This window comes from Chanos chanos, chromosome 10 (assembly GCF_902362185.1).
Source record: "Chanos chanos chromosome 10, fChaCha1.1, whole genome shotgun sequence".
Taxonomy (NCBI): Eukaryota; Metazoa; Chordata; class Actinopteri; order Gonorynchiformes; family Chanidae; genus Chanos; species Chanos chanos.
The window spans coordinates 14436121-14508209 of record NC_044504.1 but is presented as its reverse complement, the minus strand read 5'-3'; the positions used below and the strand labels follow the sequence as shown (position 1 = coordinate 14508209).

At 38.0% G+C, this 72089-nt stretch overlaps 1 protein-coding gene across 1 annotated transcript; it reads right to left on the bottom strand.

Moving 5' to 3' along the window:
- Positions 1-65484: 65484 nt before the first annotated feature.
- On the bottom strand, positions 65485-70131 carry slc2a1c (solute carrier family 2 member 1c). Its single transcript, XM_030786767.1, has 10 exons — positions 70117-70131; positions 69601-69699; positions 68700-68860; positions 68077-68317; positions 67795-67957; positions 67434-67618; positions 66868-66972; positions 66194-66295; positions 65793-65996; positions 65485-65664 (listed from the first exon to the last, which is right to left on the bottom strand). The coding sequence occupies exons 1-10, from the start codon at positions 70129-70131 to the stop codon at positions 65485-65487; spliced, it is 1455 nt and encodes a 484-aa protein (XP_030642627.1).
- Between the last annotated feature and the right edge of the window lie 1958 nt (positions 70132-72089).

Here is a 72089-nt window from a genome sequence, read left to right as displayed (position 1 = left end):
ATTTGCGTTGGTTTGAAAATGTAGGCTAGAACGTGACTTTGGATTTAGTGAATTATGGTGGGCTAAATTATGTATTAGACCTTAATCTTCACTGAGGGGGTTGGGTAGTCCATCTGAGGGGGCAATCTGACCAGGGCAGATAAACATTAATGTTTTACATGGGTGTATACAGTCAGTAAAAACTTTTTCAAGGCAGATGTTTATAAGGTGTAAAATCTCTGCTGAGTTGAAATGAAAGGAAAGAGTTTTTGTCGGAGGAGGGAGGACATCTGCAGCACTGTGTTGACTAGCAGCACAGAAATACGTGGCATTATCATCTGTTGTCAGGTTCTGTATGGTTATAGAACTGTTTTTATTTGCCATTGCATTTCCTTTTATTTTGCTTTTGTTTTTGAAATCAGCTTCTGTGTTGTTTGATGTTCCCATTAGGTATCCCATCAATTTCATATCTGTGTTCTTGGTTTGTTTGTACCAGAGAATCATATTGTAACTTGACACACTGTGAGAACAGAAGATCTCAGCAGACTCTGTCTGTTCTTCGAAAACGTCATGGGGACTTTGATGGACAATTTTGCTGCTCACTGAGTCTGGAAAATAAACAGGCAAAATGGTTTGCTGAACATAATTATAGTGTGAAAGAAACAAATCAATTAAGTATGTGTTTCTTGTTTATGATCTTAAGTCATTTTGATCTGTAAACTATGCAATTATTAAATGTGTAAAAGCAACAAAATCCAACACATATCCATACAAATAAGAAAAATTTCACCTGTGAACCAGATGAGTGAGAGTGTGGTAAAGAGAGTTGTGAACATGTTGACTGTGGAGTGGAGTATCACTCCCTCATCACTACTAATGTATGAATGACACATCACAGTCAGAAAGAATGAGGTGTGGTCACAATGGAGACATGGTCAAATTTCATAACAGCGTGATCAGTCTGTCCTGTAAGTCAAAATTACAAATGACCATTTAATTGATATGATAAGACAAGTATTTCAATGACGAAAAAAACATTACAGTGTTCCAGAGGCACAGTGCTCTGTTGCAAGAAAAATAAACTGCTTAATTTGTGTGAACAAACAAGGAAATAAAATATACAACTGCTTTTAAAGACTACAGAAAAAAGCTCATGTCTGTTTTTTTTTCATCTGTTTTGAAGTTATATTTTCATTAGCTCTCAGCAAGCCACTAAAAGTTACATCTAATAGAAATCATATAACTTATGTAGAATTTCACACATTGTATCATAAGCATCAGTGGTATTCACTTCCCACAAAACAAGAAAAACACCCTCTCACAACCAGTCATAAACTAAATGTATGCAAGAATCAAACACTGAATCAAACCGAAACCTGAAACCAGGTGTGAGGGAGGTGGTGAGTCATCTACAGAGTGAGAGCTTATGGGAGAGGAGTTTTTGTAGAGGAGAAAATGGATCTGTGACACTGTGTAATAGGCTGCACAGAAATACACTGCACTGTCCTTTGATGAGAGATCTTTAATGGTTATTGAACCATTGTTACCATTGCTGTCACCACTGAAACTGATTTTGTCTCTATCCTCTGGGTAACCATTTTGTCCAAGAATATATCCAAGAAATTTCAAATTTCTCTCCTGGGTTTGTTTATACCAGAGGATACGATCATAATTTGGAATTTTATGAGAACACTGAATCTCAGCAAAGTGTTTTTGTTTCTTAATCTGATTTGAAGGATTTTGAACAACTTTGTCAGTTTTTGCAGGACCTGAGGGAGAGAGAAAATTAACATCATTGTCATATTTCATTTTACTGTATATTTTTAATTTTATAACTCAACTGACCATATATCAGAAGATAGCATGGACCTGTACGTACCTGGAAGACAGATGAGTGAGATTATAATTTTGATAAGAATGCAGATCATGTTGGATTGATGACAGAAGTCTCCTGAGCTAAGCTGAATGTCTATCAACACTGTTATCCGAAATGGCACATTAGATTTAAAGCAACAGAGCATCTCTTTGAGGTCAGTGTAAAAAGATCAGGGTATATTATTACATGGATTATCGCCACCTGTTGTTTTTGTGTAGAATTACACAACTATTAGCAGCATTACTGTCCATGAGACTATGTGTCTCCTACTGGCATAGTCAGGAATTGAATACATCGGGTTATCTTGTGCATTATCTTCAGGATTTCTCAAAGTTCAAAAGAATACTGATGATCTTCCTTGCTTTATACTTGTCATTCATTGTTTTGTATTTAGAATTAGTGAGAATAAATAGATTTAAACCATAAAGGAGTGACCAAATAATTGGTGAAATGCAAAATGACATTGTGACATTATAGTGTACGATCTTTATTCACTGTAATGTTGATGCCACAGTGGTAAAGAGATAACACAGCAAAAAAATGCAAAAAACACAAATGAGGTGGTTAACAGCATCTGAGTTTGCAAATGGTCAAAAAACATGATGAAGAAGTTGTATCGCTAAGACAATGATTTTACATGTTACAAGAGTGCCACCTGTTGATTTGTCATCAGTAGAGTTTGCTTGCAACACAGCAAAGCACTTTTGTGTAGACGTTGCAGCCTACAACACCATTTGCTTTCACTACAAAGGAAAATGAGAGTGTGGTCATCAGTCTCCAGTTGGAGTTCCACTCTCAGTCACTGTCCAAGTGATAGAATATGTCTTTTCACTTGGAAATCCAATGCCTGGTATTGTGTATTTTTTGAGTGTCTTCTCTTTAGCTTTTAAGGTACTAGTAAATCTGTAAGAATGCATTTTCTCTTAGTGTGACTACAGCGCATTTTGAAAAACTCTCACCAGCTCTCAGGGGAATTCTGAGAAGAATTTACTCCCAAAGACCTGTATTAATATGGTCAAAGTATAAAATGTTGAAAATGTTTTTGTAGTTTTGTAGTCACAATAATGAAAGCTGTAATCGTGTTCAAAATTTATCATAGCTTGTAAGCAAGGTATACATGATGGGAATTGAATTTTTTAAAAAATCAGTTTAGTGCCGTACCCCACAGGCTGAAGTGAAAGGACATAAGTTCAAAGGTAGATGGGTGGTCACAGATATAAATATCATTTTGACTTCAGTGAAGATGAACTGAAACCTATTCAGATCACTCTCACCAAACTGAATGTCACTGCTCAAAGGAAAAATGCCCTAAACACACAAGGCAATCATATACAAAAACCACGAAACCCCAATACGCTCTGTTTAGTGATATCTCAGCAAAAAGTATAACCTGTGGTTTACAGCAGGTGTGATGTACTTAAGGTAACAAAAAGTGCATGTGTGCGTGTGTGTGTGTGTGTGTGATAATGAAAGAGTGGGAGGAACATTAAGTGACAGAAGATTTTAGAAAAATCTAATTTTTTTTCAGATCAAAATTTAAATATATTCATGAACTACTTTTTTCCTGCAATCAAGAGCACGAGTGCATTTGGGTAAATGAGTCCCCTCACTCTGCTGTTGTGACTAGCCATTATAGTAAATGTGTCTGGTGGGAATTCAGTTTTGGGAAGAGTGGTGTGTCGATACAACTGATACTTAGGCGAGAATGAAAGATGGATAATCATATAAAACAGGACTACTTACTTACATACTGTCTTATGTCTGCTGGCATGTAGGGCAGCAACAAAAGAGCGAGTGGGTTACACTGTGTTGAAAATCACTTTTCTCCCATTACAAAAACCCCATCTGTGGTTGAGTGTAAAACAGTAGTCATCATTTAAATACTGAAGAACAAATTCAAATATCTAATTGTTTGTATTGTCCTTTGTTTTCTACATGATGCAGTCTGCTGTGCTGAACTGTTTCAGTTAAATCGAACAAGAGTGCCTCCTATCAGTATTCTTGTCACTACATCTCTCTGACAAACAACCACAGATGGGTTTTTGTAGGGGGAGAAAAGTGATTTTCAACACAGTGTAACTCGCTGCACAGAAGTACACAGCACTGTCATCTAATGAAAGAGTTTTTATGATGAGAGAAGCATTGTTCCGACCATCTCCATCCAAGTCAAATTTGCCCTTTAATTTAGGCTCTACATTTGGTGAAGTTGTATATATGTATCCCAAGAATGTCAGCTCTCTGTCTGTTTGTTTGTACCAGAGGATTCGCTCATAGTTTGGAATTATGTGTGAACACTGGATATTAGTGCTGTTTCCTGCCCTCTCATACAAATGAGCAGGAGATTGAAGAACATTGCTGCTCAGAGATGAACCTGTGGATACAGACATAAACAGTGATAATGTATTTTAATCTAAAATCACAGTATTAAAGAAACTCGCACTTCATTATTAAGCATTTACTGATAAGTGACAGAGTAAAAAAAGTTCATTCATACAGTTCAAAATCAGTCTGTTGATCTTATAAACAAGAATGTATTTACGAATTAATTCAGACCTGTGAGGCACAATAATGGGACAAAGAGGGAGATGACCATGTTGTCTAGAGAGAGAGAATTTCAGTGTCACATCATTCTATGGTCTGACTGAAGAGAGTGAGACACACTGGCACTGAACATGCCACATAACCGTTAGGCCTACATGTCAATGAAAGTAAGTTACACAACAGTGCCCCCTACTGCAAAGCTTCCCTTAATATTTTGTTTGAGGACAATCTCTTCTTTTTTCTTCTTCTTCTTTTTTTTTTTTTTTTTACTGGTGTAAATAAATATAGAATAAATAGATATATTCTTCACCAGAGAGAACAGTTTATCTCTACCACATTAGCATTATGCTGAAAAGTGATAAATTAATTCATCATGAATTGCCTTTTTTGATTCATTATATAAAAAATATGATAAAAACATCCCAAATTAGTAGAATAAGTTTTGTCCATGACGTACTGTCTCACAATCTCCCCTCATATCTCTCAGTCTTACTCATCTCTTTTGGATTCGTCTGGGCATGGGTGCCTGCAGCTATACGGCTGTACGCACAGTGAGTACCATAACATTCCCGATTTGTGAGCGGGCAATGGCATAGTGACCATCTCTGAGTGTTTAATGATGTGAACAGATCATGTATAAGTCCAATACACAGCACTGTCATTGGCTGAAAGGTGATTTGAGTGTTAGAACAGCCTTTCTGTCTTTATTCGCATCTCCTGTCAATTTTATTTTGTCTGTAAATCCAGACTCTTTATTTTCCACAGAATTCCATAGATATCCCAATAAAGTGTGGGTTACGTGCTTGCCTTGTTTGTACCAGAGGATAATATTATAGCCGTCAATGCTGTGTGAGCACTCCAGCTGTTCAGTGTCCTGCCTCAAGTCTGTGATCAGATCAGAAGGGTACTGATGAACTTTTATACTAAACACAGAACCTGTAGAGATAGATAAAGAGAGAGCAGTGTTCAAGAAAATTCAGCTGTATTTTTCAAATGAACATTCATCTTAGAAACACTTTTCTTATGTTAAAATTTTGTTACAGTAAGCTTTACCTGTGAGACAGAGTAGAGGGATAATGATGGTGGCATGAACAGTCATTTTTCCCCACTGTCTGTGTTTGGCAGAAAACTTCACTGAAGGAATTATAGTTTCTTGACCGTCTGAAGTATCACCTGCAGGAGAAAAAGGTGTTTTAAGATAAGTGAAATGCGTACAGAATGTCTCGCTTTTTCCTGAGGAATAACTGTACAGACAGTACCCCCTCATGGTCAAATCTGACACTGCTTCACTGCTTCAAGTGTACAAACAACAGCTAGGATTACTCACCACTACTTATGCACTTCAGCCAGATTGAAAAACAAGCAAACAAACCAAAATAAAAAATGTATGTCTATATATCTTTATATATATATATATATATATATATATATATATATATATATACACTATGGGGAAGTAATTGGCAAAACTGGACCCTGTTCATTTGAGTCTTTTTGTCACAAAATGTTTGTCATATTGGTGTTAGAATGACCATTTTTCAGAATGACCAAGAACACACAAACACCCTTTAATAAGGCCTAAATGATGTGGTGGTTTTTGTAAAATTGAATCCTGTGTAGCAATTGTTCTGCTCAATCTTCCGCAACAATAGGAATCAAATTTCAGCTGTTACTTGGAAGTATGCATGATCTCAAATGATTCAGGTTGGCCTTTTATAGAAAAGAGCTCCCCCTACCGGGCTTGGCAGTTTCTGCAGTTGGTCATGATGTGTTCTGTCTTCGGTTAAATACTGTCATCGTAAACAGAAATTGATGTTCACAGACTCCACTAAAGAAACAAGAGGCTTTATTTAGATGCACCCACAACTGAGCCCAAGTTTTACATAGGTGTAAATTCTAATTCTAATCTGAACGGTTACGGTTGTTTGGGATGACAACGATACAATAGCTAACTTTTGAAAATCTTCTTTCTGCATAAATTTGAGAGCATACACCTGACCTTAGTTGTCCTCCCTGTTTTTGGCACTGAACTAAATTCAGTTGAAGTGGTTAGGTGCAGGTGTGTTGTGCTCTGGGTAATGAATCAGATATAACTAGAGATGAGTTTTTGTAAAGGAGAAAGGGCACTCATACTACTGTGTGTGAGGCTGCACAAAAATACACTCCATCATGTTCTGATGAAAGGTTGAGCAGAGTCAGAGAGCCATTAAGCTTGTTTGCATCCCCTCCAAGTTCAATTTTACCATTGAATTCTTGTTCAGTTCTTCCAGCATTGCCAATAAGATATCCCATCAATATTAACTGTCCACTCTGAGACTGTTTGTACCAGAGGATGCGATCGAGCATTGAGTTGCTGAATGAGCACCGGATCACAGCAGTTGACCCAGGAGGTTTGATCAGATCAGAGGGGTTCTGCTGAATGGTGTTATCATTACAAGAAGCTGTGGAGAAAGAGAAAAAAAATTGACAAGGGTACCTGGCTGATATAAGATTTCCCTTGTAGCAAAAACAAGACAAAAAAGCCCCCAAACAAACACCAAAACACAAACAAAACAACCAAGCAAATAAACAAAAAAGCTGCCAGTACATTACCTGCATTAAAAAACCAAATGATAGTGGTTATTCTGAAAAAGGTCTGAATCATTTTGGATCAGGAGTCTGAGAGAGAGTGAGAGATGCAGAGAGAGAGAGAAAGGGAAAAGGGGGGTGGAGTCAATAAAACACTGTCATTCCTATCACAGCTAAGGTCTACATCTATATAAAAGGAATAAAGACATTGCATGACATCATGAGATTCTTATTGTGGTTGTCATGCTTTGCATTCATGTATAAGTTCCACCACTGTAAGGACAAATACATTAACATTTTACTGTGTCAGAGCAAACGCTGTCATCGAGATGGTGTATGCTGGTGTAGTGGAAATCAAAATATCAGCTCATACAGTCAACTAACAGTTATACATCATGGCAAAAACTGAAAGACTGACAAAAGTGACTAGCATAATTTATCCAGCATCTTTTCATATGTGATGGTGAGATAAGTCATTTTTCATATTAAATGTGTCATTTATCAACACAGAGTAAGTGAAACAGATCATGGAACTGGATCACAAATCATACACAAATTTATAAAAACTCTTTGAGCCAAATTTGAAATGCCCCGCCCCTGTAGTAAGCTATGCCATGATTCTTGTCACCCTATTTCAAGCTGCAGAAACTTCAGCTCTGTGATGAAATAGGATTCTGTCAATCACATATCTTGATGTACAGATCTTAACAACGCATCGTATGCGAAGTTTCCAAAGATGACCAGGACCTGAAAGCATGACAGTCTCACAAACTGACCCTCCAGTCATTGGCCCAACATCCCGCTGAACACTGGAAGACAAAATTTAAAGTTAACCTTGCTCTGAAAGCATGAATTGGGGAAGTTTTAGAGAGTGTGAGGCTATTCACGAGGCAGAGGTTTTTGTTAAAGTGAGATGGTGAGAGATGATGACATCAGGTGACATCATGATTGTGTCATCATTTCGAGTATGGATGGTAAAGGAAAACATGAGTGAAAGAGTACTTTGTGGATGATAGTGCACAATACTAGTGTGATAGGATCACATTCAATCCCCAGATAAGACACTGGTGCAACATTGTCCCATGTTTTTCAAGCATAAAACTGTACAGTGGAAAACAGATAGACAGAAATACTTCCTTTTACCAGTCCAGCCAATGTGGTGTGTCGAAAGACTAGAGGATCTTAAACACATCAGCAAAGCACTGAACAACACCTCACATATGGAAACAGAATATATAGTAAATGGTTGTTTAAAAAGTATCAAGACTAGTTATATCTGTGTGATCTCTCTTTCCCAGTAGGTTTCATCATGACACAGCTGTATGTGTTTGTTAAAATAGATAGCATATGTCACCTGTGTTTATACAATCATTCAAGTCAGACAATGAGAAACTCTTCTCATGTAAGTGCTTGTTGAAATGAAAGCAGAGGGGTTTTAGGGTTTTTGTAGGGGGAGGGAGGACATCTGCAGCACTGTGTTGACTAGCAGCGCAGAAATACATGGCACTATCATTTAGTGTCAGGTTCTGGATGGTTATAGAACTGTTTTTATTTGCCATTGCATTCCCTTTTATTTGGATTCTGTAGTCACCTTCTGTCTTGTCAGATGTTCCTGTCAGGTAACCCATGAATTTCATCTCCAAACCCTGGGTCTGTTTGTACCAGAGAATGGTATCGTAAGCTGACACGCTGTGATAACAGAAGATCTCAGCAGACCCTGTCTGATATTTGAGAACATCAAAGGGAGTTTGATGAACTGTGTTGGACAATACGGGATCTGTAAAAAATAAAATGGATTGTCAATTTTAGTGTCATCACAACTTAAACAAATTAATATTACATATACTCCAAGTTCATATTTCTTCACCATATTGTCTCTTACAATATTAAATATGCTGTCATTAGTTGTGCACTAACAATACAATTAAGAATAAAGTCTGTCATTATATAGGACAAAAACTCTACCTGTGAGCCAGATGAGTGAGAGTGTGGTAAAGAGAGCTGTGAACATGTTGACTGTGGAGTGTCACTCCCTCATCACTACTAATGTATGAATGACACATCACAGTCAGAGAGACAGAGGTGTGGTCACAATGTAGGTGTTATCACATTTAATGACAGTGTCATCAACCTGTCCTGTCAGTCATAATGGTTAGAGTTACAGTTCCAGATACAATATTAAAGAGACAGTTTCTGCCAGTGCAAAGGATGAAGGCATATAACAATATTTACTGATTTCTCTGAAAAGCTTGATAAAAAATCAGCATAGATGTTATGCTTAAACCTGCATCAAATCCATTCTCAGTGAATTTCCTTTTAAGTCTACCTTATTTCCCCTACAGCATTTGTTTGCTGGTTGTGCTGTGGTTATATATATGTAAAGCAATGATATATTCTGGACTTTTTCATTCAAACTGATTATATGCTTTCAAATCTGAATTTCATCTTCATAAAAACCTATATTTGGTATAGTGAGATAAATTAAAAAAAAAAAAAGGGGGGGGGGGGCTTTCTGATGCGTCACTAAAGAATTGGACTTAATCCTTTTGCCCTTAGATACTACTGAAAATTGATATTTTCAAAGATTGAACTTGGAGGTACAAGAGTGCCATCAAGCTATTTGAACTGTAACTGCATGTTCGCTACAGCATTACAGCCACAAGAAGTTTTTGTACAGGGAATCAAAGAACCTGCAGCACTGTGTTCACTCACTGAACAGAAATAAACAGCACCGTCATTTGGCTCCAGGTTCATCACTGTGAAAGATCCACTTTCAGCTTTTGTCTTACTGACATTATATTTCTGGTCACTGAACTCTCCAAAATCTGGTTTAGTGTAAGTAGTTGTGTAGACTATGAGCTCCATGGACTCCCCTTGGCGCTGTCTGTACCAGTACATTTCATTGTAAGTGCTGCCCTTAGTGTGACTGCAGCTCATGTTGGCAGATTCCCCATTTACACCCCAGCGTATGCTAGGGAACTGTGTGACATCTGCCGAACCTGTGAGAAAATTGTTTAAGATTATTAGAGGGGGACTGCTCAGAAATTCAGAAAGCCAAAAAAGACAAATGTAACACCTGAGGACACTGACACTGAGAGATATGTACCTTTTTTAGTCTGGATTTCTCTGAATATTTTATAACAGATTAGCATACCTAAAATCCAGCGCAGTGAGAAAGTGAAGACAAACAAAACTGTGATCATGATGGTTCCAAAATCAAATAAAAATTTGCCTGGGCTTTTAGTGAAGATGTACAGGATCTGATGTCACAGTCACATTGTTATGCCAGTCTGATGAGGTCACAGATATACTTGGAAGTATGCATGGTCGCAAATGATTCACTTTGGCTTTTCATGGAGAAAGAGCTCCGCCTACTGGGCTTCACAGTTACTGCAGTTGTCCTCTCATGGTGGAGACCGACACTGCTTCATCTTAATTCACTAGGCATATTCACCCATGATATATTTTTGTCATTTCAAACAAAATATTGCATTACAGCATTAAACATTACATATACACACACACACACACACACACACACACACACACACACACATATATATATATATGTGTGTATATATGTGTGTATATATATATATATATATATACACACACACACACACATACATATACATATACATACATATACATATATACATATATGTGTGTGTGTGTGTGTGTGTTTGTTTTCCTTCAGTAAAATACTGAATTACCAGTAAGTACTTTAAAATTCTATTCATATATGACTAATAACACAGAAAATTGTGAACTTATCCTGTCATTAGTTTGTAATATGCTTGTATGTTATCTACTATGCAGTGAGGTCCACTGTCAGGAGACATGTCATTATTCTGGGTCTCTGTATAACATGTAGTGATGTCTTCATTAAAAATAAGTCTTGACATTTTTACTGAAGGTGCAGTGGCTGAACTATTAAAGATATCATGTTAAGCTTGTCATAGATTCAGCACATGGGCAATGGATACTGAGTAAAATAACTGTCTATAATTTGCAAAAACTTGAACTTGAGGGTTAAAAAATGGCAAACTGGGCTATGGAAAATTTCAGCAACTGTATTGGCGTCGGGGTCTCCTCTCTCTGTGGTCCCTCTCAAGATTTTTCCTATTTTTCCCTAGCGTCTGGGTTTTTTGAGGAGTTTTTTCTTGCCTGCTATGAGGATCAAGTCAGGGGGTACCAACCTGCTCTGCTCTGTTTGTTGTAATCCTGTGGGCATGTAAAGCCCTTTGAGACTGTAAACAGTGATATTGGGCTTTAAATAAACTTAAACTTGAAACTTGTTGGGTGTAAATATTGGCAATGTAACAAACACACAGTCATGGTTTCACTCGGAGTGTTTTCAGGTGTGATGAAATTGAGGAGGAAAATCACTCAGAGGTTTTTGTAATGATGATGGGAGATGTGTAGCGCTGTGGTAGCTAGCTGCACAAAAATACACAGCACTGTCGTTGGCTGAAAGGTGATTGAATGTTAGAACAGCCTTTTTGCCTTTATTTGCATCTCCTGTCAATTTTATTTTGTCTGTAAATCCAGACTCTTTATATTCGCTAGTATCCTGTAGATATCCCAATAAAGTGTCGGTTGCGTGTTTGTCTTTTTTGTACCAGAGGATAACATTATAGTTGTCAATGCTGTGTGAGCACTCCAGCTGTTCAGTGTCCTGCCTCAAGTCTGTGATCAGATCAGGAAGGTGCTGATGAATTTTTGTACTAAACACAGAACCTGCAGAGATAGACAGAGAGAGAGCAGTGTTCAAGAAAATTCAGCTGTATTTTTCAAATGAAAATTCATCTTAGAAACACTTTTCTTATGTTAAAATTTTGTTACAGTAAGCTTTACCCGTGAGACAGAGTAGAGGGATAATGATGGTGGCATGAACAGTCATTTTATCCACTGTCTGTGTTTGGCAGAAAACTTCACTGAAGGTATTACAGTTTCTTGACTGTCTGAAGTATCACCTGCAGGAGAAAAAGGTGTGTTTTATGATAAGTGAAATGCGTACAGAATGTCTTGCTTTTTCCTGAAGAATAACTGTACAGACAGCACCCCCTCATGGTCAAGTCTGACACTACTTCATGAACACAGTAACGATTTATACATACCACTGATTCACCCAGGATTATTCACCAGTCCTTATATACTGTAGCCAGATTGAAAAACAAAAAAGGATAACTATGGAGAAGGAAATGGCAGAAAGTGGGTCTTGTTCATTTGTGTTTTTTCTGCTGGAGATGTTTGTCAAATAGGTGCTACATGATCTTTATGTCATTTCATTACTAGTTAAGGAATTGTTCTTGGTTGGACCAAGGGAAGTGGATGGAATGAAAGCACCCATAATTAGAAGCCGTTTTCAGAATGACCAAAACAGACCTTTTAATACAACTTAAATGATGTGGTGGATTTTGTAAAATGGAATCCTGTGTAGCAATTGTTCTGCTAACTATTCAGTAACAATAAGATTCACATTTCAGCTGTTACTTGGAGGTATGCATGACCTCAAATGATTCAGTTTGGCTTCTCATAGAAAAGAGCTCCCCCTACTGGGCTTGACAGTTACTGCAGTTGGTCATGACGTGTTCTGTCTTCGGTTAGATACTGTCATCGTAAACACAAATTGATATGTTCACAGACTCCGCTAAAGAAACAATAGGCCTTATTTAGATACACTCGAAATTCAGCCCAATTTTGCATGGGTGCTGCTAAATTGTAACCTGAACTACACATGTTTTGGATGACAACAATAAAATAGCTTTTTGAAAAAATAACTTTTGAAAATCCTCTTTCTGCATAAATTTGAGAACATACACCTGACCTTAGTTGTCCTCCCTGTTTTTGGCACTGAACTAAATTCAGTTGAAGTGGTTAGTTGCAGGTGTGTTGTGCTCTGAGTGGTGAATCAGATATAATTAGAGATGAGGTTTTTTTTTTTTTTAAAGGGGAAAGGGGTGAATAATACTGTGTGTGAGGCTGCACAAAAATGCACTCAATCATGTTCTGATGAAGTGTTCAGCAGAGTCAGAGAGCCATTAAGCTTGTTTGCATCCCCTCCAAGCTCAGTTTTGCCACTGAATTCTTATTCAGTTCTTCCAGTATTGCCAACAGATACCCCATCAATATTATCTGTCCACTCTGAGACTGTTTGTACCAGAGGATGCGATCGAGCATTGAGTTGCTGAGTGAGTACAGGATCTCAGCAGTTGACCCAGGAGGTTTGATCAGAGCTGTGAACATGTTGACTGTGGAGTGTCACTCCCTCATCACTACTAATGTATGAATGAGATCAGAGAGAAGGAGGTGGATGGAAATTTTTGGTGGTTATCGTCATTCTAACAACAATCACAATTAAAATGTATTTTGCCTGTAAATAAACTCTACATGACAGGAAAGTTCCTTATAAGATATCCGATCAATTCCAGTCTTCTTTTGCTTGACTGTTTTGACCAGTTGATTGCAGGATAGCTCTGAATTTTGTGTGAATAGTGAATCTTTCGAGAAGGTTGAAATCCCATTATAAGGCCTGAGGGAGTTTGAACAAACTTGTTGTGTATTGCAGGGACACAGGACATTAAAACAGTGTCAAAAATGTTGCCAACATTGTAAAATTTCTCCACTGCTTGAATTGAATTTTAAAACAAAGCTAAGAGCCATTCAGAGGGTGAAATGACAACTATGAGAAAGGTAATGAGATGAAATGTAATGAAATGAGATGTGATTTGTTGGAGGTGATGCAGTAAGAGTAGCACTCTGGGCTGATTTCAGGTCTTTCCTTATTGACTGTAGAAATGGAAAGACCTTAATGACAGAGTATGTTTTGAACATCAGTTTCACATGATATGATCACATTCAGTTATCAGTGGAAAGAGGGAATGGAGCCACACTATCCCTGTTTTTTTTTTTTTTTAACTGTGGAACAACATGAGCAGAATAATTCAGACTGAAGGCTGGTGAATGAAGTGAAGATCTCTGTTGAGTTGAAATGAAAGCAGAGGGTTTTTAGGGTTTTTGTAGGAGGAGGGAGGACATCTGCAGTGCTGTGTTAACTAGCAGCACAGAAATACATGGCACTATCATCTGGCATCAGATTCTGGATGATTACAGAGCTCATTTTATTTTGATTTTGGTGTTGAATTCATTCTCTGGGGAGTCAGCTGTTAAGTATAGGTACCCCATCAGTTTCATCTCTCTGGCCCGGGATCGTTTGTACCAGAAAACTTGATCATGAAGTGTCACACTGTGAGAACAGAAGATCTCAGCAGACTCCTGAGAACATCATGGGGAGTCTGATGAGCAGTGTTGGACAATACGGAATCTGTTTTTATCGGTTTTACCGTTTTTATCAGTTGATGCCATTATAGCTCTGAATTTTGTACATACATACTACTAACGAACGAATGACACATCGCGGCCAAATAAAAGTGGTGTAGTCAAAATGGAAATGTGCTCATATAAATGACTGTCATTAATCTGTCGTGCTGGTTAAAAAACATTACAATGATCAATTACCTTGTTCTAGAGGAACGGTGGATTCTTCCAAGAAAAATACACAATTTGTTTAAATACACAATACAATTTGCTTTTAAAGACACAGAAAAATCAGTTTTAAAATTATTTCTATTTTTTGATGTGTGTTTAACTATTTTTTTTTGGCTCTGAGGAAGCCACAAAAAGTTAAATCTAAAATATATCATGCAAAGTATGTAAAGATCCACACATTGTATCATAAGCATCCATAATATACACCTCCTGCAATGAGAAAATGACCTTTTCAAAACCAGTCATAAATCAAATGCATCAAATAATCTACCAGGTGTAAAGGAGGTGGTGAGTTGTGTAGAGAGTGAGACAGTTTATGTGAGAGGAGTTTTTGTAGAGGAGAGAAGGGATCTGTGACACTGTGTAATAGGCTGCACAGAAATACACTGCACTGTCCTTTGATGAGAGATCTTTAATGGTTATTGAACCATTGTTGTTGCCATCTCCTCTCAAAGTGATTTTGTCTGTGAATCGATCCTCTGGGTGCGGAGATGTTCCTGTAAGATATCCCATAAGTTCCAAACCTCTTTCCCTGGTCTGCTTGTACCAGAGGACGGTATCATAGTATTGAATCTTGTGTGAACAGTGAATCTCAGGAGAGACTTCATCTTTTATTATTAGATCAGAAGGAATTTGGACAACTTTGTTGCATATAGCAGGACCTTAAACGAAATATGAGAGAGAAAAAAACAACACTAGAGTAAAGAATAATAATTTATAATAGTGCTAGTAGTTCCAACACAAACAAGATATTAAGTTTACCTGTCAGCAAGATCAGTGAGAAAAGTATTATGATGTGATGAGATCTGGTCAAGATGAGACAGTGAGACAAGACCTTTGAGCTGAACTGAAATGTCTTCATTATTGACAGGATGAATGGAGGGGCAGACTCCAGTGAAAGACTATTTTATGGTCACCAGAACACAGTTATAGTGACACAGAAACATTCAGTCATTATGGAAAAGTGAGAATAGAGCAACAGTGCCCCCTGCTCTTTAAGTATGAAACTGCATCAACAGAATCAGCCAGGATGAATGCTTCTTATTGAGTTTCTTCACATACTTTACCCATGAAGGAAATACTTCTGTTAACCAGTGCAGGTGAGTCAGTATGTTGGGAGATCAGGTACTTCTGCACCCATCATGATGACACCTAACTGTACCTTATGTATGGAGAAGAGACTCCAAGCCTCGTCATACAATCTTTGTTACAAACTAAAACTCTTTGTTAAAAACTAAAAACTAAAAATAATCTGCCTCTGCCAGTAAGTTTGATCACAGCTTTTCAACATTTTCTTTGGAAACTATTGCAATTTTTTAAATACAATTTTAAAATTCTATTCTTTACGTACAACAAACTTCTCCTGTCAGATGTCTATGAGAAGTGAAGATCTCTGTTGAGTTGAAATGAAAGCAGGGGGTTTTTAGGGTTTTTGTAGGAGGTGGGAGGTCATGTGCAGCACTGTGTTGACTAGCAGCACAGAAATACATGGCATTATCATTTGGTGTCAGGTTCTGGATGGTTATAGAGCTGTTTTTATTTGGATTTGCATCCCCTTCTATTCTGCTTTTGTTTTTGAAATCATCTTCTGTGTTGTTAGATGTTCCCATTAGGTGTCCCATCAATTTCATGTCTGTGTTCTTGGTTTGTTTGTACCAGAGAATCATATTGGAACCTGACACACTGTGAGAACAGAAGATCTTAGCAGACTCTGTCTGTGCTTTGAAAACATCATGGGGACTTTGATGGACAGTTTTGCTGTTCACTGAGTCTGGAAAATAAACAGGCAAAATGGTTTGCTGAACATAATTACAGTGTGAAAGAAACAAATCAATTAAGTATGTGTTTCTTGTTTATAAGTCATTTTGATCTGTAAACTCTGCAATTATTAAATGTGTAAAAGCGACAAAATCACATATATCCGTAAAATTAGGAAAAATTCTACCTGTGAGCCAGATGAGTGAGAGTGTGGTAAAGAGAGCTGTGAACATGTTGACTGTGGAGTGTCACTCCCTCATCACTACTAATGTAAGAATGACACATCACAGTCAAAGAGACAGAGATGAGGTCACAATTGAGACATGATCACATTTAATGACAGTGCCATCAACCTGTTCTGTAGGTCAAAATTACAAATGACCACTTAATGGATATGAGTAAGACAAGTATTGAAATTATAAAAAAAAACGAACAAATGAACAAATAAATAAATAAATAAATTAATTAATTAATAAAATGATGAAAAAAATTGCCATTTTCCAGAGGCACAGTGATCTGTTGCAAGAAAAAGAAAAAAAAATTGTGCAAACAAACAAGGAGATACAATATACAATTACATTCAAAGACAAAACAAAAAAAAAAGCTCATGTCTCTGAGTAAGCCTCTACAAGAAATCATGTAACTTATGTAAAGGTTCACACACTGTGTCATAAGGATCAGCAGTATTCACTTCCCACAAAACAAGAAGAGCACCCTCTCACAACCAGTCATAAACTAAATGTATGAAATAATCAAACACTGAATCAAACCAGCCCTGAAACCAGGTGTGAGGGAGGTGGTGAGTCGTCTACAGAGTGAGACAGTTTATGTGAGAAGGGTTTTTGTAGAGGAGAAAAGGGATCTGTGACACTGTGTAATAGGCTGCACAGAAATACACTGCGCTGTCCTTTGATGAAAGATCTTTAATGGTTATTGAACCATTGTTACCATTGATGCTACCACTCAAAGTGACTCTGTTGCTATCCTCTGGGTAACCATTTTGTCTGAAAATATATCCAAGAAATTTCAAATTTCTCTCCTGGGTTTGTTTATACCAGAGGATACGATCATAACCTTGAATGTCATGAGAACAGTGAATCTCAGCAAAGTGTTTTTCTTTCTCAATCAGATCTGAAGGAGTTTGGACAACTTTGTTAGTTTTTGCAGGACCTGAGGGAGAGAGAAAATTAACATCACTGTCATACTTCATTTTACTGTATATTCTTAATCTTATAACTCAACTGACTTCATATCAAAGAATAGCATGAGCCTGTCCATACCTGGAAGACAGATGAGTGAGATTATAATTTTGATAAGAATGCGGATCATGTTGGATTGGTGAGAGAAGCTTTCTGAGCTGAGCTGTATTTCTATCAACACTGTTATCCGAAATGACACATTAGGTTTAGAGTGACAGAGCATCTTGTTGACGTCAGAGTGAACAAATCAAGGTACATTGTTATGGAATATCGCCCCCTGTTGTTTTTGTGTAGAACTACACCAACATTAGCAGTACTGGTGTTCATGAGACTCGGTATCTCCTCCTGGTGTAGAGAGGAATTGATTGAATTTACTGGTTTATCTTGTGCATTATCTTAAGGATTTTTCAAAGTTCAAGAGAATATTGATGGTGCTCTTCTGTTTGTAGTTGCCCTTCATTGTTTTGTATTTAAAGTTAGTGAGAATAAATACATTTAAACAATAAAGGAGGGACCAAATAATTGCTGAAAGGCAAAATGACACTGTGACATCATAGTGTATTATCTTCATTCACTATAATAATTGGTAAAGAGATGACACAGCAACAGAATGCAGAGAACACAAATGAAATGCTTGACAACATCTGAGTTCACAGATGGTCAAATAACATGATGAAAAAGTCGTATCGCTAAGACAATGATTTTACATGTTACAAGAGTGCCACATGTTGATTTGTTATCAGCACAGTTTGCTTGCAATACAAAAAAACGTTTTTTTTTCCCGTTTGGACCGTGAAACCATGTGCTTTCACTACAAAGGAAAATGAGAGTGTGGTCATCAGTCTCCAGTTGGCATTCCACTCTCAGTCACTGCTGAAGTGATAGAATATTTCTTTTCACTAGGAAATCCAATGTCTTGTTTAAGTGTTGGTATTGTGTTTTTTTTTTTTTTGAGCGTCTTCTTTTTGGTTTTTAAGGTACCAGTACATCTGGAAGAATGCATTTTCTCTTGCCGTGGCTACAGCACATTTTGAAAAACTTTCACCAACTCTTAAGGGAATTCTGAGAAGAATTTACTCCCACTTGGAAAGACCTGTATTAATATGGTCAAAGTATAAAATGTTGAAAATGTTTTAGTAGTTGACACATCCACTGCAGTGATGGAGTCACAATAATGAAAACTGTAAAATTTATCATAGCTTGTAAGCAAGGTATACATGATGGGAATTCATTTTTTTAAAAAATCAGTTTAGTACCATAAGTACACCACAGGCTGGAGTGAAAGGGCATAAGTTCAAAGGTAGATGGGTGGTCACAGATATAAATATCATTTTGACTTCAGTGAAGATGAACTGAAACCTATTCAGATCACTCTCACCAAACTGAATGTCACTGCTCAAAGGAAAAATGCCCTAAACACACAAGGCAATCATATACAAAAACCACGAAACCCCGATACGCTCTGTTTAGTGATATCTCAGCAAAAAGTACAACCTGTGGTTTACAGCAGGTGCGATATACTTGAGGTTACGACAAGTGTGCGCGTGTTTGTGTGTGAGTGAGAGAGATAATGAGTGAGAAGAACATTAAATGCTAGAAGATTTTAGAAAAATCTTTTTTCAGATCAAATTTTAAATATATTCCAAATCATCTGCTTTTCCTGCAATCAAGACTGCGAGTGCATTTGCGTAGAATTCAGTTTTGGGAAGAGAGAGTGTAATACAACTGATACTTAGGAGAGAATGAATGATGAATAATCATATAAAACAGAACTACTTACTTACTTACTTCCTTTTATGCCTGCTGGCATTTAGGGCAGCAACAAAAGAGTGAGTGGGTTACACTGTGTTGAAAATCACTTTTCTCCCATTGCAAAAACCCCTTCTTTGGTTGAATGTAAAACAGTAGTCATCATTTAAATACTGAAGAACAAATTCAAATATGTAACTGTCTCTGGTCTCCTTTCTTTGTTTTCTGCACGATGCAGTCTGCTGTGATGAACTGTTTCAGTTAAATTGAACAAGAGTGCCTCCTATCAGTATTCTTGTCACTACATCTCTCTGACAAACAACCACAGATGGGTTTTTGTAGGGGGAGAAAAGTGATTTTCAACACAGTGTAACTCGCTGCACAGAAGTACACAGCACTGTCATCTGATGAAAGAGTTTTTATGATGAGAGAAGCGTTGTTCCGACCATCTCCATCCAAGTCAAATTTGCCCTTGAATTTAGGCTCTACATTTGGTGAAGTTGTAAATATGTATCCTAAGAATGTCAGCTCTCTGTCTGGGGTTTGTTTGTACCAGAGGATTCGATCATAGTCTGGAATTTTGTGTGAACACTGGATATCAGTGCTGTTTCTTGTCCTCTCATACAAATGAGCAGGAGATTGAAGAACATTGCTGCTCAGAGATGAACCTGTGGATACAGACATAAACTGTAATAATGTATTTTAATCTAAAATCACAGTATTAAAGAAACTCATACTTCATTATTAAGCACTTACTGATAAGTGAAAGAGAAAAAGAAGTTCATTCATACAGTTCAAAATCAGTCTGTTGATCTTATAATCAAGAATGTATTTACGAATTAATTCAAACCTGTGAGGCACACTAATGGGACAAAGAGGGAGATGATCATGTTGTCTAGAGAGAGAGAATTTCAGTGTCACATCATTCTATGGTCTGACTGAAGAGAGTGAGACACACTGGCTCTGAACATGCCACATAACCGTTAGGCCTACATGTCAATGAAAGTAAGTTACACAACAGTGCCCCCTATTGCTAAGCTTCCCTTAATATTTTGTTTGAGGGCAATCTCTTCTTTTTTCTTCTTTTTCTTTCTTCTTTTCATTTTACTGGTGCAAATAGATATAGAGTAAATAGATATATTCTTCACAAGACAGAGCAGCTTATCTTCACCACATTAGCATTATGCTGAAAAGTGATAATTAGTCATGAATTGACTTTTTTGATTCATTTTATAAAAAGTATTATAAAAACATGCCTGTTCATAGAATGAGTCAGGTCCATGATGTACAGTCTTACAATTTCCCCTCGTATCCTTTAGTCTTACTCATCTCTCTATAGATACATTTCAGCTCTTCAACTTTCAAAAATATTATTCTTTTTTTTAATCTGAAATTTGCATTAGTTATGAGAACAATATACCAGATAAAAAAATAGCCACTGATTATCAACAATGTTCATTTGTAGAATGAATTGAAAATTGTAAACAACTGGTGCTGCTTTAGATGCATTTTGTTTTAGATGCATTAATTCAAAACTGCTTCTATTCAGCTGGACATCTGTGTGTACTCTGTAATATATTATGTCCATTTAATTTATACTGCATTTCTGTCATACTTCTGCACATTGTTCAAACTGATTGGTATTGTTTATTACTGGTGCTGAATTTAATTCTGGCTACAGCCGTATATGTGAAGATGCTGCAGCACTACCTGAGCAGGCGGTGGACTGGAAACAGAGGTTTTTGTGAGAGAAGAGGAGGCCCTGTAACACTGTGTGAGAGACTGCACAGAAATACACTGCATTGTCATCTGATGAAAGGGTCTTTATGGTTAGAGAAGCTTAATTCCTGGCATCCCCATTTAAGCTGATCTTATTTTCAAATGCAGTCTCTGTGTTTGGAGATGTAGTAACTTGGTATCCTAAGAGTTCAAGCGGCTGACCTTGGACCTGTTTGTACCAGAACATGTAATTGTAGCTTGACTGGCTGTTAGCACAATGGAGAGTTGCAGCTCCTCCTTGTTTCTGTGTCAGATCAGAAGGTGTCTGAGAAACTATTACACTTAGTGTATGATCTGTAAAGAGAGAGAAACAATGACAAAGTCAGTTTTCTCCCAAATTATGAGACTTTGAAAATGATATTTAATGTATCCTAAATTGAATATAAATTGATATGAGATACAATGACCTGTGACACAAAGGAGAAAGACAAACAGAGTGATGAAAGCTCTGCTCATGTTGACTGGGTGCTGGGAGACACTCACATGTACATGTGTCAGCCTGAAGAAGAAGACATGTAAGTGGGAGTCCCAGTTTAAAATCAGTGTGTTAGCTATGACTGATTGACTATCAATAAGTTGTTCAGTTCTCACTTGTTGAGTTTGATGAAAAGATCCCACCGCTTAAGTTAGTAACACAACATTACACATTTTTCTTATTAAAAACAATCTGTCCAATGAATATCAAAGATTAGAATATTCATCAATCATACAACTTTTATCATTTAAAACAAAACACTCCTTCACAGCATTAAATATTGAAAATGTATGTTGTTTCTCCTTCAACAAAATACTCAATTACAAAGAAATACCTCCTAATTCTTATATAACTTAATAACGCAGAAACTGATTAACCTATTGTTGGATTTTCTTATGATTTTACAAGTAAACGAACCGGAGCAAAAGCGCACTTGGAGAAAAGCTTTATTTGGTGGGGGTGGAACCCGGCAGCAAGTCCGCTTGCGCCGCAGCTTAACTCAGAGAATTGTCACCATGATCGGCCTTCTATACCATGAAGCAAACAGACAATAGGTTTACAATGTTGCTTGATGCAAATCAGAATCTAGGTGTTAATGATAAAGTCCCCTTTCGTCTGTGATGGCTGCCATTCGCCCATTACCGGTTGTATTTTGCCTTAATCAATTGCTCTTGGCTCCAACAGTAACGCGGCGCCAAAGTTGTGAAGCTTTCTTTGTATCTATGGTAATAAGACCATCAGGTTAAACAGTTCTCCTCATGAACCATGTCTGTTCAGATGTCACTATAATCTTACGCTATCCTCTCATCAGTTTGTAATATGCTTGTATGTTATCGACTATACAGTGAGGTCCACTGTCAGGAGACATGTCATTGTTCTGGCTCTCTGTATAACATGTAGTGATGTCTTCATTAAAAATAAGTCTTGACATTTTTACGAAAAGAACAGTGGCTGAACTATTAAATAGATCATGTTAAGCTTGTCATAGATTCAGCACATGGGCAATGGATACTGAGTAAAATAACTGTTTATAATTTGCACAAACTCCTGTGTTGAATGTGAGGGTTAAAAAATGGCAAACAACTGGGCAATGGAAAATTTCAGTTGACACCAACAACTCAGCAGTTGTGTTGGGTGTAAATATTGGCAATGTATCAAACCCACAGTCATGGTTTCACACAGAGTGTTTTCAGGTGTGATGAAATTGAGGAGGAAAATCACTCAGAGGTTTTTGTAATGATGATGGGAGATGTGTAGCACTGTGGTAGCTAGCTGCACAAAAATACACAGCACTGTCGTTGGCTGAAAGGTGACTGAGTGTTAGAACAGCCTTTTTGTCTTTATTTGCATCTCCTGTCAATTTTATTTTGTCTGTAAATCCAGGCTCTTTATTTTCCACAGAATTCCACAGATATCCCAATAAAGTGTAGGTTGCGTGCTTCTCTTGTTTGTACCAGAGGATAACATTATAGCTGTCAATGCTGTGTGAGCACTCCAGCTGTTCAGTGTCCTGCCTCAAGTCTGTGATCAGATCCGAAGGGTGCTGATGAACTTTTGTACTGAACACAGAACCTGCAGAGATAGACAGAGAGAGAGCAGTGTTCAAGAACACAGTAAATGTATTTTAAATTGTATTTTTTTTAAATGAAAATCCATCTTAGAAACACTTTTCTTATGTTAAAATGCTCTTACAGTAAGCTTTACCTGTGAGACAGAGTAGAGGGATAATGATGGCGGCATGAACAGTCATTTTTCCCACTGTCTGTGTTTGGTAGAGAACTTCACTGAAGGAATTACAGTTTCTTGACTGCCTGAAGTATCACCTGCAGGAGAAAAAGGTGTGTTTTAAGATAAATGAAACGCGTAAAGAATGTCTTGCATTTTCCCGAAGAATAACTGTACAGACAGCACCCCCTCATGGTCAAGTCTGACACTACTTCATGAACACAGTAACGATTTATACATACCACTGATTCACCCAGGATTATTCACCAGTCCTTATATACTGTAGCCAGATTGAAAAACAAAAAAGGATAACTATGGAGAAGGAAATGGCAGAAAGTGGGTCTTGTTCATTTGTGTTTTTTCTGCTGGAGATGTTTGTCAAATAGGTGCTACATGATCTTTATGTCATTTCATTACTAGTTAAGGAATTGTTCTTGGTTGGACCAAGGGAAGTGGATGGAATGAAAGCACCCATAATTAGAAGCCGTTTTCAGAATGACCAAAACAGACCTTTTAATACAACTTAAATGATGTGGTGGATTTTGTAAAATGGAATCCTGTGTAGCAATTGTTCTGCTAACTATTCAGTAACAATAAGATTCACATTTCAGCTGTTACTTGGAGGTATGCATGACCTCAAATGATTCAGTTTGGCTTCTCATAGAAAAGAGCTCCCCCTACTGGGCTTGGCAGTTACTGCAGTTGGTCAATATGTATGCTGCCTTCAGTTAGATACTATCATAGTAAATGTTCACAGACTCCGCTAAAAAAACAATATGCCTTATTTAGATACACAATTTTGCATGGGTGCTGCTAAATTGTTATCTGAACTACACATGTTTTGGATGACAACAATAACTTTTGAAAATCCTCTTTCTGCATAAATTTGAGAACATACACCTGACCTTAGTTGTCCTCCCTGTTTTTGGCACTGAACTAAATTCAATTGAACTGGTTAGGTGCAAATATCTTGCTCTGAGTGGTGAATCAGATATAATTAGAGATGAGGATTTTTTTTGTTTTTTAAAGGAGAAAGGGGTGAATAATACTGTGTGTGAGGCTGCACAAACCAGAGGATGCGATGGAGCATTGAGTTGCTGAGTGAGTACAGGATCTCAACAGTTGACACAGAGGTTTGATCAGAGCTGTGAACATGTTGACTGTGGAGTGTCACGCCCTCATCACTACTAATGTATGACACATCACAGTCAGAGAGAAGGAGGTGGATGGAAATTTTTGGTGGTTATAGTCATTCTAACAACAATCACAATTAAAATGTATTTTGCCTGTAAATAAACTCTACATGACAGGAAAGTTCCTTATAAGATATCCGATCAATTCCAGTCTTCTTTTGCTTGACTGTTTTGACCAGTTGATTGCAGGATAGCTCTGAATTTTGTGTGAACAGTGAATCTTTCAAGAAGGTTGAAATCCCATTATAAGGCCTGAGGGAGTTTGAACAAACTTGTTGTGTATTGCAGGGACACAGGACATTAAAACAGTGTCAAAAATGTTGCCAACATTGTAAAATTTCTCCACTGCTTGAATTGAATTTTAAAACAAAGCTAAGAGCCATTCAGAGGATGAAATGACAACTATGAGAAAGGTAATGAGATGAAATGTATTGAAATGAGATGTGATTTGTTGGAGGTGATGCAGTAAGAGTAGCACTCTGGGCTGATTTCAGGTCTTTCCTTATTGACTGTAGAAATGGAAAGACCTTAATGACAGAGTATGTTTTGAACATCAGTTTCACATGATATGATCACATTCAGTTATCAGTGGAGAGAGGGAATGGAGCCACACTGTCCCTTTTTTCAATTAAGGAACAACATGAGCAGAATAATTCGGACTGAAGGCTGATTAATGAAGTGAAGATCTCTGCTGAGTTGAAATGAAAGCAGAGGTTTTTTTTGGTTTTTGTAGGGGGAGGGAGGACATCTGCAGTGCTGTGTTAACTAGCAGCACAGAAATATATGGCATTATCATCTAGTGTCAGATTCTGGATGATTATAGAACTCTTTTTATTTGGATTTGCATCCCCTTGTATTTTGATTTTGGTGTTGAATTCATTCTCTGGGGAGTCAGCTGTTAAGTATAGGTATCCCATCAGTTTCATCTCTCTGGCCCGGGATAGTTTGTACCAGAAAATTTTATCATGAAGTGGCACACTGTGAGAACAGAAGATCTCAGCAGACTCCTTCTGTTCCTTGAGAACATCATGGGGGGTCTGATGAACAGTGTTGGACAATACGGAATCTGTGAAAAATAATATGTAATTATTAGCTGCATTTTAAAACCAAAATCCAACAGACATGTATGAATAAACTGAACAAACTCTACCTGTGAGCCAGATGAGTGAGAGTGCGGTAAAGAGAGCTGTGAACATGTTGACTGTGGCGTGTCACTCCCTCATCACGACTAATGTATGAATGACACATCGCAGTCAGAGACACAGAGCTGCGATCAGAATGGAAATGCACTCATACATATATGGCTTTGTATAAACTCTTCACGAAAGGAAATGTCCTTATAAGATATCCAGTCAGTTACAATATTCTTTTACCAGTTGATGCCATTATAGCTCTGAATTTTGTACATACATACTACTAATGACACATCATGGCCAAATAAAAGTGGTGTAGTCAAAATGGAAATGTGCTCATATAAATGACTGTCATTAATCTGTCGTGCTGGTTAAAAAACATTACAATGATCAATTACCTTGTTCTAGAGGAACGGTGCATTCTTCCAAGAAAAAAAAATCACAGTTTGTTTAAATAAACAAATGCATAATTGCTTTTAAAGACATAGAAAAATCAGTTTTAAAATTATTTCTATTTTTTGGTGTCTGTTTAAATATATATATATTTTTTTTGGCTCTGGGGCCACGAAAAGTTAAATCTAAAATATATCATGCAAAATATGTAAAGATTCACACATTGTATCATAAGCATCAATGGTATACACTTCCCACAATGAGAAAATGACCTTTTCAAAACCAGTCATAAATCAAATGCATCAAATAATCGAACCAACTCGACGTGTGAGGGAGGTGGTGTGTCATCTACAGAGTGAGACAGTTTATGTGAGAGGAGTTTTTGTAGAGGAGAAAATGGATCTGTGACACTGTGTAATAGCTGCACAGAAATACACTGCGCTGTCCTTTGATGAGAGATCTTTAATGGTTATTGAACCATTGTTGTTGCCATCTCCACTCAAAGTGATTTTGTCAGTGAATCGATCCTCTGGGTAAGGATCTTTTTCATAAATATATCCAAGAAATTCCAAATCTCTCTCCTGGGTTTGTTTATACCAGAGGATACGATCATAATTTGGAATTTTATGAGAACAGTTAATCTCAGCAAAGTGTTTTTCTTTCTCAATCTGATCTGAAGGAGTTTGGACAACTTTGTCAGTTTTTGCAGGACCTGAGGGAGAGAGAAAATTAACATCACTGTCATACTTCATTTTACTGTATATTCGTAATCTTATAACTCAACTGACTTTATATCAAAGAGTAGCATGAGCCTGTCCATACCTGGAAGACAGATGAGTGAGATTATAATTTTGATAAGAACGTGGATCATGTTGTATTGGTGAAAGAAGTCTCCTGAGCTGAGTTGTATTTCTATCAACACTGTTAACCAAAATGGCACATTAGCTCATAAGTGACAGAGCATCTTGTTGACGTCAGTGTAAAAAGATCAGGGTGTAATTTATATGGAATATCGCCACCTGTTGTTTTTGTGTAGAACTACACAACTATGCACTGGGTTATCTTGTGCATTATCTTAAGGATTTTTCAAAGTTCAAGAGAATATTGATGGTGCTCTTCTATTTGTAGTTGTCCTTCATTGTCTTGTATTGAAAATTAGTGAGGAGAAATAAATTTAAACAATAAAGGAGGGACCAAATAATTGCTGAAAGCCAAAATGACATTGTGGCATTATAGTGTATGATCTTATAGTGTATAGTGTATGATCACTTTGATGTGGACACCACAGTGGTAAAGAGATGACACAGCAACAAAACAAAGAGGAAACAAATGAAATGCTTGACAGCCGCTGAGTTCGCAGACAGTGGAAAAATATGATGCAGAAGTCGTGTCGCTAAGACAATGATTTTACATGTTACAAGAGTGCCACCTGCTGATTTGTCATCAGTAGAGTTTTCTTGCAACACAACAAAAGCATTTTTGAGTAAACCTTGCAACACACAACACCATTTGCTTTCACTACAAACGAAAATGAGAGTGCGGTCATCAGTCTCCAGTTGGCGTTCTACTCTCAGTCACTGTTCAAGTGATAGAATATGTCTTTTCACTTGGAAATCCAATGTCTTGTTTAACTGTTAGTATTGTATTGTATTTTTTGAGCGTCTTCTTTTTGGTTTTTAAGGTACCAGTGCATCTGGAAAAATACATTTTCCCTCGGTGTGACTACAGCACATTTAGAAAAACTCTCACCAACTCTTAAGGGAATTCTGAGAAGAATTTACTCCCGGATGTAAAGACCTGTATTAATATGGTCAAAATATAAAGTGTTGAAAATGTTTTAGTAGTTGACACATCCACTGCAGTTATGAAGTCACATTACTGAAAACTACAATGTTTGCTCTATGTTCAAAATTTATCATAGCTTGTAAGCAAGGTATACTTGATGGGAATTCTTTTTTTTTTTTTTCTTTTAAATCAGTTTAGTTCCATAGTATCCCTTAGGCTGGAGTGAAAAGGAATAGGATCAAAGGTAGATGGGTAGTTAGGGATATAAATATCAGATGACTTCAGAGAAGATGAACTGAAACCTATTCAGATCACTCTCACCAAACTGAACGTCACTGCTCGAAGGAAAAATGCACTAAATACACTATGTGATCAGGTACAAAAACCACCAAAACCCAATGCGCACTGTTCAGTGATACCTCAGAAACCAAGCACTACCTGTGGTTTGCAGCAGATGTGATATACTTAAGGTGACGACAAATGTGTGTGTGTGTGTGAGAGAGAGAGAGAGAGAGAGAGAGATGATGAGTGGGAGGAACATCAAGTGACAGAAGATTTTAGAAAAAAAAAAATATTTTTTCAGATCAAAATTTAAATATATTCAAAAACTATTTCTTTTCCTGCAATCAGAAGCGTGAGTGCATTTGGGTAAATGAGTTCCCTCACTCTGCTGTTGTGACTAGCCATTATAGTAAATGTGTCTGGTGGGAATTCAGTTTTGGGAAGAGTGGTGTGTCAATACAACTGATACTTAGGAGAGGAGAGAATGAATGAGAATGAATGAATGAGAATGAAAGATGGATAATCATATAAAACAGGACTACTTACTTACTTACTGCCTTTTATGTCTGCTGGCATGTAGGGCAGCAACAAAAGAGCGAGTGGGTTACACTGTGTTGAAAATCACTTTTAAGTTAAGTCTCCGTGATTGCACACACACAATGTGAACAGCAAGCAGTGAATTTGTCTCTGCACTTAACCTATCCAACACACCCATAGTGAACACACACAACAGACGCAGGAGCAGTGGGAGCATTGGGGTTAAGTGCCTTGCTCAAGGGCACACAGCCGAACTGGCAACCCTCCGGTCACAAGCCCGGTTCTCTAATCTTTAGACCACGGCTCCCATTACAAAAGTCCCTTCTTTGGTTGAGTGTATAACAGTAGTCATCATTTAAATACTGAAGAACAAATTCAAATATGTAATTGTCTGTATTGTCCTTTCTTTGTTTTCTACATGATGCAGTCTGCTGTGCTGAACTGTTTCAGTTAAACTGAACAAGAGTGCCTACTATCAGTATTCTTGTTACTACATCTCTCTGACAAACAACCACAGATGGGTTTTTGTAGGGGGAGAAAAGTGATTTTCAACACAGTGTAACTCGCTGCACAGAAGTACACAGCACTGTCATCTGATGAAAGAGTTTTTATGATGAGAGAAGCGTTGTTCTGACCATCTCCATCCAAGTCAAATTTGTACTTTAATTTAGGCTCCACATTTGGTGAAGTTGTATATATGTATCCCAAGAATGTCAGCTCTCTGTCTGTTTGTTTGTACCAGAGGATTCGATCATAGTCTGGAATTTTGTGTGAACACTGGATTTTAGTGCTGTTTCCTGTCCTCTCATACAAATGAGCAGGAGATTGAAGAACATTGCTGCTCAGAGATGAACCTGTGGGCACAGACATAAACAGTAATAATGTATTTTAATCTAAAATCACAATATAAAAAAACAGGTCTGTAGGAAAATAACCCGAACTTAAACTCTTGTGCTTACTTACTAAGCATTTACTGGTAAGAGACAGAGAGAAAGAAGTTCATTCATGCAGTTCAAAATCAGTCTGTTGATCTTATAATCAAGAATGTGTTTACGAATTAATTCAAACCTGTGAGGCACACTAATGGGACAAAGAGGGAGATGATCATGTTGTCTAGAGAGAGAGAATTTCAGTGTCACATCATTCTATGGTCTGACTGAAGAGAGTGAGACACACTGGCTCTGAACATGCCACATGACCGTTAGGCCTACATGTCAATGAAAGTAAGTTACACAACAGTGCCCCCTATTGCTAAGCTTCCCTTAATATTTTGATTCAGGACAAACTTTTTTTTTTCTTTTTCTTTCTTTTTTCTTTTTACCAGTGTAAATAGATACAGAGTAAATAGATATATTCTTCACCAGAGAGAACAGTTTATCTCCACCACATTAGCATTATGCTGAAAAGTGATAAATTAATTCATCATGAATTGCCTTTTTTGATTAATTATATAAAAAGTATTATACAAACATCCCAATTTAGTAGAAGAAGTTTCAACTCTACTCTACTCTACTCTCTTCGACTCTAGAAATTTCAAAAAATATTTTTCGGTTTATTTTTTTTTATTTTAAATGTACATTGATAATGTAATTGAGAATTATGTACCAAATTAATAAAGTGCAAACATACAAACAAGCAAACAAACAAACAAACAAAAAAATTGCCACTGATCATCAACAATATTCATTTCTAGCATGAACTGAAATTGGGAGAATTGGTGCTGCTTTGTTTTAGATGCATTTGCTGAAAACTGCTATTACTCAGCAGGACATCTGTGTGTACTATGTAATAAATATACACACACACACACACACACACATATATATATATATATATATATATATATATATATATAAATATATATTATGTCCATTTAATTTATACTGCATTTCTGTCATACTTCTGCACATTGTTCAAACTGATTGGTATTGTTTATTACTGGTGCTGAATTTAATTCTGGCCACAGAATGTGAAGATGCTGCAGCACTACCTGAGCAGGCGGTGGACTGGAAACAGAGGTTTTTGTGAAAGAAGAGGAGGCCCTGTAACACTGTGTGAGAGACTGCACAGAAATACACTGCATTGTCATCTGATGAAAGGGTCTTTATGGTTAGAGAAGCTTTATTCCTGGCATCCCCATTTAAGCTGATCTTATTTTCAAATGCAGTCTCTGTGTTTGGAGATGTAGTAACTTGGTATCCTAAGAGTTCAAGCGGCTGACCTTGGACCTGTTTGTACCAGAACATGTAATTGTAGCTTGACTGGCTGTTAGCACAATGGAGAGTTGTAGATCCTCCTTGTTTCTGTGTCAGATCAGAAGGTGTCTGAGAAACTATTACACTTAGTGTATGATCTGTAAAGAGAGAGAAACAATGACAAAGTCAGTTTTCTCCAAAATTATGAGACTTTGAACGTGATACTTAATGTATACTAAATTGAATATAAGTTGATATGAGATACAATGACCTGTGACACAAAGGAGAAAGACAAACAGAGTGATGAAAGCTCTGCTCATGTTGACTGGGTGCTGGGAGACATTCACATGTACATGTGTCAGCCTGAAGAAGAAGACATGTAAGTGGGAGTCTCAGTTTAAAATCAGTGTGTTAGCTATGACTGATTGATCGACTGTTAATGAGTTCTTCAGTTCTCATTGGCTGAGTTCTCATCCAGCCCCCTTAAGTTAGTAATGCAACATTACACATTCTTCCCATTAAGAACAATCTGTCCAAAGTATATCATCTTGAAGTATATTCATCAATCATACAAGTTTTGTCATTTCAAACAAAACATTGCATTAACAACATTGCATATTAAAAATATGTATTTTTTCCTTCAATAAAATATTGAGTTACTAATAAGTACTTTCTCATTCTATTCATATATGATTAATGGGACAGAAAATGATTAACCTATCCTCTCATCAGTTTGTAATATGCTTGTATATTATCTACTATACAGTGAGGTCCACTGCCAGGAGACATGTCATTATTCTGGCTGTCTGTATAACCTTATAACATGTAGTGATGTCTTCATTAAAAATAAGTCTTGACATTTTTACTGAGGGAACAGTGGCTGAGCTATTAAATAGATCATGTTAAGCTTGTCTTAGGTTTAGCACATGGGCAATGGATACTGAGTAAAATATCTGTCTGTAATTTGCACAAACTCCTGTGTTGAACGTGAGGGTTAAAAAATGGCAAACTGGGCAATGGAAAATTTCAGCAACTGTGTTGGGTGTAAATATTGGCAATGTATCAAACCCACAGTCATGGTTTCACACGGAGTGTTTTCAGGTGTGATGAAATTGAGGAGGAAAATCACTCAGAGGTTTTTGTAATGATGATGGGAGATGTGTAGCACTGTGGTAGCTAGCTGCACAAAAATACACAGCACTGTCGTTGGCTGAAAGGTGATTGAGTGTTAGAACAGCCTTTTTGCCTTTATTTGCATCTCCTGTCAATTTTATTTTGTCTGTAAATCCAGACTCTTTATATTCGCTAGTATCCCGTAGATATCCCAATAAAGTGTAGGTTGCGTGTTTGTCTTTTTTGTACCAGAGGATAACATTATAGTTGTCAATGCTGTGTGAGCACTCCAGCTGTTCAGTGTCCTGCCTCAAATCAGATCAGAAGGGTACTGATGAACTTTTGTACTGAACACAGAACCTGTAGAGGTAGACAAAGAGAGGGAGCAGTGTTCAAGAACACAATAAAACAGAACATTTTTAAATGAAAATTCATCATAGAAAAAGATTTCTTATGTTAAAATTTTGTTCCAGTAAGCTTTACCTGTGAGACAGAGTAGAGGGATAATGATGATGGCATGAACAGTCATTTTATCCACTGTCTGTGTTTGGCAGAAAACTTCACTGAAGGAATTACAGTTTCTTGACTGCCTGAAGTATCACCTGCAGAAGAAAAAGGTGTGTTTTATGATAAATGAAATACATGCAGTATGTATTGCTTCTTCCTTAAAAATAACTGTACAGACAGCACCACCTCATGGTCAAGTCTGACACTGCTTCATCTTAAGTATACACACAACTGATTGACCCAGGATTATTCACCAGTCCTTATACACTGTAGCCAGATTGAAAAGCAAAAAAAGATAACTATGGGGAAGTAATTGGCAGAAAGTGGGCCCTGTTCATTTGAATCTTTCTGTTGGAGATGTTTGTCATGTCGGTGTTACATGATCTGAATTTCATGTCATTACCGGTTGTTCTGGGGTGGACCAAGTGAGGTGGATGGAATAAAAGCACCCCTTAATAGAGGACATTTTCAGAGTGACCAACGACACACAAACACCCTTTAATACAACCTAAATGATGTGGTGGATTTTGTAAAATGGAATCCTGTGTAGCAATTGTTCTGCTAACTATTCAGTAGCACTGAGAGCCATATTTCAGCCGTTACTTGGAAGGATTCATGATCTCAAATGATTCAGTCTGGCTTTTTATAGAGAAGGAGCTCCCCGAACCTGGCTAGGCAGGCACTCCAGTTGGTCAATATGTGCACTGTCTTTAGATAGATACTGTCATCGTAAACAGAAATTGATGTTCACAGACTCCACTAAAAAAAACGATAGGCTTTTTTTTGGATGCACCCAAAACTGAGCCCCAGTTTTACATAGGTGCTGCTAAATTGTAATCTGAACAGTTATGCATGTTTGGGATGACAACAATAAAATACCTTGACTTTTGAAAATCCTCTTTCTGCATCAGTTTGAGAACATACACCTGACCTTAGTTGTCCTCCCTGTTTTTGGCACTGAACTAAATTCAGTTGAAGTGGTTAGGTGCAGGTGTGTTGTGCTCTGTGTAATGAATCAGATATAACTAGAGATGAGTTTTTGTAAAGGAGAAAGGGCACTCATACTACTGTGTGTGTGGCTGCACAAAAATACACTCCATGTTCTGATGAAGTGTTCAGCAGAGTCAGAGAGCCATGAAGTTTGTTTGCATCTCCTCCAATTTCAATTTTGTCCCTGAATTCTGGTTCAGGAGCTCCAGTATTGCCAATAAGATACCCCATCAATATTATCTGTCCACTCTGAGACTGTTTGTACCAGAGAATGCAATTAAACATTGAGTTGCTGTGTGAGCACCGGATCTCAGCAGTTGACCCAGGAGGTTTGATCAGGTCAGAGGGGTTTTGCTGAACCGTGTTATCATTACAAGAAGCTGTGGAGAAAGAGAAAGAAAAAATGATACAAGCATCTGGTCATGAAATTTCTCTTGTGACAAAAAAACCCCCCAAAACAGAACAGCTGAGCAAACCAACAAAAAAGCTGGGAGCTCATTACCTGCAGTAAAAAGCAAAGCGATAGTGGTTATTCTGAAAACTGTCTGAATCATTTTGGATCAGGACTCTGAGAGAGGGTGAGAGTTGGAGAGAGAGAAAGAAAGAGAGAGGGTGGAGTCAATAAAGTAGTCGTGTCATTCCTGTCACAGCTGTGACATTTAATATTCACACACAAGCTCTACTGCAGAGAGAACAAACACATCCAAATTTTACTGCATCAGAAAACATGTAGTCATGGCCACACACAACCCCCACCTGGAGGAAATCAAAATACCTGTTGACACAGTAGGCTAAAAGGTATGCTTCAGATATAGGCTAAAAACTGAAACACACATGGGTAATTCATCATTATTAAACAATGTTGTATATTCTCATACAGTCAATGAGAGACCCTGGGACCAGGCATGAGGGAGGCAGTGAGTTCTACAGGGAGATGATTTGGTAGAGGACTTCGGGAAAGAAATACACTTCACTATTCTTTGATGATAGATTTGTACTGCAATCATTAAATTCTCATTGAATTAATTCTCCCTGAATTCATCTTATTACAGGTGGAACTTTTGAAGTTGTGTGAACGCTGAATGTCAGGAGGCTTTCTTTCATTATCAAATCAGATTGGAATAATTTTGGACAAAACCGCTACATTCAGCAGGATCCCCAGATGGGGAAAAACATTATTCTCATTATTATAAAAAGTATAGCTTGGTTTACAATCATTAAAATAAATTACCCTTATCCTCTTCACATTGACACTTTTAGCAGAAACGACCCATTAGATATAGGGTAAAGGAGCATAAAATGAAAATCAATGCAAAGAACAGACCATCTAATGATAGTTGTTCCAGTGAAAAGACAGACTGGAGTCACACTGCCCTCTTGTTTTTCATTCATCAAATACAAATTATGCCTGTGCAAATTCCTATAAGACAGGAGATAAATTAGGAAAGCGTCACAAAAGTCACCAACCGGCAGGACAAAACGGCAGTTGACAAAAACTTGGGCTGGTGAGTATCAGAGCAAAACAAAACAGACTGGGCAAAACACAGAACTGGAACAGCATAAAACAAGCAGGAGGACTAGATTAACAAACTAAGCACAGATAGAAAACCAGATTCTGACAAATACTAGGAAAGGGTATTACAAAGTATTGCCCAGAATACACATGGGGTAAGTGTAGACTTCGTGAAGTATAGGTAAAACTGAGGGGATTAATTAGAGAGGCTGATGAGTGCAGCGGAATGAAAACAGGTGTGAGAGATGATGAATGAGCAGACCGGTGATAAGTGAACCGGCAACGCTGACCGCTGAATGGTTGCGGTCGATGGGGGAGGAGACAAGAAAACGATGTATTTGTATATTTATATTTTATTGTGTATTTGTATATATATCGCTGTATGTATATCTATCTATATATACACACACACATATATATATATATATATATATATATAGAGAGAGAGAGAGAGAGAGAGAGAGAGAGAGAGATTTATGATTCAAGACTTAAGACTTTTATTTGCCATTTGCCCAGGTAAAGGTGTACAAAGGCATTGGAATTCTTGTGCAGATCTCCCCGTCAAGTAATAAAAATAGACTTATTTTTCATTCAATTTCTAAGCTATTTATCCCAATTAGGGTGGGTGGGGGTCTTTAGACTGTGGGAGGAAACTGGAGCTCCTGGAAGAAACCCACACAGACATGGGGAGAACATACAAAGTCCACACAGAAAGGACCCTGTACACCCGGCTGGGAATTGAACACAGGACTTTCTTGCTGTGAGGCAACAGTGCTACCCATTGTGCCGCCATATTAAGAATTAGTTAGAATAAATACATTTAAACAATAAGGAAAGGACCAAATAATTGCGTAAAGGCAAAATGACATTGTGACATTATAGTGTGACCTTCATCCACCTTAATGTAGACACCACAGCAGTAAAGAGATGATACAGCAACAAAACAAAGACAAACAAATGAAATGCTTGACAGCCGCTGAGTTTGCAGATGGTGAAAAAATATGATGCAGAAGTCGTATCGCTAAGACAATGATTTTACATGCTACAAGAGTACCACCTGTTGATTTGTCATCAATACAGTTTGCTTGCAATGCAACAATTTTTTTTGTTTTGTTTAGACCTTGCAACTTACAACACCATGTGCTTTCACAACAAAGGAAAATAAGAGTGTGGTCCTCAGTCTCCAGCTGGAGTTCCACTCTCAGTCACTGTTCAAGTGATAGAATATGTCTTTTCACTGGGAAATCCAATGTCTTGTTTAACTGCTGGTATTGTATTGTATTTTTTGATTGTCTTCTCTTTGGTTTTCCAAGGCACCAGTACATCTGGAAAAATACATTTTCTCATGGTGTGACTACAGCTCATTCTGAAAAACTCTCAGCGACTTTTAAGAGAATTCTGAGAAGAATTTACTCCCAGTTGCAAAGACCTGTATTAATATGGTCAAAATATAAAATGTTGAAAATGTTATCGTAGTTGATGTCCACTGTAGTGATGAAGTCACAATACTGAAAACTGTAATCATGGTTGTTCCATGTTCAAAATTTATCATAGCTTGTAAGCAAGGTATACATGATGGGATTTAATTCGTTTTTTAAATCAGTTTAGTACCGTTAGTACCCAACAGGCAGGTGTTAAAGGGCATAAGGTCAAAGGTAGATGGGTGGTCACAGATATAAATGTCACATGACTTCAGTGGACATACACTGAAACCTATTAAGTTCACTCTCACCAAACTGAATGTAACTTCTTGAAGGAAAAATGCCCTAAACACACTGCAATCATATACAAATGCCACTGAAACCCAGTTTGCCATTCAGTGACATCTCAGCAAAAATGTACTACCTGTGGTTTACAGCATGTGTGATGTACTTAAGGTAATGACATGTGCGTGTGTGTGTGTGTAAGAGAGAGAGAGAGATAATAAGAGAGTGAGAGGAACGTTAAGTGACAGAACATGCTAGAAAAATCTTTTTTCAAATCACATTTTAAATATATTTCAAAACAAGTTTTCCTGCAGTGAAGAGCAGGAGTGCAGTCGGGAAAATGAGTTCCCTCACTCTGCTGTTGTGACCTAGCCATTATAGTAAATTCGTCTGGTGGGAAGAGCGATGTGTCAATGAAACTGATACTTAGGGGAGGAACAATGATGGACAATCATATATAACAGTGGTCATCATTCAAATATGGAGGGAAAGATTCCAATATGTAACTGTCTCTGGTGCATGATGCAGTCTGCTGTGCTGAACTGTTTCAGTTAAATAGAACAAGAGTGCCTCCTATCAGTATTCTTGTTACTACATCTCTCTGACAAACAACCACAGATGGTTTTTGTAGGGGGAGAAAAGTGATTTTCAACACAGTGTAACTCGCTGCACAGAAGTACACAGCACTGTCATCTGGTGAAAGAGTTTTTATGATGAGAGAAGCCTTGTTCTGACCATCTCCATCCAAGTCAAATTTACCCTTGAATATAGGCTCTACATTTGGTGAAGTTGTATATATGTATCCCAAGAATGTCAGCTCTCTGTCTGTTTGTTTGTACCAGAGGATTCGATCATAGTTTGGAATTTTGTGTGAACACTGGATATTAGTGCTGTTTCCTGTCCTCTCATACAAATGAGCAGGAGATTGAAGAACATTGCTGCTCAGAGATGAACCTGTGGACACAGACATGAACAGTGATAATATATTTTAATCTAAAATCACAATATAAAAAACAGATCTGTAGGAAAATAACCCGAACTTAAACTCTTGTGCTTACTTACTAAGCATTTACTGATAAGAGACAGAGAAAAAGAATTTCATATATACAGTTCAAAATCAGTCTGTTGATCTTATAATCAAGAATGTGTTTAAGAATTCATTCAAACCTGTGAGGCACAATAATGGGACAAAGAGGGAGATGATCATGTTGTCTAGAGAGAGAGAATTTCAGTGTCACATCATTCTATGGTCTGACTGAAGAGAGTGAGACACACTGGCTCTGAACATGCCACATAACAGTTAGGCCTACATGTCAATGAAAGTAAGTTACACAACAGTGCCCCCTATTGCTAAGCTTCCCTTAATATTTTGTTTGAGGACAATCTCTTCTTTTTTTTTCTTTTTCTTTCTTCTTTTCTTTTAACCAGTGTAAATAGATATAGAATAAATAGATATATTCTTCACCAGAGAGAACAGTTTATCTTTACCACATTAGCATTGTGCTTAAAAGTGATGAACTAATTATAAATTGACTATATAAAAAAAAGTTAGTAGAATAAGTTATGTCCATGACATATGATCATGCAGTTTCCTCTCAGATCCCTCAGTCTTACTCATCTCTCTGAGATACATCTAGGCTCTAGAACTTTCCAGAATATTTTTCTGTTTTTGACTTTTAAATTTGCATTAGTTATGTAATTGAGAACAATACATCAAATAAAAAAATGCAAAAAATAGCCACTGATCATCAACAATATTCCTTTCTAGCATGAACTGAAATTGGGAGAATTGGTGCTGCTTTGTTTTAGATGCATTTGCTCAAAACTGCTATTACTCAGCAGGACATCTGTGTGTACTATGCTATATATATATATTATGTCCATTTAATTTATACTGCATTTCTGTCATACTTCTGCACATTGTTCAAACTGATTGGTATTGTTTACTACTGGTGCTGAATTTAATTCTGGCCACAGCTGTGTATGTGACGATGCTACAGTACTACCTGAGCAGGCGGTGGACTGGAAACAGAGGTTTTTGTGAGAGAAGAGGAGGCCCTGTAACACTGTGTGAGAGACTGCACAGAAATACACTGCATTGTCATCTGATGAAAGGGTCTTTATGGTTAGAGAAGCTTTATTCCTGGCATCCCCATTTAAGCTGATCTTATTTTCAAATGCAGTCTCTGTGTTTGGAGATGTAGTAACTTGGTATCCTAAGAGTTCAAGCGGCTGACCTTGGACCTGTTTGTACCAGAACATGTAATTGTAGCTTGACTGGCTGTTAGCACAATGGAGAGTTGCAGCTCCTCCTTGTTTCTGTGTCAGATCAGAAGGTGTCTGAGAAACTATTACACTTAGTGTATGATCTGTAAAGAGAGAGAAACAATGACAAAGTCAGTTTTCTCCAAAATTATGAGACTTTGAACGTGATACTTAATGTATACTAAATTGAATATAAGTTGATATGAGATACAATGACCTGTGACACAAAGGAGAAAGACAAACAGAGTGATGAAAGCTCTGCTCATGTTGACTGGGTGCTGGGAGACATTCACATGTACATGTGTCAGCCTGAAGAAGAAGACATGTAAGTGGGAGTCTCAGTTTAAAATCAGTGTGTTAGCTATGACTGATTGATCGACTGTTAATGAGTTCTTCAGTTCTCATTGGCTGAGTTCTCATCCAGCCCCTTAAGTTAGTAATGCAACATTACACATTCTTCCCATTAAGAACAATCTGTCCAAAGTATATCATCTTGAAGTATATTCATCAATCATACAAGTTTTGTCATTTCAAACAAAATATTGCATTACAGAATTAAACATTATAAATACTGCATACTTGTTCCACTTTAATAAAACATTTAATTACCAATAAGTACTTCCTAATTCTGTTCATATATGATTAATGGGACAGAAAATGATTAACCTATCCTCTCATCAGTTTGTAATATGCTTGTATGTTATCTACTATACAGTGAGGTCCACTGCCAGGAGACATGTCATTATTCTGGCTCTCTGTATAACTTTACAACATGTAGTGATGTCTTCATTAAAAAATATTTACTTGAGGACATGTTAAGCTTGTCATAGATTCAGCACATGGGCAATGGATACTGAGTAAAATAACTTTATAATTTGCACAAACTCCTGTGTTGAACCTGAGGGTTAAAAATGGCAAACAACTGGGCAATGGAAAATTTCAGCAACTGTGTTGGGTGTAAATATTGGCAATATATCAAACCCACAGTCAAACCCACAGTGTGATGAAATTGAGGAAGAAAATCAATGAGAGGTTTTTGTAATGATGATGGGAGATGTGTAGCACTGTGGTAGCTAGCTGCACAAAAATACACAGCACTGTCGTTGGCTGAAAGGTGATTGAGTGTTAGAACAGCCTTTTTGCCTTTATTTGCATCTCCTGTCAATTTTATTTTGTCTGTAAATCCAGGCTCTTTATATTCTCTAGTTTCCCATAGATATCCCAATAAAGTGTAGGTTGCGTGTTTGTCTTTTTTGTACCAGAGGATAACATTATAGTTGTCAATGCTGTGTGAGCACACCAGTGGTTCAGTGTCCTGCCTCAAGTCTGTGATCAGATCAGAAGGGTGCTGGTCAACTTTTGTACTGAACACAGAACCTGTAGAGATAGATAAAGAGAGAGAGCAGTGTTCAAGAACACAATAAAACAACAGAAAATTTTGTTGTATTTTTTAAATTAAAATGTGTTACAGAAAAACTTTGTTAAAATGTTAAAATTTTGTTCCAGTAAGATTTACCCATGAGACAGAGTAGAGGGATAATGATGGTGGCATGAACAGTCATTTTTCCCACTGTCTGTGTTTCACAGAAAACTTCACTGAAGGAATTATAGTTTCTTGACTGTCTGAAGTATCACCTGCAGAAGAAAAAGGTGTGTTTTAAGATAAGTGAAATGCATACAGAATGTCTTGCTTTTTCCTGAGGAATAACTGTACAGACAGCACCCCCTCATGGTCAAATCTGACACTGCTTCATTTTATGTATACAAACAACTGATTCACCCAGGATTATTCAACAGTCCTTATGCACTTCAGCCAGATTGAAAAACAAAACAGAACAAAACAACCCCCCCCCAAAAAACAAAAAACAAAAAAAAGAAAAAAAATATATTTATATGTATAGATGTGTGTGTGTGTGTGTACATATAATATAATTGTGGGGAAGTAATTAGCAGAAACTTGGCCCTGTTCATTTGAGTCGTTCTGTCAGAGATGTTTGTCATATTGGTGTTACACGATCTGAATATCTGAACGGGCAGTCTAAAGGTTAGAGAACTGGGCTTGTGACCGGAGGGTTGCTGGTTTGCTTCCCAGGACCAACATCCATGGATGTGTGCTCTTGAGCAAGGCACTTAACCGCAATGCTCCCACTGCTCCTGCGTCTGTTGTGTGTGTTCACTATGGGTGTGTTGGATGGGTAAAATGCAGAGGACAAATTCGCTGTTCACAGTGTGTGTGTGTGTGTGCGTGCAATCAGGGGCATTTTTTTTAATTAATATATAGCAGTTAAGGAATTGCTCTTGGGTGGACCAAGGGAAGTGGATGGAATGAAATCACCAATAAATAGAGACCATTTTTCAAAATGACCAAGAACACACAAACACCCTTTAATAAGGCCTAAATGATGTGGTGGTTTTCATAAAATTGAATCCTATGTAGCAATTGTCCTGCTCACTCTTCAGCAACAATAAGAACCATATTTCAGCTGTTACTTGGAAGTATGCATGATCTCAAATGATTCAGTTTGGCTTTTCATAGAGAAAGAGCTCTCCCTACCTGGCTTGGCAGTTACTGCAGTTGGTCATGACGTGTTCTGTCTTTAGATAGATACTGTCATCGTAAACAGAAATTGATGTTCACAGACTCCACTAAAAAACAGGCTTTTTTTAGATGCACCCAAAATTGAGCCACAGTTTTATATAGGTGCTGCTAAATTGTAATCTGAACAGTTATGCATGTTTGGGATGACAACAATAAAATACCTTGACTTTTGAAAATCCTCTTTCTGCATCAGTTTGAGAACATACACCTGACCTTAGTTGTCCTCCCTGTTTTTGGCACTGAACTAAATTCAGTTGAAGTGGTTAGGTGCAGGTGTGTTGTGCTCTGTGTAATGAATCAGATATAACTAGAGATGAGTTTTTGTAAAGGAGAAAGGGCACTCATACTACTGTGTGTGTGGCTGCACAAAAATACACTCCATCATGTTCTGATGAAGTGTTCAGCAGAGTCAGAGAGCCATGAAGTTTGTTTGCATCCCCTCCAAGTTCAATTTTGCCTATGAATTCTTGTTCAAGAGTTCCAGTATTGCCAATAAGATACCCCATCAGTATTATCTGTCCACTCTGAGACTGTTTGTACCAGAGGATGCGATTGAGCATTGAGTTGCTGTATGAGCACAGGATCTCAACATTTGACCCAGGAGGTTTGATCAGATCAGAGGGGTTTTGCTGAATGGTGTTATCATTACAAGAAGCTGTGGAGAAAGAGAAAAAAGTTTGACATGGGCACCTGGCTGATATAAGATTTCCCTTGTCTTGTAACAAAAACAAGACAACGAAACCCCAAACAAACACCAAAACAAAAACAAAAGAACCAAGAAAACAAACAAAAAAGCTGCCAATACATTACCTGCAGTAAAAAACAAAATGATAGTGGTTATTCTGAAAAAGGTCTGAATCATTCTGGATTAGGAGTCTGAGAGAGAGTGTGAGAGATGGAGAGGGAGAGAGAGTGTGAGAGATGGAGAGGGAGAGAGAGAGAGAGAGAGAGAGAGAGAGAGAGAGAAAAGGGGGGTGGAGTCAATAAAACAGTGTCATTCCTATCACAGCTAAGGTCTACATCTATATAAAAGGAATAAAGACATTGCATGACATCATGAGATTCCTGTTGTGGTTGTCATGCCTTGCATTCATGTATATGTTCCAGCACTGCAAGGACAAACACATCAAAATTTTACTGTGCCAGAGCAAATGCTGTCATGGAAATGGTGTATGCTGGTGTAGTGGAAATCAAAATATCAGCTCATACGGTGAACTAACAATTATGCATCATATAGAGGCAAAAACTGAAAGACTGACAAATCTGGCTAGCATAATTTATCCAGCATCTGTTCATATGTGATGGTGAGATAAATCATTTTTCAAATTATATGTGTCATTTATCAACACAGAGTAAGTGAAACAGATCATGGAACAGGATCACAAATCATACACAAATTTATAAAAACTCTTAGCCAAATTTGAAATGCCCCACCCCTGTAGAAAGCTATGCCATGATTCTTGTCACCCTATTTCAAGCTGGAAAAACTTCAGCTCTGTGACGAAATAGGATTCTGTCAATCACATATCTTGATGTACAGATCTTAACAACGTATCGGATGCAAAGTTTCCAAAGATGACCAGGACCTGAAAGCATGACAGTCTCACAAACTGACCCTCCAGTCATTGGCCTGACATCCCGCTGAACACTGGAAAGACAAAATTTAAAGTTAACCTTGCTCTGAAAGCATGAGTTGGGGAGGTTGTGAGTTTTACACAGTGTGAGGCCGCTCACGAGGCAGAGGTTTTTGTAAAAGTGAGATGGTGAGAGATGATGACATCAGGTGACATCATGATTGTGTCATCATTTCGAGTATGGATGGTAAAGGCAAACGTGAGTGAAAGAGTACTTTGTGGATGATAGTGCACAATACTAGCATGATAGGATCACATTCAATCCCCAGATAAGACACTGGTGCCACATTGTCCCATGTTTTTCAAGCATAAAACTGTACAGTGGAAAACAGATCGACAGAAATACTTCCTTTTACCAGTCCAGCCAATGTGGTGTGTTGAAGGACTAGAGGATCTCAAACACATCGGCAAAGCACTGAACAACACCTCACATATGGAGACAGAATACATAGTAAATGGTTGTTAAAAAGTATCAAGACAAGTTATATCTGTGTGATCTCTCTTTCCCTGTAGATTTCATCATGACACAACTGTGTGTGTTTGTTAAAATAGATAGCATATGTCACCTTTGTTTATACAATCATTCAAGTCAGACAATGAGAAACTCTCACCATGTAAGTGCTAGTTGAGTTGAAATGAAAGCAGAGGGGTTATTAGGGTTTTTGTAGGAGGAGGGAGGACATCTGCAGCACTGTGTTAACTAGCAGCACAGAAATATGTGGCACTCTCATCTAGTGTCAGGTTCTGGATGGTTATAGAACTGTTTTGATTTGCCATTGCATCCCCTTTTATTTGGATTCTGTTGTCACCTTCTGTCTTGTCAGATGTTCCTGTCAGGTATCCCATGAATTTCATCTCCAAACCCTGGGTCTGTTTGTACCAGAGAATCGTATTGTAACCTGACACACTATGATAACAGAAGATCTCAGCAGACCCTGTCTGATATTTGAGAACATCAAGGGGAGTTTGATGAACTGTGTTGGACAATACGGGATCTGTACAAAAATAAAATGGATTGTCAATTTTAGTGTCATCACAACTTAAACAAATTAATATTACATGTAGTCCAAGTTCATATTTCTTCACCAGATTGTCTCTTACAATATTAAATATGCTGTCATTAGTTGTGCACTAACAATATAATTAAGAATAAAGTCTGTCATTATATAGGACGAAAATTCTACCTGTGAGCCAGATGAGTGAGAGTGTAATAAAGAGAGCTGTGAACATGTTGACTGTGGAGTGTCACTCCCTCATCACTACTAATGTATGAATGACACATCACAGTCAGAGAGACAGAGGTGTGGTCACAATGTAGGTGTTATCACATTTAATGACAGTGTCATCAACCTGTCCTGTCAGTCATAATTGTTAGAGTTACAGTTCCAGATACAATATTAAAGAGACAGTTTCTGCCAGTGCAAAGGATGAAGGCATATAACAATATTTCTATCTTATTTCCCCTACAGCATTTGTTTGCTGGTTGTGCTGTGGTTATATATATGTAAAGCAATGATATATTCTGGACTTTTTCATTCAAACTGATTATATGTTTTCAAATCTGAATTTCATCTTCATAAAAACCTATATTTGGTATAGTGAAGGGGGGGGGGGCTTTCTGATGCGTCACTAAGGAATTGGACTTAAACCATTTGCCCTTAGATACTACTGAAAATCGATATTTTCAAAGATTGAACTTTGGAGGTACAAGAGTGCCATCAAGCTATTTGAACTGTAACTGCATGTTCTCTACAGCATTACAGCCACAAGAAGTTTTTGTACAGGGAATCAAAGAACCTGTATCACTGTGTTCACTCACTGAACAGAAATAAATAGCACTGTCATTTGGCTCCAGATTCATCACTGTGAAAGATCCACTTTCAGCTTTTGTCTTATTGACGTTATATTTCTGGTCACTGAACTTTCCAAAATCTGGTTCAGTGTAAGTAGTTGTGTAGACTATGAGCTCCATGGACTCCCCTTGGCGCTGTCTGTACCAGTACATTTGTTTGTAAGTGCTGCCCTTAGTGTGATTGCAGTTCATGTTGGCAGATTCCCCATTTACACCCCAGCGTATGCTAGGGAACTGTGTGACATCTGCCAAACCTGTGAGAAAATTGTTTAAGATTATTAGAGGGGGACTGCTCAGAAATTCAGAAAGCCAAAAAAGACAAATGTAAAACCTGAGGACACTGACACTGAGAGATATGTACCTTTTTTAGTTTGGATTTCACTGAATATTTTAAGCTTTACCTGTGAGACAGAGTAGAGGGATAATGATGGTGGCATGAACAGTCATTTTTCCCGCTGTCTGTTTGGCAGAAAACTTCACTGAAGGAATTATAGTTTCTTGACCGTCTGAAGTATCACCTGCAGGAGAAAAAGGTGTTTTAAGATAAGTGAAATGTGTACAGAATGTCTTGCTTTTTCCTGAGGAATAACTGTACAGACAGCACCCCCTCATGGTCAAAATCTGATTCATCCTAAGTATACACATCTGATTCACCCAGGATTATTCACCGGTCCTTGCACTGCAACCAGACTGAAAAACATAAAAATAAAACTGTCAGGAAGGACAGAAACTGGGCCCTGTTCATTTGAGTCTTTCTGCCAGAGATGTTTGTCATGTTGGTGTTACATTATCTTAATGTCATGTCATTACCAGTTAAGGAATTGTTCTGGGGTGGACCAAGTGAGGTGGATGGAATGAAAGCACCAATAAATAGAGGCCATTTTTCAGAATGACCAACAACATGTGGATTGTGGTGGATTTTGTAGATTGGAATCCTGTGTAGAAATTGTTCTGCTCACTCCTCAGTAAAAATAAGAATCATGTTTCAGCTTTTAGTAGTTAGATACTGTCATAGTAATCAGAAATTGATATGTTCACAAACTCCACTAAAAAAAACAATAAGCTTTATTTAGAAGCACACAAAGTTCAGCCACAGTTTTGCATGAGTGTTGATTAATTGTAATCTGAGCTGCTACACATGTTTGGGATGACAACAATAAAATATCTTGACATTTGAAAATCCACTTTCTGCTTTCTGCATAAATTTGAGATAATTTTGTTGCCCTCTGTAATTTAGACCTTAGCTGACCTCACTGTTTTTGGCACTGAACTAAATTCAGTTGAAATGGTTAGGTGCAGGTGTGTTGTGTTCAAAGTAATGAGTAAGCTATAACTGGAGATGAGTTTTTGTAAAGGAGAAAAGGCATTAATACCACTGTGTGTGTGGCTGCACAAAAATACACTCCATCATGTTCTGATGAAGTGTTCAGCAGAGTCAGAGAGCCATTAAGTTTGTTTGCATCCCCTCCAATTTCAATTTTGTCCCTGAATTCTGGTTCAGAAGATCCAATATTGCCATTAAGATACCCCATCAATATTAACTGTCCACTCTGAGACTGTTTGTACCAGAGGATGCGATTGAGCATTGAGTTGCTGTGTGAGCACCAGATCTCAGCAGTTGAACCAGGAGGTTTGATCAGGTCAGAGGGGTTTTGCTGAATGGTGTTATCATTACAAGAAGCTGTGGAGAAAGAGAAGATATGTTTGATATGAGCATCTGATCATATAATTTCTCTTGTGGAAAAAAAAAATCCAAGCAAACAAACAAACAAAAAAAAAAGCTGCCAGTACATTACCTGCAGCGAAAAACAAAATGATAGCGGTTATTCTGAAAAATGTCTGAGTCATTTTGGATCAGGACTCTGAGAGAGGGTGAGAGTTGGAGAGAGAGAAAGAAAGAGAGAGGGAGGAGTATTAAAGTAGTCGTGTCATTCCTGTCACAGCTGTGACATTTAATATTCATACACAAGCTCTAATGCAGAGAGAACACATCCAAATTTCACTGCATCAGAAAACATGTGGTAATGGCCACACACAACCCCCTAAAACTGAAACACAAATGGGTAATTAATGATTATTAAACAATGTAATATATTCCCATACAATCAATGAGACAGACCGCGGGACCAGGCATGAGGGAGGAAATTAGTTCTGTGTCCGACAGAGAGCAGGTAAGAAAAAGATGTCACTATTTTTGGATGATAGATTTGTAATGCAGTGATTATACAGTCATTGAATTTATTCCTTCTCTATTCATGCTATTGCAGGGGGGATTTTTGAAGTTGTGTGAACGCTGAATATAAGGAGGCCTTCTTTCATTATTAACTCAGATCACAAGAATGTTGGACATCTTCACTACATTCAGCAGGACCCATGAAAGAGGAAAAACATTATTCTCATCATTATAAAAATTATAACTAAGTATATATTCACTAAACTAAATCACCCATATATCAGAGAGTAGTGTGAAATCATTCCAACCTATAACCCAGATGAGAGATGACAAATCTAATGAGAGCTCTGGTCATGCTGGGTTCAATGAGAAAAATCTTCCTCACATTGGCACTGTTAGTACAAATGGTCCACTACATATAGAGTAAAGGAGCATACAGCAAATTCCTATATGATGAGATAAATGAGGAAAGATAATTAAGGACCGTAGGAAAACAGAAAAGAAAAAACACTGACTGTAGTAGACTACTGTTTCCATATGCAGCAATACTGCCTCGTGTTCTTCAAGCATAAAATTGCATGAGTGAAATCAGTGGGACAGAAGTACTTCCTTTTACCAGTGTAGCCGATGTAGCATGTTGAAAAACTAGAGAAGTAAAGTACCGAGAATAGTTACATCTGTGAGATGTCTCTTTGTAGGTATCAGGTTTCAGTAGATTTTATCATGACAAATGTGGGAATCTTGAGAAAACTGACCGTCTTGAGTAACTTTTGAGAAACTATCAGGCATTCCTTAAGATATTTTGTTCAACTAAAATATTTTTCTGTTGACCTAGAATTTCAGTGTAGGTATGTGATGCTGCTGTCAGCTGTGTGTGTTCATACGAATAGATAACAACTGTGTTTATACAATCAGTCAGTTCAATCAATGAAAAACTCTCCATCCAAGTGCTTGCTGAGTTGAAATGAAAGCAGAGGGTTTTTAGGGTTTTTGTAGGAGGAGGGAGAGCATCTGCAGCACTGTGTTCACTAGCAGCACAGAAATACATGGCACTATCATCTAGTGTCAGGTTCTGGATGATTATAGAACTGTTTTGATTTGCCCTTGCATTCCCTTTTATTTCGGTTTTGTTTTTGAAATCATCCTCTGGGATGCCAATTGTTCCTGTTAGGTATCCCATCAATTTCATCTCTGAACCCTGGGTCTGTTTGTACCAGAGAATCATATTGTAACTTGACACGCTGTGATAACAGAAGATCTCAGCAGACCCTGTCTGATATTTGAAAACATCAAGAGGAGTTTGATGAACTGTGTTGGACAATACGGGATCTGTAGAAAAATAACATGGATTGTCAATTTTAGTGTCATCACAACTTAAACATATAAATATTGCATGTACTCCAAGTTCATATTTCTTCACCTTATTGTCTCTTACAATATTAAATATGCTGTCATTAGTTGTCAACAATTAAAAATAAAGTCTGTCATTATATAGGACAAAAACTCTACCTGTGAGCCAGATGAGTGAGAGTGTGGTAAAGAGAGCTGTGAACATGTTGACTGTGGAGTGTCACTCCCTCATCACTACTCATGTATGAATGACACATCACAGTCAGAGAGACAGAGATGAGGTCACAATTGAGACATGATCACATTTAATGACAGTGCCATCAACCTGTTCTGTCAGTCATAATTGTTAGAGTTACAGTTACAGGACTGAAGGAGATCGTATCTGTTGGTGCAAAAGGATCAAGGCATATAACAATATTTACTGACATCACTGAAAAGCATGAACAGAGCAGCATAGAGGTTCTACATAGAAGTGCTCCAAAATCACCAGCAGTATTTCTAATGTTGACTCTAAGTGAACACCCATTTGAACCTATCTAATTGCCCTTACACCATTTGGTAGTTTCAGTGTATCTATATATGCATGAGGTAGTCCTATGTGCTGGACCTTTGTACACAAATTGATGATATATTTTCAAATTTGAACTTCACCTTCACAAAAAACCTACAACTGGTCTAGTGAGACAGATAAAGAAAAGAGGTGAAGAAAAACAACAAAAGGCTTGTTGATGGGTGTCAAAGAAATTGCAATGACTTGTTTTGGATGTTTTTGGGTACTAATGAAAATTGATATTTCCAAAGATTAAACTTTGGAGGTACAAGAGTGCCATCAAGCGATTTGAACTGTAACTGCATGTTCTCTACAGCATTACAGCCACAAGAAGTTTTTGTACAAGGAATCAAAGAACCTGCAGCACTGTGTTCACTCACTGAACAGAAATAAATAGCACTGTCATTTGACTCCAGATTCATCACTGTGAAAGATCCACTTTCAGCTTTTGTCTTACTGACGTTATATTTCTGGTCACTGAACTTTCCAAAATCTGGGTTTGTGAAAGTAGTTGTGTAGACTATGAGCTCCATGGACTCCCCTTGGCGCTGTCTGTACCAGTACATTCGATTGTAAGTGCTGCCCTTAGTGTGATTGCAGTTCATGTCAGCAGATTTCCCATTTACACTCCACAGTATGCTAGGGAACTGTGTGACTTCGGCCAAACCTGTGTGAAAATGGTCATAGTTTAAGATTATAAGAAATGCACTGCTCAGAAAGTCAAAAAGCCAAAAAACCACAAACGTAACACCTGAATACATGTTCTTTTTTTAGTGTGGATGTCTTGAATATTTAAAAACAGTTTAGCATACCTAAAATCCAGTGCAGTGAGAAAACGAAGACAAAGAAATACATGATCATTATGGCTCGAAACTCAAATCAAACTTTTGCTGGGCTTTTAGTGCAGAGGTACAGGATCTGACGTCACAGTCATATTCTTATGGTGGTCTGATGAGGTCACAGATATACTTGGAAGTATGAATAATCTCAAATCTAGCCGTGGTCTAGAGCCTAGCGAACCGGGCTCATGACCAAAGGGTTGCTGTTTCAATTTCCACATCCGTGACTGTGTGCCCTTGGGCAAGGCACGTAACCTCAATGCCCCCCGGACCCAAGGAATGCTGCCTGCTGCTCCTGCGTCTGGTGTGTGTGTTCACTACCGGTGTGTTGCATGGGTTAAATGCAGAGGAAAAATTCTCTGCTCACTGTTTACAGTGTATGTGTGTGTGCGATCACAGAGATTTACATTTACAAATGATTCACTCTGGCTTTTCATGGAGAATGAGCTCCCCCTACCTGGCTTTGCAGTTACTGCAGTAGGTCAATATGTATGCTGCCTTCAGTAATATACTATTATAGTATACAGAAATTGATGTGCTCACTGACTCCACTACAAAAAAAAAAAAAGCTTTATGTAGATACATCCAAAATTCTTCCCCAATTTTAAATGGGTGATGCTAGATTTTAACCTCAACTGTTAGAACTATGTGGGATGACAAAAATAAAATATCCTGACTTTTGAAAATCCTCTTTCTGCGTTCTGATGAAAGGTTGAGCAGAGTCAGAGACCCATGAAGTTTGCTTGTATCTCCTCCAAGTTCAATTTTGTCCCTGAATTCTGGTTCAGAAGATCCAGTATTGCCATTAAGATACCCCATCAATATTAACTGTCCACTCTGAGACTGTTTGTACCAGAGAATGCGATTAAGCATTGAGCTGCTGTGTGAGCAGCGGATCTCAGCAGTTGACCCAGGAGGTTTGATCAGATCAGAGGGGTTCTGCTGAATGGTGTTATCATTACAAGAAGCTGTGGAGAAAGAGAAGAAATGCTTGATACAAGCATCTGGTTGACATAGGATTTCTCTTATGACAAAATGACATCATGAGATTCCTATTGTAGCTGCCATGGCTAACATTCATGTATAAGTTCCACCACTGCAAGGACAAACACATTAACATTTTACTGTACCAGAGCAAACGCTGTCATGAAGATGGACTATGCCCATGTAGTGGAAATAAAAATATAAGCTCATACAGTGAACTAACAATTATGCATCAGATAGAGGCAAAAACTGAAAGGCCAAAAAATGTGCCCAACATAATTTATCCAGCATCTGTTTATATATGATGAAATAAGTAATTTTCATATTATATGTGTCATATAACAAGAGAGAGTTAATGAAAAAGATCATGGAAAAGGATCGGAAATCATACAAAAATTTATGAAAACTCTCAGCCAAATTTGAAATGTCCCACCCCTGTAGTAAGCTAAGCCATGATTCTTGTCACCCTATTTCAAGCTGCAGAAACTTCAGTTCTGTGATGAAACAGAATTCTGTCAATCATATATCTTGATGTAAAGATCTTAACACATCTGAGGCGAGGTTTTCAAAGACAGCCAGGGGCTGGAAATATGACAATCACACAAACCAGCCTTCCAGTCATTGGCCCATTATTCTGCTGAACACTGACAAAATTAAAAGTTAGTATCCTTGCTCTGAAAGCATGAGTTAGGGATGTGGTGAGTTTTACACAGTGTGAGGTAGCTCATGAGGCAGAGAGAACGTGACATCATGGTGAGTATGGATGGAAAGGTAAACTGAAAGAGTATTTGGAGGATGATACTGCACAGTGATATCATCAAATTCAATGATCAGATAAGAGACTGGTGCAACATTGCTCCATGTTCTTCAAGCACTGAACTGCACAATGGAAACAGATGGACAGAAATACTTCCTTTTACAAGTGTAGGCAATGTAGTATGTTGAAAGACTAGATAATCTTAAGCACATCAGCACAGCACTGAACAACACCTCACACATGAAGACAGAATACATACAGTGTTTGTTAAAAAAGTAGTCACATCAGTGTAATCTGTCTTTGCCGGTAGATTTCATCATGACAAATGTGAGAGTCTTGAGAAACTGTTGAGAAAATGCTAGCCATCCTACATTTCTGTGTAAGTACAAGATTTTACTATTCACTTTGAATTTCAGTGTAGGTATGTGATGCTGCTGTCAGCTGTGTGTGTTCATAAGAATAGACAACATAACCACTGATATGTCACCTGGGTATATACAATCAGTCAATTCAGTCAATGAAAAACTCTCTCCATGTAAGTCTTTGCTGAGGTTAAATGAAAGCAGAGAGTATTGAGGGTTTTTGTAGGAGGAGGGAGGACATCTGCAGCACTGTGTTAACTAGCAGCACAGAAATACATGGCATTATCATTTAGTGTCAGGTTCTGGATTATTACAGAGCTGTTTTGATTTGCCCTTGGATTCCCTTTTATTTCAGTTTTGTTTTGGAAGTCAGGTTCTGTCTTGTTAGATGTTCTGGTTAGGTATCCCATCAATTTCATCTCTGAACCCTGGGTCTGTTTGTACCAGAGAATGGTATCGTAAGCTGACACACTGTGATTACAGAAGATCTCAGCAGACTCTTTCTGATATCTGAGAACATTAAGGGGAGTCTGATGAACTGTGTTGGAAAATACGGAATCTGTAAAAAATAAAATGGAATGTTAATTTTAGTGACATTACGACTTAAACAAATAAATATTACATGTATTACACGTTCATACTTTTAGATTATTTTAGCTTTTACACTGTTCAATATGCTATCTTTAGTTGTGCACTAACAATACAATTCAGAATAAAGTCTGTCATTATATGAATAAAAATTCTACCTGTGAGGCAGATGAGTGAGAGTGTGGTAAAGAGAGCTGTGAACATGTTGACTGTGGAGTGTCACTCCCTCATCACTACTAATGTATGAATGACACATCACAGTCAAAGAGAGATAGAGAGAGAGAGAGAGGTGTGGTCACAATTGAGACATGATCACATTTAATGATAGTGTCATCAATCTTTTCTGTCAGTCATAGTTGTTAGAGTTACAGTTATGGAATGAAGGAAACAGTATCTGTCAGTGCAAAAGGATCAAGGGACTGACATCACTGAAAAGCATGAACAGAGCAGCATCGACGTTCTACATAGAACTGTTTCAAAACCACCAGTAGTATTTCTAATGTTGACTCTCAATGAACAACCATTTGAACCTATCTAATTGCCCTTACAACATTTGGTTGTTGGTTTCACTGTGGCTTTATATACATAAGGCATGTATATGATGGACCTTTTCGCTCAAGCTGATGATACTTTTCAAACCTCTGTTTATGCCACCTGTAGTTTGAAGTGCCCTGTTGTACCCTAGAAAATAGCCTCTTGGTATAGATGCTTTCCTCTGTTATAAAGTAAAGTAATGCCCTTTTTTAGCTGCCTGATCACCTCCACAGGCATCCCCCTCTGTCCTGGTGGTGACATCATAACATGGGTTGTTGGTTTTACTGGGTCTTTGTATATCTAACGATATATATATATATAAAAAAAACAAAGAAACAAAAAAAACGTGTAACTGGTCTAGTGAGATAAATAAAGATGGCTGGGGGTGGGGGGATTATTGTAATGTTGGAATGACATAATTCAGGTGCTTTTGGCTACTACTGAGAATTTTATTTCCAGAGATTAAACTTGGGAGGTACAATAGCGCCATCAAGAGATTTGAACTGTAACTGCATGTTCTCTACACAGTATTACACCGACAATGAGTTTTGTACAAAGGAATCAAAGAACCTGCAGCACTGTGTTCACTCACTGAAGATTTTACTATTGACTTTGAATTTCAGTGTAGGTATGTGATGCTGCTGTCAGCTGTGTGTGTTCATAAGAATAGACAACATAACCACTGATATGTCACCTGGGTATATACAATCAGAACAGAAATAAACAGCACTGTCATTTGGCTCCAGATTCATCACTGTGAAAGATCCACTTTCAGCTTTTGTCTTACTGACATTATATTTCTGGGCATTGAACTTTCCAAAATCTGGTTCAGTGTAAGTAGTTGTGTATACTAAAGGTGTAAAGAGAAGTCATTATCTGTATCTGTTCCTGTTCAACCAACAAAATTATCTGTCTCATGGGCGTGGTTTATGCCAGACGTCACCTTAAATTGGGCCAATGCTGTAGGCCTCTTTTCTAACCTAGTATTCACTGGCAGTGCAATTGTTTTGGTCTTCACAGCATCAAACTTTATTTAATTTAATGTTTGCAGATAATTAATTATTTTACATTAATATATTATTTTTTTATCTCTCTCTTATTCTTTTTAACTGTGGGACATTGAACAGAAAACGAAAATAAGAAAAAAAAATTATGAATCGAAAGATTCTCTTGTGCATCGGAATTACAAAACTGTTGATAGTAAACATCTACAGAAAATTATCCTTCAGTTGAAGGGAATAATGTTAAATTGCAGTGATGCTGAGCTAACGATTCTTGGTGTGTCAACATTACTGCCGTTCGCAAGGGAAACATGAATTAATATTTTACAGCGGTGATTTGCACTTAGGGTACTCGGTGGGGGTGACTGCAGAATGTAGCGATCACTTTCCAACAATGTGTAATAAATGAAACAACTTTCGACGTTTTTTATTTTTACTTTTATTTTTATTTATTTATTTATTTGTTTGTTTGTTTGTTTGTTTGTTTATTTTTGTAATGGAGGGAATTAACACATACAGCTAAAAACTGCTGGTTGCGTGGGTAAACCAGCTGCCACACCCAGTTTTTGTCCTGCTAGCCCCTGCACCTGACTCAGTGGGGGAACTACAGATAGTGATCACTTCTCAATAATGTGTAGAAAATAAAACGACCAGTTAGTGAAAGCAAAGTCCTATTTTGCAAACAGAATGGGCAATTTTATCTTGTGGCCAACCACAATGATATGAATCGATTTGAAGAAACATAATGGCTGAAGCACAGACATGTCAATCATGTTTTTTTCCCCTGAATACTAAATAACAATTAAATCAAAATTTTGCTGGGCTTTTAGTGAAGAGGCACATGATGTGATGTCGCAGTTGCAGTCTTATGGTAGTCTGATGAGGTGACAGGTAGCACAGGATCTCAGCAGTTGACCCAGGAGGTTTGATCAAATCAGAGGGGTTTTGCTGAACAGTGCTATCATTACAAGAAGCTGTGGAGAAAGCAAAGAAATGTCTGATGCAAGCATTTGGTTGACATAGGATTTCTCTTATGACAAAAAATACTCCAAACCAAAAGAAAAACAAATCAACGAAGCAAACAAACAAAAAGCTAGGAGTACACTACCTGCAGTGAAAAACAAAATGATAGTTGTAATTCTGAAAAATGTCTGAATCATTTTGGATCAGGAGTCTGAGAGAGTATGAGAGATGGAGAGAGTCAATAAAACAGTTGTGTCATTCCTATCACAGCTGTGACATTTAATATTTACACACGAGCTCTAACACAGAGAGAACAAACACATCCAAATTTTGTTGAATCAGACAACATGTAGTCATGGCCACACACCACCCCTGGGACAAGGCATGAAGGATATGTCACATGGATTTATACAGTCAGTCAACTCAGTCAATGACAAACTCCCCATGTGAGTGCTTGTTGAGTTGAAATGAAAGCAGAGGGTATTGAGGGTTTTTGTATGAGGAGGGAGGACATCTGCAGCACTGTGTTAACTAGCAGCACAGAAATACATGGCACTATCATCTAGTGTCAGGTTCTGGATGGTTATAGAACTGTTTTCATTTGCCATTGCATTCCCTTCTATTTTGATTCTGTTGTCACCTTCTGTCTTGTCAGATGTTATTGTCAGGTATCCCATCAATTTCATCTCCAAACCCTGGGTCTGTTTGTACCAGAGAATCATATTGTAACCTGACACACTGTGATTACAGAAGATCTCAGCAGACTCTGTCTGATATTTGAGAACATTAAGGGGAGTTTGATGAACTGTGTTGGACAATACGGGATCTGTAAAAAGTAACATGGATTGTCAATTTTAGTGACATTACAATTTATACAAATAAATATTACATGTATCCAAGTTCATATTTCTAGATTGCATTGTCTTTTACACTACTCAATATGCTGTCATTAGTTGTGTACCAACACTAAAATTCAAAATAAAGTCTGTCATTATACAGGACAAAAACTCTACCTGTGAGCCAGATGAGTGAGAGTGTGGTAAAGAGAGCTGTGAACATGTTGACTATGGAGTGTAACTCCCTCATCACGACTAATGTATGACTGACACATCACAGTCAGAGAGAACGAGGTGTGGTCACAATTGAGACATGATCACATTTAATGACAGTGTCATCAACTTGTTCTGTCAGTCATAAGTGTTAGAGTTACAGTTACAGGACTGAAGGAGACAGTATCTGTCAGTGCGAAAGGATCAAGGCATTTGACGATATTTACTGACATCTCTGAAAAGCTTGAAAAGAACAGGATAGAGGCTCAGGGAACACGCTTTTGTATGCATCTCAAACAAATTGTAATTACTTGATTCACATGCATTTGGGCGCTACTGAAAATTGATATTTTCAAAGATTGAACTTTGGAGGTACAAGAGTGCCATCAAGCGATTTGAACTGTAACTGCATGTTCTCTACAGCATTATAGCCACAAGAAGTTTTTGTACAAGGAATCAAAGAACCTGTATCACTGTGTTCACTCACTGTAAGTAGTAAACAGCACTGGTAGTAAACAGCACTGTCATTTGGCTCCAGATTCATCACTGTGAAAGATCCACTTTCAGCTTTTGTCTTACTGACGTTATATTTCTGGTCACTGAACTTTCCAAAATCTGGGTTTGTGAAAGTAGTTGTGTAGACTATGAGCTCCATGGACTCCCCTTGGCGCTGTCTGTACCAGTACATTCGATTGTAAGTGCTGCCCTTAGTGTGATTGCAGCTCATGTTGGCAGATTCCCCATTTACACCCCAGCGTATGTTAGGGAACTGTGTGACTTCTGCCAAACCTGTAAGAAAATTGTCACAGTTTAAGATTATCAGAAGGGGACTGCTCAGAAAGAAGAAAAAAAAACACAGGAAAGACCAGTGTAACTCATGAGTACACTTCTATTTTTTTCTTTTTTAGCTTGGATTTCTTTGAATATTTCATAACCAATTAGCATACCTAAAATCCACTGTAGTGAGAACGTGAAGACAAAGATAACAATGATCATGATGGCTCCAAATTCAAATCAAACCTTTGCTGGGCTTTTAGCCTAGAGGTACAGGATCTGATGTCACAGTCACATTGTTATGCTAGTCTGATGAGGTCACAGACATACAAGTCAGGAGATGTAGCAAATTCACGAAACCAGTTTACCTAAAATTTGATCAAATCTGACAGCTGTGGCAGCAAAGATGGGTTAGACAATTCCTCTGAAGTGTTCTAGAAACCGGATGTTGCCTATAAAACAGCATAAGGTTAACAGTCATTGGTTTTCACAGTAAGTTAACACAGGCCGGCACTATCCCACAGTGCAGACTTGCAAGATAAAGATTTTCTAAGGTCTGTTTCAGAAAAATCATTGCAATTACCTGAAACAAATGAAATACTGGAGCTAAATGTCTCGAATGTCTTAAATGTCATCATGAGGCACAGTTCTGGCAGTGCACATGGAAATGAACATATCTTTCACCACATATACAGAAAGTGCTGCTACTAGTACTATATGAATGATGCAACCAGTTTATGGTTGTCATATTATCACAAAAACAGTAAAGCAGACCCCAAAACCAGATGTGAGGGAAGTGGGGAGTTCTGTTTTTGTAGAGGATCTGTGACACAGTGTAATAGGCTGCACAGAAATACACTGCACTGTCCTTTATTGAAAGATCTTTAATGGTTATTTAACCATTGTTGTAGCCATCTCCACTCAAACTGATCTTGGCATTGAATTCATTCTGTGGGAAAGGAGCAGTTCCTGTGAGATATCCCATCAGTTCCAAACCTCTTTGTGTGGACTGTTTGTACCAGATGATGGTATTATAGGCTGAGTTGCTGTGTAAACACTGAATCTTAGCTGAGTGTTTTTCTTGTTTATTCAAATTTGATGGTATTTGGTCAACATTGGTACGTTTCACAGGACCTACAGAGGGGGCAGTCAATAAATCAGAATTGTCATCAAATTTCACTTCTATTGTGTATTTCTCAATCTTCACGCTAAACTGCCTTTATTTCAGAAAACAAAGTGTGAAATAATCATACCTATAAACCAGAAGAATGAGATTATAATCTTGATAAGAAGTTTGATCATGATGGATTGGTGAGAGAAGTCCTCTTAGTTGTATTCACATCAACAGTGTAAACATAACTGGTCCATCTGAATTTGAGTGAAGAAGCATTATTTCGATGACAGTGGAAACCAAACAAAGCATACAGTCAAAAACACTTTTATCATTGTAAACAATGAGTGGAGCAATGATGCCCTCTGCTGTTTTCTTACAGAACTGTACAATATTGATTGCAAATCCAAATGTTCCTCTGTAAAGCATCCTCTATATACATTCTGAACACAAAAAGGCAGTAGGACAAAAAAAAAGGTTCTCCTGCACTCTCATGGCAGTTTGACATGTAATAGGATCTTGCTTAGAGAATCAGATTCAGTATGTTCTCTGCAGCATGACACCTATAAGGAGTTTTTGTTCAAGGAATCAGTGTACAATACTTGGTTCACATAATGAGCAGAAACAGACAGCACTGTCATCCAGTTTCTGGTTATTCACTATGAAAGACTCTCTCCCTGCTGCTGTCTTACTGCTGTCATATTTCTTGTCTCTGCAGTATCCAGACTCTGGTTGAGTGTAAGTGGTTGTGCACACTGTGAGCTCCCCTTGGTGCTGTTTCTACCAGTACATTTGACTGTGTACTGTGAAGCGCTACCGTTATTGAGACTGCAGTTCCTCTAAGCAGAACCCCCCTTTACAAACTAGATTATGCTGGGAGACATCCAGTAAAATGGCACAGGTTTTTTTTGTGAAAATGAATGGCTGACAGTGCTTTGAAATTGGTTGTTCAGTTAATTACAGATAATTCTTAGGGTCATAAAGGCTACTTAGTTACTTATAATCTGACTCTTGTGGTTGTGACTGGAGCTAATCTAAGCTGGACTCCCTTTTCAGACTTCAGTGCATCCTGGGGTTTTCTAAGACCACAGCTATCTGCAAATCTGTGTGAATAAAAAAAATGTCCAGATTGGCTCCTAAAAGGGTGGGGAAAATGTTAGTGAACTTATATCATGCTAGGTGAAGAAATTCTATCATCCAGTACAGCTCCAGAATCACTGTGAGGAAAGAATTTGTCTAGCCAAATATTTTGAGCAACAGGAAATGAAAACACATCCACAAAACTGGTCCTTAAAGATTCTCATATATCTGTTACTTTACGATTTAATAACAGACTTGAGATCAGTTACTCAAAGTGCTTTATCAAGTTTCCAGAAAAAAATAAATAAATATATAAAATTGAAACAAACAGACAAACAAGTAAGTAAATAAATATATAAAGAGAATCATGCCATGAAGAAAGCAATGCTTCAACTCTCCTCACTTTGCCTCCACTGCACAGCAGACTTGCATAGAGCAGAAAGATCAGATTGGAGATACAGAGAGAGTGGTTAGCGACAGCTGCATTAGACAGAGGGGAGGAAGGTTTTGCTGAAGATAAAGGGAGGAGAGTTTTTGTAGAAGAGGAAGGGGATTTACAACACTGTGCTGACTGGCTGCACAGAAATACACAGCGCTGTCCTCTAATGTTAGATTTTGAATGGTGAGTGTAGCATTTTCTTTTCCATTACCTTCGATTCCGATTTTCAGTGGGTCTTCAGGAGTGCCCCACCCTAAGTTAATATATCCCAGAAAGCGTAAAGCCTTTTCTCTAGACTGCTGATACCAGAGTATAAGTTCATAGCCCTCTATTGAGTGTAAACACTGAATTTTAGCAGAAATGCCAGGCTCTGATATCAGATCAGGAGGCAACTGTGTAACTGTTTTACATAGTGTAAGTCCTGCAACACAAACAAACAAACAAACAAATTAAACATATACATACAGTATATATATATATATATATATATATATATATATATATATATATATATATATATATACACACACACACACACACACACACACTAAACAAACAATCAGATATATGCAGTGTGTGTGTGCACGAGTTTGTGTGTGTGTGTATTAGAAAGATCACCTGGCAACATGAGAGGAAAGATGAACATGAATATAGAAGACATGTTGGCTCTCAGAAACAGCACAGCGAGGTAAACCTCACAGTAATGATACAGAGCTTTTGTGCTGACAAAACAAAGAAGGAAGTGAGATCATAACTGACTGAAGTTACACTCTTACCGGTCCCCATATCACAGTGAACAATTATGCAGTCAAAACAGATCCTCATATTTTCCATTATGTAATTTATAGTGTGCAGTGATACAACTGAATGTAATTCACGTCAGGGGCATAGACTATAATGAAGATGAAGTGTGTGTTACAGCCACATTTGTTCACTATGGCCAGGTTCCTTCGGGGGTGGCCAGAGACATTTTCTCAATTACTACGTGTCAGGAGTCAGTGATGGTCCAATGCCAGTGTAATAGCATTGACTGACCGTTTATTAATGCACTCCCTCAACATAATAATGTCATTCAATGATGTTTTCACTGCATGAAATGTAAAAAGATGTAGTGGGTAGCTTCGCTCACCTTGGCTGAAGCTGCCACACTGTGTAGGGCAGACATGTGACAGTTCAAAAGGATTTAAAAGATTCCAAATAGGTAATGTGAAAAGACAACGTTTTTAACTTGTTAGTAAGAATTATGTGTCTGAACATGAAATTTCAGGTTGGTAATTTCTCAAATACATTATATTAAAGATGACACCCATATAGAGAGGAGTGGGACAGAGAGAGAGGAGTGACAGGGGAGTACAGAAAGCGAAAGGACAACAGTGTAGGAAGGGAAGAAAACTAAACCAGTGGAGGGAAGAGAGAATGGCAGGGGCTATTGAGGAATATCAGAGGCAGGTAAATGAAGGACAAGAACCTAAGTTAAGGTTTTTAGCCAGGGCATGAAACGTCCCGAAATCAGCGTTACAAAGGCGAGTGAAAGGGCTGGTGAGAGGCTACCACCATGCCTCAGGTAAGAGCCCCCTGCTCTCAGCTGAGGCTGAGAGTGAGTTGGCTGGCCTTGTAAAATTGTTGGCGGAAAGGGGGTTCCCTCTAGAACAAGGCGATATACGTCGTATTGCGTTCCAGTATGCCAAAATGAACGGCATCACTGGATTTTCAGAAGATAAGCAAAAAGCCGGCCACTACTGGTTTGAGGGGTTCATGAAAAGGAATCATGAGCTTCCGTAAGCCAGAACTCCTCTCAGCTGCAAGGGCCTTTGGTATGAATCGTACAGTCGTTCATGTGATGAGCTATCCTCCCCACACCATCCACGCCCCCCTGCCTGCAGACAGATCGCTGTTTCGAAGCCTGAAACATCACTGGCAGGAGCTGGGACGCAGGTGGACAGGAAGACAGGCGGGAAGAAACTTCCAAAACAGCTTTTCTTTTCTGTGTTCAGCCCTGCGCGGAAGAAGGCCGCAACAGTTGAGAACACACAAGCAGGTTTGACTCTTTGATTAATAATTAGTTGTCTTGAATTATTTATATAAAACTTTCTGCAGTAAGAGGATCATTATTTTCACTGCTTTATTTTCACACATTACATCATTACATTATGAATATTACTCTCTACAGGTTTCCGAGCCTCAGGGATGTTTCCAGTCACGATGGAAGTCATTCCCACTGATCTTTTCTTACCATGCCTGACCACTGAGAGGGTGATTGGAGAAGCATCAGAAACCATTCTGTTGTCAGAGGAGGACATAGCTTTTGGTGTGGTGGAAGTGGTGGTAACTAGCCAGCCTGATGATGAAGTACATGCCTCCACCCTCGCAACCGAGCCAGCCTCCCATGCCTCCACCCTCACAACCGAGCCAGCCTCCCATGCATCCACCCTCACAACCGGGCCAGCCTCCCATGCCTCCACCCTCACAACTGAGCCAGCATCTCTACCCAGCACTTAAACAGCTGGGAGGGCCTCCACTATACAGTTTGCAGACCTTATCAATGTTCCCACAAGGGAGAGGGGAAAGAATAGGATGGTGGCAAGGCCACCCAGCTACCACCTAACAAGTCCAGAACACTTCAAGTTTGTCCAGGCCAAAGCAGACAAAAAGAACTAAAAACAACTAAAGTGCTTAAGCCTGCTGGTGTCCGCTGCAAAATAGCTGCCGTCCCTCTCCTGCAAACAGTACAGGGAAGTGACTCCTATACTGTTTGCAAGGGGTTCTGTGGGGATGCAAGTGACCCGTAGGCCAATGAAGAATGCAAACAGTGGTATCATGAATCCTGCAGAGAGTTCAATGGACTTATGGATGACAACTAATTCATCTGTAGTGAATGCATTCTCTGAGGTCATTGTGAGTGGTAAAAACAAGATTGTGAGGGGTAGGAAAGTTCCATTCCCTGAATGTTCAGTTCAAGTTTACAATATTACAGTGTTTGCATTAGTTCAAGAAATGCAAAAAAACACAAAAATCTCTACTTACAAATCCTAGTATTAATTAATTGAAGGCATTTTTCCTTTAGGCTATTCGCAAACATGATTTTTTTATGCACTGCTGAATGTTTTGAATTATATGATATCTGTTTGATTTACTCTACACATGAATTCACAAATAAATGTTGTTAAAAAGTATTTTTCATGTGTCTAACAGTTCATTTTAATCATAATATAGTGTCCCACTTTACCTAACAAAGTGTCCCACTCAACCTGAATGCTTCCATTTTGCTGAAGAGGGTATCAGATGGTGTTTAAAGATATACAAGTTAATGAATGAACAAATCAGCTTACTTTCACCATAGATCTGTTCACAACAATTTAAATCAAACACATAAAATTATAATACATTCTGACTGATTTCGGTTGTTTAAAAAGCAATTTACCAAAAAGTGTCCCACTTTACCTAGCTATATATATATATATATATGTGTGTGTGTGTGTGTGTGTGTGTGTGTGTATCTGGAGATCTCTGTCCAGAAGAGCGCAGTCCTAGGAAAAACTAAGATACTGCGCAGGACCCTCAGGCTCCCAGGCCTCTGGTAGAGGACCCGAGCTTGGAGGGGGGACAGAAGACCGCCCACAGAGGCGAGGGTGGAATATATATCTATATCTATGTATGTATGTATGTATATGTATTCATCAAATCAAATGTCATTCCTTTTCTTTTTAAAATAAAATATTGGTAAATTCTGTATTTTGCAATGCTTAAGATTAATGTTTTACATAGCAAAATGACACATGCATTTGTACCTCTGTAGATGACTTTTTATATAGAAACGCTACTAGTCATGTAATGATGATACCTTGAGGGAGGAAATGATACCTTGAGGGAAGTGACACAAACATTCTCCTCTGCTGTATAACCAATTGGTAGGCCCGAAATCTCTTTGTGAGTTTAACGCTGGTGTCCAGCTGTATGTTCCTGAAACATGCAGTTTCCTGCCCTCACTCCTAAATGTCCTCTAGGGCATTTGCTGATAAAGTCAAAATGTGTGGAAAATGGTATAATATCTTGAAAAAAAAAAAAAGATTTAAATAAATTCCCTATTTTTTTGGTCTTGACTTACTAACACAAAGCATTCCATTACAACCTGACAATAAAAGTGATAGATGGAAAATATGTACCATTTTCATAAATGGGAGTACACAGTGACTCTGACCCAATATGAAACCTCACGAAAACAGAAAAGAAATTTGTGCAAAGTCTGAGACATTTTGAAAACAATCAGGAGTGTTAAACCTGTACAAGGGTTTTGAAAACATCTGAGGACTGCTGCCATACGTGTGTGTCTTAGTGCACTGAACATATTGATTCAATGACTGAAAAAATAATTAAAAAAAAAAAATCTTAAAAGAGCCCTTACTAATGGTACAGAAATAGTGTAGAAAAGTTTGAGGAAGACAGCGCTGATCAAACTGTTCTTTTTAAGCTTACAAAGGGATGAGCTAAAACTTATAAGTCCACAAGAGTAGCTTAAAGCCTTAAAGTAGGAGCGCTCCATCACGTCATCCAGCTTTGTTTTAAGCACAGCATTTCACAGGCAAATCTAATGTAATTTTTTCCCCCACTTTGGCAGTGTTGGAGCTCAGATTGTTCCACTAGCTAACCTCTTAGTGATACAACATGTCATGATTGCTGGATTCATTTTCTGTGATGAGGTTCTTTGCTCCCTTTTCACAGAGTGTAATTACACTAAACAGGCACACATTGCCTAGTGACTTACGTGAAGGACTCTTCTCACGAAAGGTAACTGACAGATACAAACGGTTCTCATTATCAGACTATGAGGGTGTGTTAAGATATGCTGCTATATTTTACAGGTCTACTTAATGATGCCGTAAAAATTCAGCGGCTCGTTTAGAGTCTGTTTCATTTTTCCACGGTCAAGCATGTTTATCCTATTTTTTTAGTCGATTTCCACTGCTAACGAGAAATTCCCTCACTTCTTGTAATCCTGTAATTACTTGACCTTGTTATATAGAACGTGTGGTTGAACGCGGTCTATCCTTGTGTTGTGTGGTAGAGTTCATTGTTTGTTCACTGTGTCGTGTCCTCAGAAAACTATTGTAAAATGCACATTTTTAGTTTGTGAAGGTCGGTTCTGGGTGTGGTATGACTGTAGATAGTTTTTGGCTAATTATAGCAGATTAAGGAGTTTATTGCAGGTCTGTGTGTGTTTTTGAATATGGGTTTAATCACTGAATAAACATCTTATGTGGAGTTCCTACATCGTGGCTTTGACATGTTCATATGTTTAGCCATTTTAATCACACTATATAATATATCACTGACATTCAATCAACTTTACCATAAATTTAATACAGTCTCAGGAAGAAGCAAGACTATCACTTTCTATCACTATGTATTTCTAATTTACATTTGAACTCAGTTAAGACTCAAGCTTTGAACAACAAATATCACCAAAAAAGTGTTTATATTTTCAGACATGACAGATTCTTGTCCCCTCCTGCATGGTACGGTGGTGTGTTTATACTTCCTGCGCAAAAACTGTCATGGGTTGGGTGGTGTGTAGTGACTGCTGCGCAACTTTGAATCTGTCTTTCCAGCACAAACATCTAAAGGAGGATGGTATTATTTGTTCACTTGGCTGCCTGCCCCATCTACTGCCATCTGTCAAATATGTCTAGGCCAGAGAGATGTTACATTTCACAGGCCAGTAGCAGTCTGGAAAGGTAGACTTTCACCTGTGTGGTGGGCCAAGCCCTCAGGAGACATGTGTACAGGCAAGGTTATCCTCAGGTTGCTGGGCTGTACTGTGACTCTTAAAGATTTATAGAAGTATAACAGGAGATTTCAAGTCTTGAGTTTCAGGTCTCTGGAGCCAGTGAGCTGTATGTTGAGTACAGTAATAGTCTGCAAGTTATTTTGATGATTTTATGAGTCTATGTGGACCTCTTTGCCACCAAAAATTAGTACAGAAACGGATAACCTGAGGAGCCTGCTGTTCTGTTACAAAAAAGGGTGACTGAGTGGTCAAGTGAATGTATTAAAGCTTGTCTTGTTGTGCAGGGGAATGCCCTCAGCCCCACGGAATTCTGCTGCAATGTCGTCAAATGTGCGTCCTTTGGTTTCAGGAAGGCGAATCATTGTATAGGTGAATGCCACTATGGCCATTGTCATGAAGAGGAGGTAGACATAGGGCCCACAAAATTTCTGTGCAAAGGAAGACATGAAACCAATGATTATTTATTTTACTACATTTACCATGTTGCATATGGACACAAACCTGAGTCACAATGTGTGAGGATGAAGACAAGTTGACACAGGTGTGAGTAACATACCAGTAGTGGTGGGAAGAGAAGGGCCAACAGAAATTTTCCACCCCAGTTTAGCATACTGGTGAAAGCCATAGCAATGGGACGAGCTGACTGGTCGAAAAGCTCTGCAGCGATAAACCAAGAAATGGGCCCCGGTCCAACCTCATAGGCCGAAATAAGGAAAAAGACGACCAGAACCTGGACGTTGCGGATATCTGGCACAAATGGCTGGAGAGACATAACAGTAGTGAGGACCATACAGAAAAATGAATTCAATTTAATTAACTCTGATGTCATTCATTTAGTTGTTGTTTTACTCAAATTAATTATAATTTAAGTCCGTAGGTCAACTTCATCTTACCTGTAAAAACTTGTTTTACCCAAAATGATAAGATCTGATAAGAGTGACTGAAATGGCTTCTTACCAATATAGCATCTGTGATGGTCATTAGCAGGTTACACGCAGCAAGTGACAGGAAGCCAGTGAGGAGCAACTTCCTGCGCCCTGCTCTTTCCACCAGGAAGAACTGAAAATTCGGTTTAAATGAAATGTAAGAGATTGTACTTAATGTAATGTTGAGAGATTTCTGAAATGTTTTAGATTTTGCAGTTCTGCTGCTTTGTCATGTGATCAGGCATAATGAATTGACTGCTACAGTATTTAACAGCACTAGCAACAAACCATTAGCATTAGTTAACATTAGCCTTGAGATTTGTCTGTTACCTTGTTATCAATATTTGTAAATATGGTCTAGAAATGCAACAAATGATCTAGAAATGCAAAAGAAAGTTTTTGTCCTTTCTCTGGAAGAGATATATAGCCCAAGGGGCTTCCCAACAGTTACAACACCTGAGAATTTTTTAGTTAACAAGTTTCCAGAGCTACAATTCACACTTAACAAAATGGAATCATTCAAATGTGTATGGAACACGGCCATGTTAGCCTACTTGAATGACCAGAATTAAGCCTCTGAATAGTTTTATGCTTTTGCTCTATTTTCTCCAGAACAGACTGGTTTCATTATGTGCTATGCCTGTGCTTTGACAGTGTCATGTTTATCGGCTTGTGAGCTTCAGAGCACTTTTGGTTGTTACTCACTGCTACTATGGTGAATGCAACATTGACTGCCCCAACTCCAATCGTCAGATATTTTGCCTCTTCAAATCTCGACTTGGAGAACATTTTAGTTGAATAATTTATTATCTGAAAAGATAAGAGAAAAAGGAAACACATCACTGTGCAACATAAAACCACTTGCTGTGTTTTAAGATTTGGGGGAATATTTTGACACAGTAACCTAGAATTCCGCCTCAGAAAACAGAATCTCAAGTAGCTGAAAAACAGAGCTCTGAGGAACATTTGTTGAATAATGCATTGGGGTTTTATGAAACTGAATGAGCATTGCGATGAGACCCATGGTTTACCACTTATGTCTGTAGAGGAGGTGGAGCACAGCCTGAACCATATCTCATTTCAGACAAAACTCACTCATTCTTCTGCTTGAAACAAAACTCAGCTAAACTATGTTATGAGATTATTTTGACTCGTCATTAACCAATGTTTCATATGTCAGACATCAGAATATAAACAGTTTGGATTTTAAAGCGAAATAAGAATAGAGATGGAATAAACCCTGACAAAACATGGGTTTTCTGTAAACTGACCGCATTGAACCCTGATAACTGGCTGCCCAGGTTTATGATGAGAACAAGGATTATGGGTTGTCTGTAGCGACGCTTCATGAGGAATTCTCTGACCGTCACCCCCGTTTCACTGTGTGCAGCCTCCTCCTTCATTTCCTCCAGCTCATGGATTACTTTGTCTCGTCTTCCACGTAACCTTTGCAAAGCTAAAAATAGTTTCACCATTTGTGTCAGGGATAATGTAATTCATTAGGATTATTTTACACTCCTCGTCTGTTTTGTTGTGTCTTGTGTTTTGTGTATTATACTTATACAACTACATAACCTTGTAAGTATATATGTATATATTGAGTCTATTCATTTCAAGGGCACCAGTACCCACCCGCCTCTGCTTCTCTCTCTTTGCCCCTGTTAATAAAAAGGTAGCGTGGGCTCTCTGGGCAGAATGGAAGGGTCAGATACTGCAGTGTGGCTGGAATGAGGGACAGAGAGAGCATCATAGCCCAGTGCTTCTCTGTGCCAAGCACTGTTTCCAAACCCACTACCTGCAACAAACAACACAGACCAGAGGAATATTCTTGTCACGGCAGATGATTCTAGTTTTTCTGTACACCTCAGACTGGCAGGGAAAAGAACAGGTTTGAAACCCGTACAATGGTCTTACCATGCCCAGAAGAATGCCAGACGCAAAAGAGACTTGATTCAAAGTCGCAAAAGCACCACGTAGGTCAGTGGGGGAGACTCCCTGAATATATAGAGGGTTCAGGCTCATCACAAGCCCGCAGAAGAGCCCGAAGATCAACCTGCCCACAATGAGCACCTCAAAGGATTGAGTAGCCTTGCTGGCAAACATCAAGCCAGCACCCACTATGGACAATGCATTCACTATCAGGATAGCATTCCTCCTGAGAGAAAAAGTGGAGAGGTGTCTGTTATTAATCCTATCTCAAATTCTAGACATGTTTTATAATCCTGTGACAGAAGAGGGGCTCATTAATCAGAATTAGAATTAAGACCAGGGTGGTAAATCAAGTGTAATTTAGCTCATTTAGAGCTAACTGCCCTGGCAATTCAAAATTAATATGTCACACCTTGACACTTCTAACACCTCTCTGACTTTCTGACACCTTTTGAAAAACAATTTAAGAAAGTATGAAGTTTTGAAAGAGCAAGAACATGGCATATGATTAATCAGTATGTTTGTGTTAGACACAAACATACTGATTGGTGAAGTTGGTGGTAAGCACCCTGCTTCTTCCCTGATACAATATTAAGGGATCTTCTCACCTGCCAAAGGAATCTGCTAGGCCTTTAACCCCTAGTGATCCCAGCAGAGCTCCAAAATCCTTAATACTGACAGAAAGGGACCATAGAAAGGTAAGGCTGTGGTCTGGCATGGACTGATTGTGCCGTGATCTCCATGTAACATTGAAGAACTCTTCTATGATCTGTGTAGGGAGGCAAACAGAGGCAAACGCCATGTAAAAATATATATCTTAAGTTCTCACTTATGATTATTTAAAGGCTTTAAAACTAGTTTGTAAATAATAATAATAATAATAATAATAATAATAATAATAATGGTAATGATAATAATAGTTATTATTATTATTGTTGTTGTTGTTGTTGTTATTATGCATTTTGTACAAATGAAAGTTTTAAAGTGCTTTTAGAAGTTAAGTTAAAGTATAAGAGAACTAAGGTAATAATTTATGAACAGAATTAAAAACATTGTAACACATAAGAGAACACTGGGTGAAAATAAAATAAAATACAACTGCTATTTGATCATTAAAACAGTCAGAAAAATGAAAATTTAAAGTGCCACTCTGTAAGTGCAAAGGCATTCTACTTTTTCATTAGCTACTAAAGCAAAAAGCAAAGAGCTTGTTAAAATAGTTTGCAAATGCTTCCAAAAACTCTCAGCTAATAACTAAAGGCCAAGTACCAGATTTGCTTGCCTTGGCAGAGCCCTCACACATATATTGACTATAAATCAATGCGATCCAGACATCAGACTTGCTTGTGTGCAAACTCTGAGCCATCCAAAATTGCAGCAGACTGAATGGCAATATTGCAGAGGCCTGTAAAGTTTATTTAGTGTTTTGCAAAAGCAGTGAGATTACTTGACATGCACATGGAGGAGGGGCTGTAACATCCAATGTGTAGTCAGACCTCTCCAACTCACCCTGGCTGGAGCATTAACATTCCCTGTGTGGTATCCGATCTGGAGGGACCCGAACACTGCAGCCACTATGGAGGTCAGCAGCGTAGCTGTCAGCTGGCTCTGGATGTAGGCATGTATCCTTGTTACTGTCCATGTCAGTCATTTCACACGGGATAAAGCCAAATGCCAAAACACATTCAGCAACAAGCCCATAAAATGTTACATATTCATGTACTCATCAGAATCACTCTGCCTTTGTGCAAAAAGATGTCTAATTTACCACCTAGGAGTCTGTAATGTTAACTGATTCTTATTTTAATTTATGTGGACCCACATAAAGAATAACTGATAATGTGACTCCATAAATTCACATATAGAATTTGTCGCTTGCACTCTTAAAAGTGCAGTATCTTACATAAAAAGTTGTGTCGATAAGCTATAATTTAACTTTTTTTTTTTTTGGTTTGCTTTAAACTGTGTGATGTGTATTTATAAAGGGCTTATTGGAGATAAAAATGAAGATGTGAGTAAACAAACCTCTCTGAATGACATTGGGTTGGTAGTTTCACTCCCTGAGGGCAAACAAAACATTTTATGTTTATTCTTTGCTACTAGCTTTAAAACACATTTCCTAGCCAACCTTTGAGCAAAGCCCATCTGATTTTCCAAAAGCGATGCAGTCTCATACCACACATGGAATAGAATACAGAGAGAATATTTAAAGTCTGTCACTTGCTAATGTGAATAATTACCTTTCATAGGAAACAACAAAAATGCATAATTTTCCCATTTTTGTCATAAAATCAAATCTCACTGAATTTAGCAAACATTGTAAGAAATATTATTAGAAATTAAGTTTGTATCAGTCAGGAATCAATCATTTCATTCTTTGCCCAGAATTCAAATTAAGATGGGTTAACAATAACAAAAAATGTCAGAAAATGTTCAACCAAGTTAGTCAAAGAGGAGGCTTTTTTTTTTTAATCAATTAATTTTTCCAATTTGAATTTAAGTAAATTTATTCGCCAAAACAACACTTCATGCTAAAATGTGAAGAGTTGTACTTACCTCAGCAAAATCCTGTTTGACGTGTCTTATTTCAAGTATTCTCCAAATGCTTTCACTCTGCTTCTGTACCTCCTGTGTATGTCCAGTTTTCGTCCATGAGTTTACATTTGACTGTTGCCCAGCACTATCAGTCCAATCCTCTCTAGAATGGCTCTCTGCAGCCTAACACCCACAACCAGTTCCTCCAATAAAACCATCCCTCACAGTTCCAATAGCTACCCAGAGTCCTCTGTGCCGCCTGCAGGACCTCGTGCGAGCCGTGATGAAGTCGCACGGGCCTGGTGAATTTGAGGTAGGCCTGAAAGAATGGAATCTCACTGCCTGAGGAGTGTTCAACTGTTCAGGCGCAGCACAAGACTCTCTCCTCAGCATCTTCCCCTTCCTTACATGGAAAAACATGACAGAGAAAATATGCCCTGTGTATCGTCTTAGATTTTCTTCAACGTTCTAAGGAGAATTTAAAATTTTGCCTTCCCCAGGTTAACAGGACATATTTATGTCAAACCCTTATCAGGTAGCAGTAGGTAACAGTACAGCTTGGGTATGTTAAACAGATATTAGCGTCAAAAGAATAGGACTTATTTACATGAATGAGCTGTACCCCCTTCTGAGGCAAGCTGAAACTGTATTTCACAAGCTGATTTGGATGTAAATTCTTCTTTTGCAAGCTTTATATTAAAAGACTATGGAAGGGGAACTCTTTATTGTTGTCTTTCTCATTTCACCTGTTCTCAAGCACTTATAATAATACCTATATACTACCATGTACTACTGTAATGTCTTGCATGTCTTCTGTCTCCTGCTTTCGCGGGGTAATTATCATGCTCCTTGACTTCAGTGTGTCGGTGCATGACCGTAATGTTGGTGACATAAGTAATAATTCTGTATGAACTGAACCTAAATGTAGATTTAGAGTGAAAAACTGCAATTTTTTTATTTCATCTGCAATGCAAATAGACCAGTGTTAAATCTGCTTTTTGAGTGATTACCTGGATCCAGACTGGTGTGAGACAATATAAATATTCTTAGAGTTAATTTATAATTGGAGAATTTACTGTGTAACCACACATTCTAGTTTACAGCTATATTCTTACAACCCCCTTCGTCAACCACCCTGCATAAATGTGGTGAAGGTTGCTTAGTTTATTTGCCTGTTTTTAACAATCTATCATAGTTTCCCAAATGTAAGCCTTGACTGGTTTCATGGTAAATATATGTACTATAGCACACTTGTGTCCGTGAATGTGGGTGTCACTGAGGGCTTTGCCTCTCACATGCAAGTGTCACAATTCACAGCTACCACAAATTACTGTGTAATTAACTGACTGTACCAGGAGCATAGCAAACAGAACGTTCCTGTGTACCTTCTGTGAAACAGCGTCCTTCAGGGCACATGTGAATTTGTTTTTCTTTAATTCATGCTTCTTTAACTTTTATCTGCA

Bases quoted from the DNA above. Each gene is read 5' to 3' on its own strand.
- slc2a1c (XM_030786767.1), bottom strand. The intron at 68,861-69,600 runs GTGAGTTGGAGA...CTCCCTACACAG, and splicing joins ATGTTAATGCTCCAGCCAGG to ATCATAGAAGAGTTCTTCAA. The intron at 67,619-67,794 runs GTGGGTACTGGT...AACTATTTTTAG, and splicing joins AGAGAGAGAAGCAGAGGCGG to CTTTGCAAAGGTTACGTGGA.